This window comes from Pteronotus mesoamericanus, unplaced genomic scaffold (assembly GCF_021234165.1).
Source record: "Pteronotus mesoamericanus isolate MK-2021 breed Mesoamerican mustached bat unplaced genomic scaffold, CSHL_Meso_final contig_20, whole genome shotgun sequence".
Classification (NCBI taxonomy): domain Eukaryota; kingdom Metazoa; phylum Chordata; class Mammalia; order Chiroptera; family Mormoopidae; genus Pteronotus; species Pteronotus mesoamericanus.
Window position 1 is genome coordinate 86,881,230 of NW_026555085.1, and position 72,089 is coordinate 86,953,318.

Sequence of the window (72,089 nt, forward strand, 5' to 3'; positions counted from 1 at the left end):
ATGAAAATAGATTTGGAGAAGAGGAGGGCATTTTGAAGTGTGGAAGCATGAGGAAATCTCAGAGTTTGTAAGCAACTCAAGGAGCCCCTTTGAGGAGAGAAAATAAAGAGAAAGGAGAGGGGAGAGACTTACTAAGAAAAAAGGAGAGAAGGAAAGGAAAAAAGACTGTTCTTTTTGTTAACTTTATCATACATGATCAATATCTCTTAGGTATTTGAGTACTTATTGAAACAACTGATTAACTCATTTATTGCTTTCCAGTTTCCCTGTTTCTCTCTTCCTACCCTTATTTGCTAAAACATTGAGTGTCCTTACATCTGGGAAGGGCATCTGGCAAGAAAATGCTCATGATTCTTTTGCTGCTATTCAAAGCAGAAATTCTCAACTGCTAGTTGGCTGTTTTGGGAGGCGGACCTTCTCATTAAAGGGCCTTGTTGGCATTGTTTGGAACTGACTCCAGCACTATACTCCCCCTGAGGAAACAGCAGTCAGTTTAAGAATTCCCTTGATTATAGTTTACTCGTGAACATTTTTATTATCATTTCAGCCATTTTAGGTGGTCATTAATTACTACAAAATTGAACTCCAGTTCATTTCAGAATTCTGTAGCTATGACTGTCATTGTATCTCTTTGAAATACAAATGTTCCTTGCCCAGCACTGTATTTGCTTTACCAGAGGCTGGGAGTGCTATTCTCAAATTAATGATCTGCTTATTTAAATGATGCCTATGGTCCTCAGAAGCAGAGGATAGACATTTGTTGAATCTGACAGGCTGACACATGATGCGTGTAGCCATTGTTTGGGGGTCTGTGGAGGCTCTGAGCTGTACAGTTGAATATTTGAGGCCTGGTGGGCAGCCCCTCGCTCAGCAAGCACCTTTCCTGCCACATCCAGAGTGCTTGGGAATCCAGTATTTGCATGATGTCATTAAGAGGCAGATTCTCATTATTTTAGGAAGCAGTCAGAGCCGTTATTGGACAGTGACCTAAAATCTGTCTTGCACCATTTGACCTGTCCCTATCCCCTGGAGCAACATAAAACTGAGCTTTTCAGCTTCCCTATAATATTCCTAAGGCTAGAAGGGCCCATTCAAGCTACCTCTCAACCTCTGCTGGGGTAGAAGACACATGAGCATTCCAGTCCCCTCACCAAGGCTATGCCACCTATGATGCAACTTTTGGAGGTTTGTTATGTGCCAGGCACAGTTAGAGTCTTTACTATGTATTTTCTAATCCTCATCAGAACTCTGTACTGTGTGCATTATCTTTGAGATGGAGACACCAAAAGAGAGAAGCAGAAGGCTCAATAACCACCTAAGACAACCACCTAAGATAAGTGGTACACGTGAGAGATGCTAATAAAACCAAAGCATATATTCTTTTCCTCCACATCATGGTTTCTCTCTAATGTCTCGCACTAATTAGTATTTGCTTCTAGAGGAATAATGTTTCTCATGATACAATTTCTAGACTTCTACGTTCCTGGCCATGGTTTCCTCTATCACCCAAATGTATTCCAAGGGCCAATATCTCAATATTGAAAGGCAGAACAAGCATGACCTGTGCATACGTGAGCTCACCAGTAGATTTCCCATGAAACACAACTGTGCCACATATTTCTATAAATGCAACCTACATTTTAAAGTGATATATCTTGGTTTTATTGAAGGTTCCTAACTGTTCCTAACTGTTTTTGTACCACAGATCCCTATGTCAGTGGTTAAAAATGTCCCTTTCTCAAAATGATGGTTTTAAGTACATAAAATTAAATGCACGGGATTATAAACCAACAATTATGTTCAAATGCAGTTATCAAGGTATTGAAAAGAAAGTTATTGTTTAGTATTATATATGTATATTATAGATCTATTTATTATGTATTATTACCCACATTTTATAATCAGCCCAATAATTATCTTAATTTTTAAGTAGTGAAACATAAATACCATTTTGACACATATACAACAATTGTCATGTGACAGGAAGGTAATTCTAATTGCTGTTGTTGACAAAGTTATAGGTACTGCTAATACTACTGTGGTATTTTGTCTACCTTCATAGTGGAAGGAAATGCTAAATTTCAGTCAGAGGTTAGTGAAGATAACAATGTATTTTTTCCATTTTCAGGTTGACAGACTCCACTGAATTCTATCCATAGACCACTTAGACTGCATCCTTCATCTCCAATTAATTAAAATTACCAGTGCTTTTTATAGAAACAATATACCTATGCAATGAGTTAACTCATAAGCAAATCTCAGTGTTTATCTTTTTAAGGTTTGATTTTATCCTTAAGGTTATCATTTTATTCTATTATTTAAATTTTTATCTGTTGCTATTTCCCCTAGCATTGAAGACATGCCTTCTCTCCTTAGCCAACATATCCATTTAATGCACAATAAGACTGGGCTGTGGACTAAGGCCTTCAATGAGATATTAAAAACCACTTTTTTGTTGATAAAATCCTATAATAAACACTTTTCTCTCATGTGTCAAGCATGTGAGTCTATGTAACTGTACAATCAAGGATGTCACGAGGCCACAGCCAGTATCTTTTGATGTTAAGATACGTGTACTGTACATTCAGTATGGGCATCCCTATACAATTATAATCCAGTAACCCAATTTAAAAAAAAATGGCTAATTTATATAGCTGTTTCTTAGTGATTCATACCAACTCCTAGTGTTCACTATGCTATTTTCCAAGAGCCTACCCTAGTCAGTGTCTAACAAATCATTCTAGCAAATGGCTGGGGATCAACTTCAGGCTTACCACTTTATAAACTGGAATGCATCTCATTCTGTTTTATGAGAATTAGGACAACTTTCTTTAAAATTAAATATAATTTGCTTGGTTCTAAGTATTTTAGCTCATTTACAACAATAAAATGAGCTTATTTTGTCTTATAATCTAGTCTCCTTCTTCCTTCCTTGCTTTCTCCCTCCTCTCTTTGTCCCTCTCTCCCTCCTCCCTCCTGTCTGTTTTTGTTACTTTTTCAACATTTTGCAAAAATTTTTGATACTGCAATACCCTTCCCTTCCTTCCTTCCTTCCTTCCTTCCTTACCTCCCTCCCTCTCTCCCTCCTGTCTGTCCTTCCTTCCTTCCTTCCTTCCTTCCTTCCTTCCTTCCTTCCTTCCTTCCTTCCTTCCTTCCTTCTTTCCCTCCTCCCTTCCTCCTTCCCTTCCCCTTTCTCCCTCCCTATTTTGCTTCCTTTTTCACTTTCCTATTTCCTTTCACATTTATTTTATGTAGAATCATGTTAGCTACTGGGGTTATACAGATAAGTATGACACGTCCTTTGAAATCAGAAGACTCACATCCTAGCTTTCATAGAAGAATTGACCTCTTTGGACTTGATTTTAAACAGGAAGTTTATCTTGGAATGATTGAGCCTCTTAATAAGGATGAGTTTGTACTAGGCTACATCTTGATTAGTTTTCATCATACCCCCTATTCCTCCCAACTTGAAACTTCTAGCATACTTGAGAACTGGGTTTGAGTTGTTTTTGATAGTGATCTATGAACATTAAAGCATTTTCTTAGCAATCTGTTCATTATTTTTAGATTATTTTTAGGAAACTTCAGTTAGATTTGGCTTTAGCTATCTAGGACCATACTACGTTTTCCTGATTGTATGAGGTCTGTCTGGAAAAAGTCCAGCCATTGTTAATATAACAAGAATGGTTTGCATGACATTGATGTAACCTGGCAGTCAAGGAGAGTGGACTGGAATGCGTATGTGGTAACAATGGTGAGTTTACTGTACTAGTCAGTGGGGGCAGTAGACACTGCTGAATGAGCATGTGTGCTGTGTGGCCCTCCCAGGTAGAGCAATGAATCTGCATCAAATTTTGCACGAAGTTTGAATATTCCTCCACAGAAACTATTCAGATGATTCAGAAGGCTGCAGCTATAGGCAACTGGTGATTGACAGCTTCATCATGACAACATACCTGCTCATGCATCTTACATAGGGTTTTTGGCCAAATGTCAAACCACCCGGGCGATTCATCCCCTATAGCCTAGATTTGGTGCCTTGAAACTTCTGGCTTTCCCCAAAACTAAAATCACCTTTGAAAGGGAAGAGATTTCAGACCATCAAAGAGATTCAGGAAAATATGATGGGGCAGCTGATAGCGATAAGGAGGACTGTGTGAGATCCCGAGGTGCCTACTTGGAAGGAGACTGAGGTGTCATTGTTCTATGTACAAGGCTTCTTGTCAATATATATCCCTATTTTTTATATTACATGACAGGATACCTTCTGGACAAACTTCATATATCATTTATCTTCTATCTTTGATATACATTTATTTTATACATGAGCTATTTCAAAGTTCCCAATATAGTTATGTTTTTATTAGTCTTCTAATGACTTTATTATTCAAAGCTTTTAAAATAATATGTCTACTGTGCAAAGAATTTCCTAATAAAGAACATATCTGTTAAATAATCAAGTCATGAGAGAAAACAATCAAATTTGTATTATATATAAATTTGCTCATTGTTAATGGAAAATTTAGTTTATAAACAATAAATACATTAGGTTTAGGACAAATATTTAATAAATAAAATTGTTAATTTCTGCTTTTACTCCTCTTTGCGGTGTAAAATATTGATGAATTCAGTCAAATAATAGCAAAATCATTCTTTTTTTTCCCCTCACTTATTTAATTGGAAATGTAGCTTAATAACATGGTAGTAAGAAGAAGATAAAATATGTTAGTAAAACTAATTTAAAGAAATGGATATTTTTGCCATTTTCATTTGGAATAATTTTTGTTCCCCTTGGTACTTAAGATAGCTTCAAAGTTAAAAATAAAACATTGCAGCTCATAAATATATAAAGCAAAGCAGTACTTTTGTCTGTCTATAAGCATCCTTACCCTTTCGGTCCCTGTGTCTGTAAGTTGGCCCTCTCCATGGCCTAAGAACTCTCCTTGATCAAGTGCAGAATTTCTGAAGGACCCGTGCGTTATAGCAAACACCCAGATGGGAGCTCAGCCCCATCAGTTCTGGGTCTCTCAGTGAGCCAACTGATTTCAGATACCGTAACCATGTCACCGTCACATCTGTGCATGTATATGTTATATGCAAATATTTATTCAGACCCACATAAACAGACTCGGTCCCCCACAGCAAATAGCCAACATTTCTCTTTGTCTTTATTTGTCTTCTTGCTCTCTTTTGTTATAAGTGGTCCCCAGGGGATTGCTAGGGCAGAAGAATTAAAACCTAGATACAGTACATTAAATGTTCTCTAAAAGTACTAGCAGTGTTTATATGGCATGACCACCCTGGAGGAAATTTCCAACAACTGTCTCGAATCACAGTCTACTAAGTAGTCCCTTGTTGTGTGCACAAGATGAAGTGAAGTGAAGCGTTAAACATTTATTAGATCAATTAAAAGATACTTGATTTTGACTTTTAAGTACTTCGTCATCTTTTATTCAAACTTTAGGAAACATTGTAGGTATGAGCTGAGTTACCTGAATCATTATGTATTTAGTGTCTAGATGTATTTGAACATTTTGTTAGCCTCTGGGACATTTTTATTTTCCTCCAAAACAATTCCATTGTAACTTATTTTCTCCAGGAGCCAAAAGAGCAGGATGAGGTTTTGTTTTCTTCACAAGGGTAATTTTACGTTGTAGAGCTTCATAGGGAATCGTGAGCTGTCCTTTACCTACATTCCTGGTTAAAGCCTATGAGAGGAAGATGGGGGCCACCTCCAGAGCAGTATTTGAGAGTCTCCAGAAAACTCTTCCAAATCATCAACAGCCTGTGGCAAATGCCTTGATTTCATCATTAATATCATCTTTCTGCATATTCTGTGAAGGAACACCTTAAGGTATAGATTACCTAGTAGGGATTTAGTTTATTACATCAGATGTTTTTTTCTTCGAAGCAGGGGTGTTAGTTCAGAAATACATCTTGGGCCCTTGGGAGGTGAAGGAGCACTGGGAAAGCATACAAAAAAAGGGCAGGGGTGAAGAACAAAACACAATTCTGAGCTACATAGTGATTTGACTGTCTGACAACTTCTTACACAAGTTCCATAAACCAGTGTTCTTGAGTCTTCAAAGAAGGAGAAACTCATGGTGGAAGCATGTTGAGACAGGGCCCCCAGGCACAGCAGAATGGCTGTTTCTGTGAGCTATGTAAGTGCAATGAAAGAAAGTTAGATAAATCTGGACATGTCCATAACTGCATTTTAGAAAAAATCTAAATAGCCCACTTCTGAATTATCATCACCTTCTAGAACATACAGGTGAGGTTTGAGAGGAGAATGCTAGGGCAGGCAGAGTAACACAGACTCATTTCTTTCTACTTCTACATGAGTACTTATTTAGCATCTGCTACACATAAAGTCTAAGTGAAGTTTAATATCTACATCACTACTCTGCCATTAAGTCTCTCCTGTGGGTCAAATCTTTCTCTCAGGTTTATAGCCACTGCTCTCTTAATCTCCGTAAGCAAGAAATATCATGTGCTGCTGACTCTTCAGAATCCTGCTGCCCATAGAAGCCGAATGAGATGATTGTCTCAGCCTTAAGTGTTGGTCTCAGAGAAGGTTAGAGCACACCTTGAACCAGGAAAAGTATCCCAGCCATGTGGGTTGTCAGTTTCTCTTCAGAGAAATACAGGATAGAATTCTGACTTTAAAGTGAGATTTTCTGGCAAAGGTTCCTGCTGCATAATTTTAGGGGACACTGTTTCTTGGACTACTTGGAGTCACATGCAAAGTTTTACACTGTGGCAATTAAGGATGCAAATTAAAATCTCACTAACTTCATTTCCTCTTGTATAAAGCCACTTCAAAATAGCTAATGATTGGTTTGGAGGTATTGTTTAAAAAATAACCTTACAATATTTGCTTAAAATTAGGTTAAAGATGTTTTACAACACCTAGAGGTCCACGTATCCCTGAAAGTTGATTATCTTTTTTTCATTTTTCTTTGTTGTCTTCTGCTGAAAGAGGAACCATACCATTTGGGAATCCTTCTGGGCCTCACATATTATATCTACAAGTTGTAAAGTACAGTGGAGAGTTAGCTATTTGTCTAATTTGTTTGACCAAGCTTAGTGGCTAACTTGGAAAATCGCCCTTCTCAAGTGATCCTGTTTATATGACTTGGGTGGTATGCTCGCCTACACATAACAGGTTCTTGGTTGTTGCTTTAACTATATCAACTAATTAAAAAAAAAACTTGTAGCATCACATCATCTGTGGCATATTTCAGCTAATTCTGTGTTTTCCCAAATGAAACAGGATGGGCGGTTATTCTTTCACAGATTGGGACAGTCAACTTTACGTAATGTTTGAAGATCTACTGAACTGAATTGGAAGACCCCAAGAGCCCTTGAAGAGGTCGGGTAAGTGCGTGGACACAGGAAGTTCATCCATTAGACAAGTTTACAGGATGACTACTTTCTGCTAGTTTTCATTCTGTCCCTTTTCTAGGAAAATGAAAAGAAGTGCTTTTCTCATACCATTGGGCAAATTACCTCAGAATAAATTGAATCCTCTTTACAGTACAGTGGTTTTATGTAATCAGTTTTTTTTAAACTTGAGTTTCAAACTGGAACACTTCAATGATATAAAAAATCTCAGTAGCTCTAGGAGTCCTTCTTCTCTCAACTGATATGGGTAAAAAGCAATGTAACTAAACCTCGAGGTTTTGGTCCAAGCTCAGACCAACAATGTGGCCTAGAACAAGTCACTTCTACACTCAATAACAATGCCTTCATCAGACACGATAATACTATCTTGGTTTGCTTATTTTGGGAATGTCAATGACACAATGTGAATATACTTTGTAAACTCTAAAGTGTTAACAAACATCAAGTTATGACTTTGATGATTCTTGTTTTCTTCTGCGTAAATTGGTCAACATCCTCGCCAATGAGCAATCCTCTTTGTAAGCTTTATTTTATCAACAATAGCTGGATAATGGGAAATGTAGGACAAAGGGGGTCTGTCAAATGAGACAAAGGGAACAGTGATGGCACAGGAGAAAGACTGGCATATGGTGAGGTGGGGGAGGGGCAAGGCACAGAAGACACAGGTCAAAGGAGGAAACAACAACTCTCTTTCTCTCTCAATCATGCGTCTATAGAAGTAGTTCTTCCATGTGAAGGGTAGGCCTGAAATGTCTCTGAATTATTTCTTTTTCTAGATCTTGCCCTGTTAAACCAGTTGTCAACTCTAAATTGGCAGCTACAGCCATAACTATTTAAACAAATTTAATCTGTCTCATTTTGTGGATGAACAGAGGCCTTTAAATGATGTATTCTAGATGTATTCTTAGGCTTTTAAGTGTAATTATCCATTAATGAGGCAAGTCCTCATGTCCATCCAATGCAGGGACCAAGGTGGGTGCTCCAGCTTCTGAAGTGTTTGAGCAGTTCTGGAAACACCTGCCAAGTGGTATTATCGGTAAATTTCTTAGCCTCCAGATGTGGTCCTGGGATTATTTGGGGTTATAGTGTAGGACCTTCAAACTGACCACAGCCAAGTCTTTTGAGGTAGGGCCTGGGAAGCCGCATGCTGAGCAACAATCCTAAGCGATTGCTGCCCACACACTAGGGGGAGAACCCATGAACTGGCCAGTGTGGGCACTGAATACAAGGTCCTGGGAGCGGGTCACCCTCAGGAGCGGTAGCTCCAGGCAGGCTGGGATGCCCAAGGTGTCTTGACAGTTGGCTCAGAGCTTTGTCCCTGGTGAAAGGGAAAGGGTTCTCAGTCCCACGTTCCTCTTCGGTCCCCTCCAAATTAGAAGCTGGGAGACGCTCAATGGGCAGTATCCTCTTGGTTTCTTTGCCTTTAATTTTTAATCTAGAATCTCACTTAACTCTCTGTTTCAGTTTGCTAGGTTAGTTTTGGTCACGGTTGGTAAGCCACAGAAAACACGAAGCATTTTTAGCTGCCACTTTTGGTGCACTCTAGGACTATTATCTGTGTATTTGGGCTAAAGCAATCCCTTTTCATGACTTGGGAGAATTGCAGGAGAGAAAGAAAACTTGATATTGAGCACAGGGGCTCCTGTCATGCATCAATCTACATCAAAAGAACTGGAGGCTTCCGGCCCGCCCCCCTGCTCACTGTCTGAAGCCTTCACAAGCCTCAGACCACTCTCAGCCAAAGGAAATGTGCAGAAGTGTATTTTTTTTTCCACTGGAATTAACTCTTGCAGCCAAGCAGGCACATCAGGTTGCCTTAGGTCCCTTTCATTTCCACGTGGGTGTTCTGTTTTGTTACCACTTTGCAAAATCAACCCATGTTTTGCAGGTGAGGAAAAAAAATGCATTGAATCTTTGTCGCTTTCTTTATTTATTTTTTTATATCCGTGGAGCAAGAAAGATGTGACTGCATTTTTATTTATGGTCAATAAGCCTAGATGAATATGTGGTAAATGTTGCTGAGACCGTCTCCAAGCAAATCACCATGTCACAAGAAATATTATTAAATTCTGTAATTTCTTTTTTCTGAAAGTAGTTTCTCTGTATGGAGTTGGGGAAAGAAAATTACATTCAATATTCACCTTAACTGAAAAGCAGCTGAGTGTGGTGGCTGATAGCCTATAAATAGCAGATCTGTGACCTCATTCTCTCCCTTGCCCTGCTGTTTCCAGGCTCAAGTTGAATAGAAAATTGTCAATCATCTGGGGAATCTGGGCATATAGGCCAGCTGATTTGGATAATTCTGGTCTGGCTGTTGTTTTCCTGTAGCCATGCAGGTACTGTACCTCCATGTAAGAGAAAGCAGTCTATGGTCTGTGTCTGTTGCTCTTTGCCTACATTGCCCAGGTAATTGAAGTTGTGTGGAAAGGGCCTAATGTGACCTTGGAAAACTGCTTAACCTTTCGAAGCCTCAGGTAATCCATCTGTAAAGTGAATATTGTAGCTGCCTCTCCCTTGTTTCAATGGAATGCTTTGAGAATTGATTAGATAGTGTGCATAAAGCAAGTTGACCTCCTGAAGAAGGAATACAATGTATGATTTTATTTCTGGGCTCAAAGCTCTTAGGCCAGGCCTCTGGAGTACAACGTGGTCATTATCTGTGTTTTTGGACTGCCTGGAGAGGAAATTCACACCATTCAGGGAAAAACAATCCACTCCAGTTTCTAAATGGTGGGGATTGTCTATCTATGGAGCACAAATTCAACAGATGGTTGCCAACCTTCCACTTGATTCTGTGGCTCTCTCGACTGTGTTCATTAAAACTTCAACGTGCAGACAGCTTTGCAGAAACTTGGTCGGATGTGTGAATGACAGTTAGTGATAAAATGGATACAGTCTATATGAGACATGAGGGTCTCCTGTCTCTGAGTCTTAGAAGCAGTTGTTAAATTAGCACATAAAATAGTAACAGGATTACTCTATCAGTAATTAGAAGTGCCTAAGTTGTCTCCCACATGTTTGTGAATCTCCAACTGATGCCAACGTTTTAGAAAATGATTAATAGGTACATATTTTGCAGAATTTGAGCACCAGCATGTTTTATGTTTTAGCTGTTAGATTTATGTTCTCTCTTTATTCATGTAATAACAATAATAATAAGCCTAATTACATGCAAAACTTTCAGAAGATGAAATGCAAACTTGAGCCAGTGTTTTGGAGAAACAGAGACCAAATCTGATTTCGTTTTTGCTTTATAATCTTTACAGAGATGTGTTAAATGGCATGCACTTTTATCTTAAGTCTGACATAACATCTATTTCCTTCTCCCTTCTGTGGGCATGCATGCATACATGTATTCACTATTTAGCTTGTGGAGTTTTCATGTATTTAGCAAATGCTTTGCTTTGCTGAACATTTTCACTATTTCCTTGAACTATTTTGTTGCAAGAAATAAATCTGTTCTTTAAATGATTTATTTCTTTTTCTATCAGCTTGGGAAACAAAATAAAATTGACATTCTCAGAAAACAGAGGTGCTGTAGAACTTGAAAACATTTACTATGAAATAAAAAAAATTGTGTTTACTTAGAGCTCAGTTTCTGTTGAAAAACAAACACCACAGACCCTCAGAAAAAGAAAAGAAGCCCCCTGCTGACACATTCTCTCATTGATTGATGATGTTGTCTTGGCAGAGCAGCTTCAGAAATGGCAATCAGGGAACAAACGGATTGGGTTTTATTCAATAAAATACCTTTTAAAAGAGAAAAGCAATCTCAGATTTCAAGGAATTGCATTTGAAACAGGTGAAACATAATTGTGTGAGTTTACTCCTTGAAAACAAAGAAAATGGGGCTATGCCTTGGTCTCATACCGATGACATTATTCTGATTTGAAGGACACCAGGCCACACTGTAATGTGTGACATGTAATGAGAGTTACACAAAAAGGGGAGCATGGCTTCTCTGTTTTCTACTGACTCGTATAAGCCGGGCAGTGGCCTGAGCCAAGAGCTGTATACTACGAGGGGCGCTGAGGTGGAGGTGCGGACTAAGCATCATTCAGGTAAAAGATATATTTACCTTGGGCCAGGCACAGTGCATTGCACGTATCAACCCAATTTACCATCCGGCTGGCCCTAGGATAGCTTCTGTCATGCAGATGATGAGCTGGGACAGAGTGGTTAAGTCTTTAGCCAAAGATTGCGCAGCTCTTAAGAGTGGAGCAGGGGTTTAAACGCAGGTGGTTTGATTCCGGAATTTATCTTTTAACTCTTAGATTTATGTTGACTCTCTTTATTTATTAAAATAACAACAATTGTTCTGGCTGGTGTGGCTCCGTGGGTTGAGCCCGGCCTGGGAACCCAAGGGTTGCTGGTTCAGTTCCCAGTCAGAACCTGTGCCTGGGCTGCAGGCCAGGTCCCCGGTTGGGGGTGTGCGAGAGGCAACTGGTTGATGTTTCTCTCACACATCGATGTTTCTCTCTGTATCTTCCTCCCTTCTTCCCCATTGCTCTAAAAATAAATAAATAAATAAAATCTTTTAAAAAAATAAATAAAATAACAACGTTAATAATATAGAAACCCTTATTACATTGAAACTTAGTATAAAGATAATTACTGAATTGTTACATAGTTTTCATATTTTTATTCTCCACTTTCAGGCACTTTAAGTTTTTTCTGCTTTCCATTTCTCCAGTGGGTCCTTTATTTTATTGTCATACTTTTCAGCCATGTGAGACACAATTTAATTTAGTTCACGAGCACTTTCTTTTTGGTTGCTCTAGGAGTTTATAAAATTACTTCAAACAGGTGTAAATCTCTCTTCCATTTAGTTTTAACTCTTTTTTTTTGTTTTGCCATGAGAAAAAGTATATGTCTTAAATCCTGTTTATAAGTAAACTTTTAACTACTTACACTTGTTTCGCTGTTCTCCTCTCAGGTCTAGTATTTCTCAAGATGTTGGTGGGACACAGTGATGGATATGCCTTTTCAATATGGTGTCCCCTTTTCATCACTCCTCCCTTATTGGGGGGCTTCTGTTTATTTTTTTTACTTTTCCATTCACACATTAGCAGAATTGTTTGTGATAATAAAAGGAAGTCACTTAAAAGCTTCCTAACCATTTATAAAACTCTAGAATTAGAGCTTTGACATATATAAAAGAGCATGTGTTTGGAGATTAAGTTTATGGGGGGACCTTTCCTTTAGGTCTTGGCAGGATTTCACATATGTGTGAGTGGACTCTTGGTCTTATTCTCAAACAAAACAAATTAGGGAACTTGGCTCTCCTCTACTCTTAAAGATTTCTAATTCAATACCAAAACAACCTAAAGACCAGCACATCGATGGCTTTGCCAAGCAGTAATGGCAAAACTATAGGACAGCGCGTCTGAAGCTTTTGTGTCTTTGCAACAGTTTCTTCTGTGACTTCACTTATAGCCTTTCCTGGTGCCACACTGTTGAAGTGGAATCTTCCCTTAAGTTTTTTCTACGAATCTGAACCAAGAACCTGTTCCACCCTTGCAAGACGTCATTGACATTGGCAACCTCAACACTTTCATGATAAAGATCCCTTAAATAAGAATAAAATCTCATTAAATGAGAACATAAGATTGAGTTGCCCTGGGTCCAGTCCTGCGAAACTCAACAAGCCTGCCCATCAGGTAGAGCACCTTCCCAGAGCGCTAGGGTGTGAGTCTGTGTGCCTTCTGTATCTGTGCTCTAGATTACTCCACTTTTTCTGGAGCAAATTCTTTTCATGCAAGTGGTACAAAAGGATTGAATTTAGTTTTGAAGTTCTGATAAAGATTCAGAGGGTGATCACTTTTAAAAATGAAACATACCATGTACCATGATGATTGAAGAGTGAGTCCTCAAAAGCATTTTTTCAGAGTGAGGTACATATTATAAATCATAATGAGGAAGAGATACTCTTACTGAAGTTTGTTAGAAAACCAGAATAAAATTTAAAAATACAATGAATCTCTCAATGAAGATTTCTGGGAACTGGACTCTTCTATAGATAGTTTTTAAGTTCTCTAATTTCACTTATTTCTTTAAATAAAATACTATGACTTTAAGATTAAATTATTATTATTTTTTTAGTTACTCGTTTTCAGTTTCTTAGTTTCTACATTGGAAACATATGAATTGTTAAGACCTCCAGTTGTCTTAGATACTTCTATCTGGAGACAGTAAATGTAGACATTTCTTGAAAGATGTTTGACAGAAAAAGAAGGAAAAAATGTAGTAACTGGACAGAGAATTATGGTCAAAGGAAGGTTTGATTTCAAATGAGGTTTAAATGAGAAGATCTGGTCTTTTTCCTCCTTTTATATTTATTCAGAAGTTAGTCCTTGTAGTCAAAAGAGATGATCGTCTATTCTGCCTATGGCAGGCATTGTACTAGGCTTCTGGGATGCAGGGATAACTTTTATTCATTTATATTCACATACGCTCGTAATGTGCCTCTTTGCACAAATTATTTAAAGTAGGAGACATGAAAACTACATTTAGGCTACCCTTCAATGGATCAAAGTTTAGCAGGAGAGAGATCCAGCTATTGGAAAATTACAATACAATATAAGTAAGTGCTATTCCCAAAGAGATTAGCAAAGCACTGTGGGCACATAGTATGTATAGTAACTATATCTGTTGATTTTCATCTGCTTTTTTTCGTTGATTCCTTAAAATTTATGTGTCTCTATGACATGGTGCTAGGAGAATCCTAGGTTCATGACTGAATACAACATTTAAAGTGACCAAAGCATTATCTTAGATACATAACCTACCTAATAAAGGGGTCCTATTATGTTTACTCAATCCAGGGGCCATAGTCTGTCTGAATCCCCATAAATCAAAAGCATAGGTAATCCAGAATCAATCTCTAAAGACTTTGAGCTTATTTATGAGAAGCAACTATGCCTCCAAGTCTTGGGTGTTTAAACAATGACTTTTCTCATCAGATTCTGCTATTGTTAGCAGGGAAAGCATATTCATCTTTGAAACTTTCCAGCTCCAATGGTGATATTTGTCTGTTTATTTTCTTTACATAAATAAATAAACAGAGGGGAGATAAGGAGGGAATTAGGGTCCAATAAATAGAAATACTCTTTTGTGGTATGTATTCTTTGACAGAGCTTTAGCTTCTCTATTTTTGCTTCATATGTAGTTATATACAGTAGTTGTATATATATATATAACTGGCTATATGTAGTTGGTTATATGTGGTTAAGACCAGAAGATGAGGCAAAGTAGAAACATAGGTAATCATCTGATTTCCTTTCTGACTTTGTCCCTAGAAAATTAACATATTTGCTTGATGTTGAGTGTGAGTAACTTTATATGAACAGGTGAAGTCAAATTTTATAGTCTCAGATAATAATATTTTGTGTGGTGCTAGTAGCTTTTAAAATACAGTTAAGTATATTTTATATTACAGCTTTTCCCACACCGTCTGTTAAAAGTAAATTCATGGTGAGTCTTGGCAAATTTTGTCTTTTATTTTATGCCTGCAGGAGTATAAATGATAAAAAGTTTTAAAATAGGAAATCCAGAGATTTTTCAGTATTCCCTTCTCAGGGATCTATCTCAAAGGGATCCATCGGCAAATTCATATAGTATTACGGTAATAGAGGGGCCAATATCTTCCTGACTGCCTGCTTTCTCTCCTGATACAAAGAGTGAATCACAAGATTTCTGGAGATGAAATGATGACAGATGTTACCAAAATGTCCCTATATTTGTTATAAATTAGTTCTTTTATACACACAGATGTGAAAGATAGCAGAAACACTTCTTTTATTTGGGAGGGAGCTCAAGGTGGCTGAAATTCAGTCATTATCCAAGTCCAAGCTAAGAATTGGGCAGCATTTTTCAAATTCCAGAAGGAATCACTGGGAGGAGGGAGTGGAGAACTGGCCAGGAGGGTGAGAATTGTAACTTGGGGGAGGGGAAGAGAAAGGCCAGCTTTTTGTACCCTCTTCTTCTATAGGAAAAAAGAGCAGCCAGCAGAAACTAGATGAGGATCAACATGGGGTGAGGGTGGAGGGCTAGCAACTGCTGAGACAGTCAATAGGCAGATTGTTCATCACACATTGCCAGAAGATTAGCTGAGCAAATGCACAGACAATGCTGATTAGCGACTTGAAATGCATCAGTTCTTACTGGGGAGAACAAAGACGGTCCAGATCGCTGCCCTACAGCCTAAGTGCAATAATGGAACCCAGCTATGCTCAACATAATGTTTAGAGCTGAGAAATGTGAGCAATGTGTCCCTCTGTTTGTATTCACTAAATTTCTCCCATCTCTGGAATGCCCTCAAGAGATACATATCTTATTTCTACCATGTTCTCAGGGGGCGGGAGTTTTATAATCACACTCCCACATATTTCAGCCCCTTGTGGGTTGTGCATTTCTTTCCACGTAATCTGAGAAGGCAGATATCATTAAATTGCCACAATTTGTCCTCTCTATTTTATACTGACCTTGCAAACACAGGTGATCATGTAGGGAAAACATTTTTAATTACTCTCAAATTTATTATTTACTTACATAAAGAACTGGTACCAGCAGTTACAACAATATTAGCATATTTTAAAGTTATAAAATAAAGTAGAAAACATTTGCCTTTTCTCCATTCTATGAACATGTTTCAGACCAAGCCTATGTATTATTTGTTCTATCTTGATCTCCTTTCTTATTATGAGTCCAGAGACTTCTAGCACTTTTATTTCATCCCCATCCTTGTGAGTTTTGGTTTGGGCATCTAGAAAATACAACATGACCTTGGGCTGGCCCTAATTTTAAGATGCTAGGAATTTGTGTAGAACAGTTTTTACTTCATACACTATTACTGTGCCCATCAAATGCAGCCTTTTCGTATGACTGGTATGATAATTAAACTTAATAATAGCATCTCCCTATACCATTTCTGTACATCTATAAAAATAAACCTTAGTGTTATATATAGATTTGCATTGTTCCTTATTAGAAGCCTTTCTCTCCCCTAGATAACACAGCTTTATTTTAGTCATAATGCTCTTAAGAGGATTCATCTAAGAGAAAAGCCCTGGAAGGCCAATGTATCTTTCATAGGACTCATTGATGTTTTATACCTGATTGGGTTTGCAGTTTCTCTCTCTCTCTTTTGTTCTTTCTTTGTATTTTTAATGCTCAATCCTCTCTTACTTTTCTTATTCACTTAATAACACCTGATTAAGTTCTACAGTCTCTAAATTAGGCAAACAATGAACAAAACTTTAGAATATTTTATAGCAATAATATTTTCTTTCTTATTTCTTGACAGCTAACCATGCCACAGTTAAATATTAAACATATTAGAAGGGATTGTTTGCAACAAAAATAAGAGACAGCAGGTTGTTTACAATAATATAGACAGAACTCTCACAAATAAATATTTTAGAAAAAACATGCTCCCCAAAATTACATTGGCAAAAGCAGGCAATTGCCAGTAATAAACAATTCAGAGATGAAATACAATAGCCAACAAACATATAAAAAGTTCACACTCTTATTGATAACCTTTGTTAAATACAGACTGAAAATCAATCATCAAGTTGACAAAAATGTTAAAAGATGGATAATAACCAGCGTTGGCAAAGATACAGAGAAGAGAGTAGTAATGTAATTTGATAGTGCTTTGATTTTATGTAACGACAATATCTATCAAAATGTAAAATTGTATACTCTTTCATCCATTAATACTATTTTCAGAAAGTCATTCTACTCAAAATTCACGTGTGAGCATCAATAGTTTTTCCCCCCTCTTTAAAGAATGTCTGTAGAGAAGCAGTTAACAGTTGTAACTGATGTTACATTCACAACATGGAATGTTATGTCGGTGTTGACAAGAATGATGTCCTAACAATGATGCAATGTGTTGAATCTCAGAATGAAAAAAAAATGAGTCTCAGCATAAACGTTGAATAATCTCATATATGCAAAAGAAAAGGAAAAATATCTCTCTCTCCATATGTGTGAAACTAAAACAAATATCTGGAATGGTAACATGAAATTATCACCCAATTAACCCTGGGAGAGTAAAAGGATTGTAGCAGAGGAAGATGAGCAAGGAATTACTAAATTGTTCTAGATTTTTACATTTACGTTGTGTTCTGATAACGCTAATCAATAAAATGAACACACTTCAAGTTTATTGATTAGTTCAAAATTAAGCTAATAAATATGTTAATTAATAGAGGTCTGCAGAAAATATGTCCCAATGAATAATTAAGAACAGGTGGTATTTGTGAAAAGATTGTCATATAAAGTTCTGCTATAATTCTTGTTTTGCAAATGCAAAATATTTCCCCATTGATGTAGATATATTAAGGAATAATTTGAGCTAAATACAAACGTTGTATTTCTTTATGTGTGATTTCATTTATGAGAAACAGTAGGTAAATGTAGAGATTGGCACCAGCTCTGTTGACTCACAAGGAAAACACAAAATGCGTGCACCCACACACATGCCGCAAACGTCTACCCCCTATCCAGTTCACCATGTGGATTATGAGTCACACCCATGTACATCTGTTGTTATAATTTTCTATCTCATTTCAGATAACCTTTCTTTTACCACTTCATAGTAACTCAAAACTGAAACTCTCCACACTAACTTCCATAAGCAAACTTTAATTTTTTAAGATAAAGTGTCATTATTTTGGAGTATTTATAGATTAGTAAACTATTCAACATGTGCAAATTTATACTACTGTTTTTATTAGATTCCTATTTGCATTATTTTTAATCTGTCATTGACAAAGTTTTTGAGTGTTGTGCTCCTAACACTATTTTCCCACAACCTCTGTTACTTTTATTGCACAATTTTTCACACAGGGTGGGGCAAAAGTAGTTTTACAGTTGTGAGTACATGAAACACAGAGTTTACTTTTTTATTATTCTTTGTTAATTATTGCATTATTTTCCATATGAACAACTATAAACCTGCTTTTGCCCCACTGTGTAGTGCAGTGCTTTCTGTAAGTGGATATGCCTGCCACGTTATCGTAGAACTGATTGTGTTCTCTACATGATAGACCAGTGAACTTTGGAGGCTGGTACTTTGCTTTGATGTGAGTCAATGAACGGTATTTGTTGGGAGAAAATTATCCATCTTCTGAGCAAAGACAAAAAGTGTCTTTCTTTCAGATGATCTTTTCAAGATGTTTGAGCAGAGAACCTTGGCACTTAGAAAAATGGTCTCCCTCTGGAGCAAGGGCAAGTTTGCTTACACTGTTGGGAGATACAGAAAGCATTCCCCCCCCCGTCCCCTCCCCCAGCCCCCCAGAGCAAGGAAGAGGCATGCTTACTGCCTGGTATAAAAGATTTAGGTCCCTAAACTCAGGATTTTCTTTCTGCAACCAATTGTTTACTGGACCCTCTTTTTATCACCCTGTGGGAATTGAGGCTTGGAGAATTAGTGCAAAAATGATAATTCTCTGGTTGCTGCTGCTGTTTTGAGTAATAAGTTTTCCTTTGTTTTTGACTCATTGGTTTCTGTCTCTTGTCAGCATCCATGAAACTGGCAGGTTAAGAGACTGATTTGCAAATACTAAGTGTCACAGACCCTTCACAGTTCTTGACAACACTCTGTAGGATGTTGGAGTTTGACAGGCGTCTTCATAAAAATATTATTCAGTATAGTTTAGGACCTTTTTGTCAAGATAACAACCATTAAACACTTTATTTTTCCACTTTAAAGGGTGACATATCTGATAACAGGAAATAAAGGGTGTGTTGGAGGCCTTCTGAACTAAGCACTTCTTCAGTGGTCAAAAAGTTGGGTGGGGAATATTTCTTGTTTTCATTTTACTTGACTCAGTGAATAACTCTGTGATCACATTACCTAAAATGAGAATTATTTAGGTTAATATACTTATGCTATATGTAATTGATTATTTTTGAAATTCTTAGAAATAACTTATCATTCATTGAAATGTAAATATTGCTGCTACAGTTCCCCTTATCTGATCAGGCAATGTGTACTGAGTTTCTATCCTATAGAAAGCACTGTGAGGGATACAAAAATAAATAAGTACTTTCTGTGCTTTCAGAAGTTGGCACTCTAGTACAGGAGATAAAACAAAAGGAAACATAAACTTTATGCAAGGCAGACAGTGTTAACTCCAACATGAGGGCAAATAAATAAAGGATTATGGGTATTCTGACTCGAAAGGGATGGGAGAAGACTTCAAGGAGAAGGTGGGATTTAATGAGGAAGGAGAGCACTTAAGAGAGAGAAAGTATGTGTGTGAAGGCTGGAAAGTTAATGGGCCACTGGAAGAAAAACCTGGAAGGAAGAATTCGGACTGAATTTCCAGTCCTAAAAGGTCAGGATGGTTATGGATACTAATTTCATTGATCTTAAGGCAGAAATGTTTAAAATTAGAAAACCTCTCTAACTCATTTAATAATCTATGGTGATTTTACAATTTTTGGAATTTTACCATTGCTCCAAGTGAGGTGGCAACCATTACATAGCTGTATAAAACTTTTTTTTTTTTTAAACTCTGATAAGATCAAGGAAAGTCCGAAAAATCCACTTTAGATCAACATGGGTATATTCATGTGGTTGCAGGAAGGTTAGAGCCTTAAAAATGTAACCTTTAGAATGTGGGGGCCAACCTTCTGGCTAACATGCTATTTAAAACCATACTTGTTGCCAAGTATTAAAGGACTACTTTTTGCTAGTTTAGTGTTTAGCATTAAATCATTATCATATTTAATTCTTGCAAAATTTCTGGGATAGGGGTCAGCTCCATTTTTTTGAAAAAGGAAAGGAGGGTTAAGAGAAGTTTTGTAAATAGTGTAAGGTCACAGAGGTAGCAACTAAAATTTGAAACTAGGTAGTTTGGGGATTTAAATCCATTAGTTACTCTCAGAAGTATCCTACTAATAACGCAAGCCCCGCGATAGCACATCTTTGCTTTCTCTCACACAGGAACGGTGAGCTTTCCCAGGCTCTAGGGCCCCGCGCTCTCCTGACACAGACAGGAGGCGATGGGGCTGTCAGAGAAAGCTTCTTTGAAAAAAATAAGTCTTGGACGTAAAGATTGATCATCTATTTTGATGTTCATTAAGATAAAAATATTTACTATTGTAGCTGTTTATGTTTATTAATATTTTTACATGTTAAGTAAAAATTTAACAGAGTTGATGTGGAGAGGTGCATAGCGAAGCTCCCAGGCCATTTGCCTGCTGAAAACTTACCCATCACATGACATTTCAGTGGCTTCTCTTTCTTTAATGATTATTGGTAAAGCAATTTCAAAGTTAGAACAAGTAGCTTTACAACTACTTTATTTTTTACATTATCTTTAATTAATGTATAAGAGAGTTGAGGCCCAGAGAGGTTGAACAATTGGCACAGTCACACAGCAAAGAGATGCAGAATACATGTTTCCTAAATATGCTTAAATATCCAATGCTAAGGGAGACACACATCATCACTCCTGTTACAGAACAAGTTTCGTCATGCACTGACACTTAATTCTTAAATTTTAACTGGAGTTCTAAGAAAGATCTGCTTTAATTGTACAAACCAACAACAGTCCATCTTTCAAATTCCTTTTTCCATTCCCTCTAGTGCTTAAAATATATTGTGCATTTGTTTTTCCATCATCACTTTTTGTTTTATATCAAAATCAACTGTGGAATTAGATTGTCTCAGACTGACCTTACAGGAAATCTTAGATTTCCAACTAGAACCTTTTTAACTTGAATGTAAGCTTTGCTAAAAAAAAAAAAAAAAAAAAAAAAAAAAAAAAAAGGTTTGAGTGTGATGTGAGATGACTTATTTTAGGTGTATCTAAAAGGAAAGAAGTTATCAAGAGGCAATGGAGTAAGAGCCCAGAGTGAAATGTGAGTTAAGATGTTGGATTAGAATGTTTCCAAGTGAGTGAAATGGCAAAAATAGGACAATGTGCTGTTAAGCACTTCAAATTTTATTTGTTAAAATATTCTTTTGAGATTAGGACTCTTTCAACTTTACCTCATAAATTTTATTCTCCTAGCTAGGTAATTTTGTTTTATGTTATACTCAACAGTAAAACCTTGAAATTTTCAACTTTACATGAAAAAAAATCAGACCATTAGAGCTACTTCTCGGTCTTTTCTCTGAATCTGACTTAATTTACTATGTTGGTTTGTCAGTTGGATAAAAAGGATTGGTTTGAGTGGTTATGGGCATTTAACAGTTTGTTCTGAGCTTGAACCATGTGTTATTTTCCTAACCTGCAAATTATGTGCCAGGTTAGCATATTCATTTGGGACATATTTGACATGAATAAATTAGGCCAATTTTAATTTTAGAGGAATCAAAATTTAGATGGCTTGACTAATAATCATCATAATTAGAACTAGTCATGATAGAGCCCATGATATGTGAGGGAAAATAGTATGACAGCATATGCATGGTGTGTTAGGCTGATTCATAATAGACCCAAAAATTCTGTCATAATTGATAAAACATTAAGCCTCTTTGATAGTACCGTTCCACTAAAAAATGTTCTAATATCATAATTAGATAAGCATTTTTTATGGGAACTAAAATATTGACAAGTATTTTAGTAAAATAACATCTCCTTGAGATGAATTGATCTGTATGAATTTGTTATATATATTTAATGGGGGAAAATGGGGATAGCTGTAACTGAACAACAGCAAAAAATTTTAAAAAATTAAAAATAAATAAAAATAAAATAGGGCCTAGAAATACTAACTAATAAATCATATATATACATATATATGTATATATGTACTTACTAAGGTACATATATACATATATATGTGTATGTATTTACTAAGGTAAAATATTTGCCCTAGTCAGTATCACTTTTTCAGTGTTGGCACAGGGCAAAATTAAGAAATTAAAATTTAAAATGTTATATAGACACTTAAATATAAATAAATATTATGTAATATTATATGATATATATGACATGATATGATCTGGCAATATTATTTCACACTTAAACTCCCTCTCATTTCATTTTTCCCATTTGGGAACCTAAATTTTAGAGCCTTTTTGGAACACAGACATGTCAAGAATGACTGACAGTGGTATGATTTGCATGAGGATTCAACGGGCACAGACTTTATGGCTGAACTGATGAGGAGGTTTTCAAAAGTAAATAACAATGATGGTTGTTCCTTCAACCCCTGCCATTTCTTCCCAGGGGCAGGGAAGTGACCATGAGCTGTTTGTTTTCTGACTTGGCCCCTGAGAACTTCCAGTTCCCCAAATGACCTAGAAAAACCTATTGTGTATCAAACTTACCTTTATTAGACTTATTATAGCAGCAAAGGGAAAATACCACCTTGACAGAATCTTAGGAATGCCTTAGAAGATGAAGGTCAGGAGAGAATACTTCTACTCTTTGGAGCATGGGCTGACTGATTTTTTTGGTATTTCAAGGTAGTGAACTATTTGGGAGAAGGCAGTATTTATAATAGTGTAATAGCCCTGGTTGGGTGGGTTCAGAGAGAGAAGGATTTTGAAGAGCACTGTTTTAGGTACTAAGTAAATATTCAACAATGAAATAAAACATCAAATAACCACTAAAACATGTTCATGAATATAATCAAAGTAATACACATTGGAGTATATAGTGAAGAACTGCTTGATGAATGAAGTGTTAGCTCTAATAAGTACTTGATTGTTAGGGATTTACAGTCTATCTTCCAGGAGCGGTTGTTTTCTGAAGCAAGCAGCTTAGCTATCTTTGCTTGTTCTCAGTGACATGTAACACAGTTAACGTGATACGGAGAGAAATTTCTGCCCAATGATCCAAGGAGTGTTTTAGTTCTATCTCTTTATTGGTCATTCTTCGATCTAAGCTGGAAGATAGGTGACTATCATCTGGGAACAGGATAGATCCAGATCTGAACCATTGCTTAATGTATAGAATTTCTGATGGTATTTGATCCAAATTCTGTAGTTGTCGAATTTTCTGGTTCTTTAGTGGGGATATTATTTATTGGATCATATGTTAGGACAGGGCCTGCGAAGCAGCATTGAAGGCCTTGTTGGCCATCACATGTTTGAGAACTGCTACAAAAAATACTAAGAGGGGAATTATGATCATCATTTGAAGCTCATTTCTAAGCCAGGAGCTCCCAAATTAAAACAAAGAACAGATCCCATTTCTAATCCAAACACTATGTATATTCCGATAAGGAATATGAGCAAGATAACCTTATTTCATGATTCTGCTGTTACCAACATTATTGGTAGTGTATCTGTGAGCTAGGGAGGGATGGAAATGCAGCAGTCTTTCCTTAAGACAGGACATATTCCATGGGGAGACCCCAGTCTTTAAAGTGGCTAGATTTTGAACTGCCACTGTGAAGCTTTCATGAACCTCTTGACATTTATGGTGGGCAGAATAAAGGCCCATCTCTTAATTCCTGGCACCGGTGAATACACTGTGTTATGCGGCAAAGGAGAACTAAGGCTGCAGATAGAATATAGGTTACTAATCAGCTGACTTTAAGATGAGGGATTTTTTTTTTTGATTACCCAGAAGGGCAGAATATAAGCATTAGGCTCATTTTAAGTCAAAGAGTGAAGCAGAAGAGTCCAAGGAGTGGTGACGGTGGATGCAGAGGTCAGAGTGATGGTATCGCTCGTTTTGAAAGTCAGAGGAGACCATGAGCCAATGACAGGCAGTATCTGGAGCTGGAAAAGGCCAGGAGATGCACCTTCCATTAGAGACATCAGCAGAATTGCATCCCCTCCGACATCTGGGATTTAGTCTAGTGTAGTGCATTTTGGACTTGTGAACTCAAGAGCTGTCAGATCATATATTTGTGTTGTTTCAAGCCACTAAGTTTGTGGTAATTTGTTACAGAAAAAATAGGAAAGTCTTAGTGACACTTCACTTCACCTGCTATTTTCTGAAGAATAGCATGCATAACTTTTCCCACTTTTTGGGCCCCTTGAAAAAAGACAAAATAAAGACAATTTAAGAAAGAAGAAAACAGTCCAAATTTCTCTTCAATGGCTACAGTTTTAACTTAATCCGAGGCCCAATTTTTGTCTTTGAATTATATTTTGTCCAGAGCTTTTTTCTAGAATTGGGAAAATGATAGGCTAAAGGGACCCTTGGTGACATCAGAGGCTATATTGAAAGGAGGTGTCAGCTTACCAAGATAATAATGCTCGTCCAATTTGTAGCTAACAGGCAAGAAACTTTGTGCAACCAATCTAATGCCGAAGACCACACAATGGTATGTTTTATGTGGCTTTCAAAGAGCATTATAATATTTTGGTGCTACTCACCCAGCACAGTCCTATGCCCAATGACAAACTTATAATATAGATATTATCAGCTAACAATGTAGAGTATAGCCTAAGTAGTATGCCTTTTTCATAAGGCCTACAAAAATGAGAGAGCTTCCAAATATACACTACCTGTACACTAGCTCTGTACAGAATCTAGCTTCTGTGCAAGTTATGCAAGGGTTGTTTCTGTGGAACTTCTTTTTTTTAGGTTTGACATGATAAAGGCTTTTAGATTTCTATCTTTCAGGACTACTGTATATGTCGTTTTTAATTTAAAATTTGCTTAGTGCCGTAGTCCAATCACTAAGGAAACATTCATTTATTAGGGACTCTTATTAAAGGAACCTGGTTGACACCTAAGAAAATGACCACAAACTCAACAGTCATTTTAATTGTTTTATGCCAAATCATAAGCAAATTGTAGTCAGGCATTGAATTTGTACTAATGAGTGACTAAGAATGCCAAAAGCAATATCAAACATAGGAATCTTATACATTTCAAAGTTAAGAGATAGCAAGTGTCTGCTAAAAATCCACAACCTTAAAACAGCTAAGAGGAAAGGAAATAAAAAATAAGCATTCTGATTGAGGTGTGACAATCTGTGGCTCTTGTTTTTGAGTCTCGTATAGAAGCTATTTATAGCCATCTTTATATAAAAGTTTTGAGTGAAGCTTTCTCTTCCCAAATGGCATCTGCTTTGGAGGATTCCTAAGAATGTTTCCGGTTGGAACGTGATTCAAAGAAGATGTTTGTGTTTTCAATTGAGAAATGTGAATGTAAGAACTGACACCCTAGAATTTTACTATTCCTTAGTTGTTAACAGTGCTTGATGGGACCTTTATCAGATAAATAAAATGTTCTTATTATGAAAATTTTACTTTTACAGTATACTGTTAAATTTGTCTTCTTTTATTATTTATAAATCTTTGAATTAATCTATCTTTTTATGTATGTTTAGATGTTATATAACTATGCAGACATTGAAGCTTCTAATCTTATCTTTTAAATATAATAAATCATCTTTATATAATCAGTATGTGTACATCATTTTAACATTATCATTTCAATAAACTAGAACAATTTCCTTAAAAACACCAAAATATATTTATTATCTTGTATGCATATTATTGTTTCTCTGTAATAATTTCTACTAATTACAACCTTTAACTAAGGAAGTCAATATTTGTTTTATCAATAATAGAAAAATCTGGAAGGTAGTACATCAAAAATTTTCTAGCTCTTTTCTATGAGCAGATATTTTCTACAGCTTTACATATTTTAAGATGACAAAATAAAGATATGCATAATATCATTTAAAGGCATTTGAACATCTTTATTAATATATACCCATTCCATATCAAAAAATAAGTAAAAGGGTTTATTTAAAGCAATATTTAGTGACCAATGTCTGTGGTATTTTTCCTTATTTAGAACATGCCTATCATAATATTTTATTAATTAAAATTTAATATTGGTCCAAGGTTTTAAAATTATCTACAAATCTGGACATTGTGAGTTAACACATTCAATACTTGTGATCGATTGCATTATCAGAATACATAGTATTAAAACAATATCCATTATTCAATTTCATTTAGTTAAACATGTTTTAGTATCTACTTGTATCTATTCTCTATTTGTATTTAGTATCTGTAATCCAAACTTTTATAAAAATAATGATAATTTAATGGGCTCATAGAACCCTTGTAGGTACTTTTAAAAGATTAAAACATGAGAAGTTAAACCCAAACCATGTATTTATTAAAATATTGTGCTTACATTAATTTTTGGGGGTAATGATATTACAGTAAAAACAAAAATTATTTTTAAGTTAAATTAATCACTCACTCATCTAAGTTGTCATTTATAGTGCATGTACTTAAGTATATATGAATTAACTTCTGTATTTATATATCACAAAAATCAATTAAGACTGTGAGTTCATGTCAAAAGCTCTAAATGCCTAGCTTTTCTTTTTTACCTAATAAGACCTTTATCCAGACTCACAGGCAGACTTTTTCTTCTGATTTATAGTTTTGGAAAGGGAAAAACACAACATAAGAGCAATTTGTTTTTGTTTTTGGAAATTCCTGAATGTTTCTTTGGGCTAGATATTCCTTGAGTGTGTACAAAATAACAAAACATTTGTTTTTGATCAATTTACCTCTAAAGTTACCCAAGAAACCGAAAAACGAGTCAGAGAGGAAAGGAGAAAGGAGTGAGAAGTTGCAGGTTTCAAACAGACATTAAGTTATCACTGCAGAAGTCATATGATCTTGCCCTCTGCAGGGAGGAGAGAAACTGTAGCTTCAAGAAAACCCACTGTAAACATACACGCATACACACACACACACTCTACAGAAAAGGAAGGACAATTATTATAGCTGATTTACGCAGTACTACAGAGTTTTTGCAACTCCATCAAGCTGTCTGCTTTTTTAACTGTACATCAAACTGTGAAGTATAGTCATGACAGAAGGAGAATTTCCTATGTTAAACAAAGATATCTCTTTTTGAGACAGACAAGGCAGTCAGAGAATCTTTTGATAATCTCTCTATTTGTTTTAGTGCCTCTTTCAAATAAACATTCTGTTCATGCCAAAAGCTTCCCAGTGGCCCCTGAAATTTCAGATTGTCCTCGGTGGAATTACATTAGAGAGATTTGCACATGAATTAGCACCTGTAAGGAGACCCTTAAAACTGGTGAAAGTCAGAAAGACTTGGTAGTTGCTATTTTGTGGCTCGACCTGGCCAGACATGAGTAGTCAACAGCTGGGAGCTCAAGGCAGACAAAACTCAATAAAGCATTTCTAAGAACACAAAGACAAGTTTCAGGAAAGCCCATAAATGTTTATTTTAAATCAATTTTATTTATGTATAATTTATGACAATGAACTGTATTCACTAGCAGCATACTGCAAAATTTGTCCAAAGAATGCCAGTCTTACATGGTCTCCTGAGTGCTTCAGTTCTGGGGTACACTTACCAGGTCTAGGTACCTCTTCTCCCTACAAGCTTTCTCTTATGGATTCATAACAGGGCAGACAGGTATAAACCAAACTGCTCAAAAAAAAAAAAAAAAAAGGGAGAGAGAGAAGCTGTTTTCTTCTTAATAATCAAAGCATTCCTAAAATGCTTAAACTCTCACTGAAAAGATAAATTTAATCTTTATGTGTTGCTAAAAGGAAACTGGAGCTTCAACCCAATTTAGGTCATACCTTGCTCTTGGGGTCAAAGAGACCCCCCCAATCCAATTTTAGAGGATCAGGAGCTCCCTGTGTTTCTTTTGAATGTAAACAAGTAATTTTGTAGTTTCCGTGGGAATCGAACCCAGGATTTTCTGCATGTCAGGCAGATGTGATGATCAATATATCCTGGAACTGGAAGATTCAGCTTAGAGAGTCAAGGTGCCTTGGGAGAATGTGCTTTCCCAGGTGCTGCACAGAGCAATGAGGAAACCTTGATTCGATCCTGGGGGCACCTTGAGGTTTATTAACTACTGAGTCCTTAAAAGTCCACTGGAAATATCTGTTGACCAAAGAGAGCAAAATTTATTAGATGAGAACACTGCTGTGACAAAATCTAGGCAATGTTTCAGAACGGGGAGGTCAGGGTAGAGGATTAAACAGGGCTTTAGTGCCTGGACTGAGGAAGTTTATAATTAGGTTTTGCAAGATAGAATACTAATTTGGGCTGGAAAGAGGTTATTGCATAACTTTGGATGGGTAGGCTCCCAGAAGCCAGAGTCTAGAAGCTACTCTTGATGATCAAGGTGTTGGTCTTGATAAGTTATTCATTTAGGTGATTCACATTTTATTTTCAAGGAACAAGTTCTTCTGGAGCAAGTAGCTAAGTTAAATTTTGCTTTGTTTTCAGTTATTGTTTCTATTACTACCAAGTACACAGGCTGGGATTTATTCCTGGAGGAGAAGTCAGAGGGGAAATGAAGTGATGGTGAGGAAGGGATGAGTTTGGTAAATATTAAAGTCATACACTGTGTCATGAACCCACACCATGAGAAGCAGTAGTGAGCAGAAAGATAAACATAGAAAGTAGACAAACCCCTCACAGTATCTGGCTAAACCCCTAAGTTGTAGTATCTAGAAACACATTATGGTTAAGGCCTCAAATACATAAAATGAGTTATGACAGTGGTTTTAGGGAGAAAAATAATTAATGACCCCCAATGGAAATCTGAGCCATACTGGGGCCATATGAAAAGAGAAACATGGAGCATGCTAATAAAGCAGGGAGTTCCAGCGATTATACTTGTGTTGTCTCAGAAGCGGAGACAACAGTAATTGCTACTATATTTTCTCGATTGAGAAAATATATTTTTCTCTAGTGCCAGGTAGGTGGAAGCTGAAGAGACAAAGGTTTCATTCACAGAAACAAACAAACAAACACACAAACAAACTGTGCAACTTTAAGGGCAAACCGAATGCATGAAAAATAGACTAACCTGACTCATCAAAACAAGCACTATGACAAAATCAAGAGCTGATGGAAGCAAAAAAAAAAAAAAAAATTCATAAAGGAAATACTATTTCCATAGACTGTTGTGAAAAAAAAAGACATTTACATTTTAATTTGGTCATTGGAACCCTTAAAAAGAATTGTCTCAATTTATGAAACCGCAAAGATGATAGCACCATAAACTTCTAATGATTTTTCACCTGCGTCAGTACTTTCTGCACAGACTCACCAGCTCAAGAAATGGCAGGACTGGTGAGTAGGTGCTAGGATGCAGGTGACTTTATCGGTTCAGTAGGGTTGTACGTGTGCAAACGTTAACAGCTAGTTAGGCTTGGCCTGGTGTACTTGGATGAGAGAAACAATCTAGTCCACTATGTGATTCCTTTCTCTGGACTGGGGCAGCATCTGCTAATGGCACCAAGTCCTGAATATCTGTGTTCCAGGGCACAGGACCGTTAATGATCCCTTATTGGAAGCTTTTTGAATTTTATTTCTTATAAGGAAACTTAGTGGCAGTTCTTCACAGCTTTCTGGGGGAAAATAACCTTTTAGTATCATTCTTGAACCTGTTAGTTTATTCCCTGGGGCTTCAGTGAATTCAAGGAAAAACACTAGCCTGTAGTCATACAGCCTGGAGCTGTAAAGTTGTCAGATCTCATAAGCTAGGCATAGTGTTTGGTCCTGGCCAGGACTTGGATAGAAGAACTCAAAAGAAAAAAAATGTTCATGGAACACACATCTGTTATGCACCAGATGGCAGCTGTTATTTCATCTCCTGTGGAACTTTTTCCTATAATTCTTGCTACATTTCTTCTACTGCAGTACTTAAGGGTTTTAAGGAAAAAAGCAAAATATTTTGGGAAAAAAATGAGGTGAATGTAACATTAAAACCAAGGCTTTAATTGTTCCAAAACTCAGGATTTGCAGAGTTAAGGTTCCCACAGCACTCCTCCAACTGCGCAGCGTGTATTATAATAGGAGCCCTCATTACATAATCACCAAACCCCGGGTAATGTTACAGAGTGTTCAGCAGATAAAGGGCACAAAATAATGGAAAGGAACTGCACTTTTTCTCTAATCTTAGATGTACAGAGCATATTATGTTACTGCATAAATATTACATGATCATGTAACAAAATATACTAATGAAATACACAGATGCAAAGCAAGAGTGCAAGGGTTGAGATTGCACTGGGAACACTTAAACTGATTTTCTTATTCTTTGCTAATTCAAATTCAAACTTAATTTAACATTTGTGTCATTTTATGAGAATATGATATGTCATGGGAGACCTGGCAGTTTTTAATGGTCTATAAAATGATGCTTAGAGCTGTATAGACATACAACAATATCGTTGTCTTTCAAGTCTCAAATTTCTGCTTGTGACTATGTCTTAAGCATTTCATTATTGACCTAGAGGTTAAATTCTGCACAATGATTCTTCCATCTTAATATTTATTTGTATGCAAATTTGTCAGCCTGTTCTGATAGGCACCCTCTGCCAATTGATTAAAAACACATTTACACAGCACCCACTTGTATAAAGAGCTCTGTTTCAGATTCTGATGTGACAGAAAGAAATAGTCATGGTCTTGCTTTTTAAGAAATTAAGACCTTCAGTTACTGATGACAGTGCTAATTATATTCACTTTGAGTCAAATTGCGTTGTGCACCCTAAACACAGCTTTGACAGTGCTGGCGTATTACATCTCATTACATTTTTTAATTTCATTTTACACAAGCTCTATTTTATGCAAATATCTTTTAATATTCCCACTACTACTATATGCTTTTTCTGTTGTCCTTTGGGGTTTTTAAATTTAAAATTTTTTGTTAACACTTTATTTTCTTAAAGCATTTTTAGGTTCAAAGCAAAATTGAGGGGGAAGATACAGAGTTTTCCCAAGTACCTCTTGCTCCTACACACTTACAGCTTACCTAATTATCAACATTCCCCACCAGAGGGGTACATTTTTTATAACCATTGAATCTACTTTGGCCTGACATAACCACCCATAGTTGAGAGTTTACATTATAATTCACTTTTGGTGAAGTATGGTCTATGAGCTTGAACAAATGTATAATGACATGTATCCATAGTTACACTTTTTACAGATTTTTTTCAGTGCCCTAAAAATCTTCTGTGCTCTACCTATTCATCCCTTGCCACCCACCCTCCTCTACTCACCTCCAGAGCAACCACTGATCTTTTCACCAACTCCATAGCTTTGTCTTTTTCAGATTGTCAAATAGTTGCTCATACTATAGTATGGAGTCATACTATATGAAGCCATTTCATGTTGGCCATTTTCACTTAGAAATATGCATTTAAGATTCCTCTATATCTTTTAATGGCTCAAAAACCATTTTTTTGTGCTAAATAATATTCGATTGTTGGGATGTACTGCAGTTTATTTATCCATTATCCTACTAAAAGATGTTTTGGTTGCTTTTATGTCTTGGCAATTATAAATAAAGCTGCTGTAAACATCTGTGGGCAGATTTTTGTGGACATATGTTTTCAACTCCTTTGAGTAGATACCGGTAGGAATGTGATTGGTGGATCATATTGGAAGAGTATCTTAATTTTGTAGAAAACTGACAAACTGGTCATACCATTTTGCACTCCCCTTAGCAATGAATGAGAGTAACTATTGCTCCACAGACTCACTGGCACTGGGTGTTTTCAGTGCTCCAGATTTTGGACATTCTAATAGGTGTGTAGTGAAATCTTGTTGTTCTAATTTGCATTTGCTTGGTGACATATGGTGTGAGCATCTTTTTATATGTCTAATTCCAATCTGCGTATCTTCTTTAAAGAGACATCTGTTAAAGTGGTTGGGCCATTTTTAAATGGTTTATTTCCTTATTGTTGACTTTGAAGAATTTATGTATATTTTAGATGACAGTCTTTTATTAAAGGTGTCTTTTGAAAATATTTTCTCTGTCTCTGGCTTTTCTTTCTGCTATTGTCTTTCATAGAGCAGAAGTTTTTAATTTTAATGAAGTTCATTTTATCACTTATTGTTTTTTACATGTATAGCACCTTCAGTGTTATATCTAAAAGTTATCGCCATATCCAAAATCATTTAGGTTTTCTCCTTTGTTGTCTTCTATGTATTTTATTGTTTTGTATTTTAAATTTATGTCTACAATTCATTTTGAATTATTGTTTGTGAAGTATGTTCCTAGATTCACATTTTTCTCATGGATGCCCAGTTTTTTCAAGACCATTTGTTGAAAAAACTATCTTTTTTCCATTGTATTGCCTTTGACTGTTCGTCAGAGGTAAGTTGCCTGTATTTATGTGGGTCTATTTCTGGGCTCTTTATTCTGTTCCATTGATCTATTTATATATTTTTTCACCAGTGCTATACTGTCTTGATTTCTGTAGTGTCATTATAAGTCTTGAAGTCAGAGAGTACCAGACCTCCACCTTGTTCTTCTCCTTAAATATTGTGTTGGCTATTCTGGGTGTTTCACCTCTTGGTGCAAACTTAAGAACTGGGTTGTCAATATCCAAAAAATAATTTGTTGAAATCTTAATAGTGTTGCATTGAATCTATAGATCAAGGTAAGAGGAACTGACAACTTAACAATATTGAGTTTACCTGTCCACAAACATGAACTATTTCTTCATTTATTTAGTTCTTAGATCTCATCCATCAGTCTTATAGTTTTCTTTATATGAATTTTGTACATATTTTGTTATATTTACACTTAATTATCTTATTTTTGTTGGATGTTAATGTAAGCAGTACTGTGTTTTTAACTTTGAATTCCATGTGTTCATTGCTAATATATAAGAAAATCATTGATTTTTGTATATTGACCTCTGTCTGATGACCTTGCTGTAAATGCTTATTAGTTGCAGGAGTTAGGAGGTTTTTTTGTTTTTTTTTGTTTTTTGTGTGTGTGTGTGTGTGTGTGTCATTTCTTCCAGATTTTGATAACATAGGTGATTATGTCACCTGCAAACAGAGATAGTTTTTTTCTAATTTCCCAATATGTATACATTTTATTTCCTTTTCATGTCTTATTGCAGTAGCTAGCACTTTCAGCATAATGTTAAAAATAAGTGGTGAGAGGTGAGATCTTTGCCTTGTACCTTATCTTAATGGGAGGATTTGAGTTTCATAGCATTAAGAGTGATGTTAGATATAGGTTTTTTTTTTTTTTACATTCTTTATCAAATTGAGGGAGCTCTCCTGTATTCCTAGTTGATCCAGAGTTTATATTATGAATTGGTGTTTTTTTTTTTTTTTCTGCTTATATTGATATGATTGTGGTTTTTGTTTCTTCTTATCTTATTGATGTGAGGGATTATATTAACTGTTTTTCAAATGTTGGATCACCCTTGCATACCTAGGCTAAACCCCACTGGCTCATGGAATATAATCCTTTTCACATTTTGGGGGGATTTGATTTGCTAATATTTTGATTAGTATTTCTGCATCTGTGTTCATGAGAGGTGAACATTTTGAGTAAGAAATAAAACAAAAGACCTAAGTAGACATTGATATATGAAAATATAGAAAACATTTTAGTAGAAGGAATAAAAAGATAGAGAAATATTTCTGAATAAACACTTTTATTACTGCATCAAGGGGTAAAATCAATTTTATTTATTATTTAAAAATCTGACATTTAATCTTTTATGTTTTAAAAATATTCCATTGATTTATTTTTATTATGTTTTAATATCATCAAGGTCCATGATGGAATTCCAGCTTGTTACAGGTAATTGCTATTTCTTTATTCTATATCTCATGAGCTTAATTTCATAATTCAATTAGCAAATAACATACACTTAGTGATAGCTATTTTTTATAATTACTCCAGTTCCATAGGAATATGTGCTTTATTATGAATGATCTAAATATACAAATTTGAAATACCCAAATAATTTTTTAAAAATTATTTTTAATTGATAAATTTTTCCTAAATATTATAAGGGAAAATTTTGTTTAAGCATCTTAGGTTGTTGATAATACAGAGAATGGTCATTACCTACTGTGGGCTTTTGATCAAATATTTTTAAATCATTTTTTTATTTGGTGTGAAAATCTACTATGTTTCCAAGAAGGAAACAGTGAAAAAGAGGGAATAACTGATGGTAATAAATATACCAGTTGAACTAAAATTTACTGCATTAGTTCTCAGTGGAATCAATTCCTAGATATCTGACAAAAACTACTAATATTTATAGCATGAAATGATTTAGATAATAGGAAGGTAGTATTATATTTAAGACTATATGTGCAAAGATCTGAGTTATATATTATTGTAGAGAATTGGAAGACTGTGGACCAAATAGTGAAAATAATTATATGGTTTTTGAATACTGTCATATTAATTTCCTGCTCACGATTAAATAGTTCTGTTTTTAATACTCTATTTATACTCTGTCATTTAAAACAAACATGTCTCCAAACCTGCTGAGTAAGTTTTGTTGAGCAGTCTGCTTTAACAAAAAGGAAAAAAAAAGACTTTTGAATTTGTCCAGTAAACAGGATTTTTTAAATAAGAGAAATCTTCATTTCTATCAGTTTACTTTCTGTTACATGAGTTCTAATGGAACATATAATAAATGTTGACTTTTTTTGTACTTTTTACCTGTTAACACATTTACACTAATTTTTTGAAGTGAGCCTCATCATAGTTCATTTTTTTATAGCCATAAGCACTAAGTCTTCAAAATTGGGTTAACACTTTTACCAAATTTGATTGGTTTTTGCCTTACGTTAAAACCCACCTTTACTTAACTTTCATCAAGTTCAATGTACATTGTCATGGACTTCTTTGAAATGACCATATACACATAGGCTTTCCAAATGATTTAGTCAGTGGGGATCTGTTAGATTTTGCATATTTCCTAGAAAAATTCATAAGACAAGCATAGGCTTTTTTACTAAACTCATTTAGATTTTAATTTAAAAGACTATAGGTAACACTTTCTACAAAAGGTCCACAATTTTTCAAATGTTTGCACAAAATATTTCTAGAGTAATGTTCCTACCATAGGTGCATTAGTAACTAAATAAACTTTCACTTTGGTCTCATATTTCCATTTAAATATTGTTCTATTGTCTAAAATAATATGTTTAAGTTTTACTTTAATTCTTTGAAGGATTTTCTTTATATTTATTTTTTCATATTGGTGCCATTTACATACTTGCTCAGACTCAAGCATTTGTAAACTCTACTGTACCATTTCAGTCTAAACAAGCCTGCACTTCCTGTTTGCTTATAGGGAAAGATCAAGATAGGTTGAAATGTCATTACAGGAGGCATGGTCCATTAACTGCCAATCAGAATAAAGTCTTTGGCAGAAAGAAAGACAGAAATATTTGGAACACATCATGATTTTAGAGAAATGTTCTACAGAGTGGCAATGTCTCTGATCTGTAAACTGATGAACTCCTTTACCCAAAATCTAGTCTTTTTATCTAGCTACATTCACCTTATTTTTCTTATCTAGTGGATTAATCAACTCAACTCTACTTTTGTGTGATCATTTGTCTTTGGTATACCTGTAAATTGGAAAAACTTGCACAAACATCCCTACACTTTCACTGTTTCAGCTTTGATTACAGTCAACATTAATTTCAAAAACATTTGCCAAATGTCTATTATGTGCTTGGTAGATTAATAGGAATGACCATTTCCATGAACACCAAAAATCTTTGATATGATCTTTAATATACCAAATTGTCTCAAAACTCCGCATTCACTATGGCTTTTTTCTAATCACTGAATTGATTCAGAAGTGAACAAAATCTTTTCTCTGTAGATTAACAATATAGAGTTGATAGAAAAAAAATGTTAAACACTTATCAGAAAAACATAAATGCTATTATTTACCAAAATGTAGTGTTTTCTTTCTAATATTTAATTTTGAATACTTTTTCTTCCTTAATTGGTAAATAGCCACAATCTTGATTAGTAACTTTACTGTAGTACAATTACCAATGATTCTTCTATATTTTACTGCTTACTTTTCACTTGTTAGGTTGAATTCTGTCACTTTGTCTTTGATATTCATTCTTCTGCCAGGATCCAGAGCAAGGGCCACAGATTTCAGCACAACTCTAAAAAGAGAACAAACAAGTAACAGAAAAGAGAGAGAGAGAGAAAGAGGAGGAGGAGAAGAAGGAGGGGAAAGAAGAGAAACAAGAGGGGGAGGAGTGAGAGGAGGAGGGGGATGGGAGGAAGGGAAAGGAAGGGACGGAAGAAGAAGCAAAAAGAAAAAGAAAACAACAACAAAAAACAACCAGTACTGGCATTAGTGACCTTTTGGAAATGCAGCAAACTAAGTATCTATTTTTCTGAATAGAAAATATTTGTCATGTGGAATAGGGTGCCTCAAACTTACCTGCAAATGACGTTCATTAGATGAGAGTAGACATCATTGGTCTTGGGTGGTTTGTATCAGTGAATTTTTAATATTCCCTTTTTGGGTTTTTTTTTTTTAAACTTTCAAAGGAAAAACAAAATGTAAATGATAGTTAAGGGAGATAAAAATAGAAAGAAAATGATTGAAAATAATTCTATCTAATGAACTTGACCCCTCTTTTGAGCACTTGGATCAACAACTCCCCCTGTCACATTTATACAGATTTCACTTGACCAACTAAGCCTTTCTGTTTCTTTCAGCTACACCCCCAGGGAACCCAATGGCTCCTGGGAGCATCCACCTGACCTGTTAGAAGACAAAATGAGGATAAAGAACTGATGCATTTCTCCTTTAAGATTCTAGGCACTTTTAAACCTCCACTCTCTTTAAATGCTTAGCAAAAGGAATCTTGTATCTCCGTTTTTCAGTGCCTAGTAGATTGTACATACTTAAAAGACTCCCCCAATACATATAGAAGAAAGTTTTCATATCTTGAAAGGAAACACTAATAATTTTTCTCTTAAACTTCGAATATAAACTTTTCAATGTGAAGAATTAGACAGTAATTTTCATTTATCAGTTTTATTTCCCCAAAAGAACTGACTGTTGTGTGAGGAAACAATGAAACAGAGGGAGTAACCAGAGGTAAGAAAGATACTAATTGAACTAAAATTTCCTGCTTTAGTTCTCAATGGAATAAATTAATTATTAGGTATCTGAGAAAAATACCAATATTTACAACAAAACAAGTGTGCAGTAATTTGATAGTAATGAAGTAGTACTATAATTGAGAATATTTGCAAAGATATGAGTTAATACATTACTGAGAAGAATTTGAATACTGTGGACCAAATAGCATAAAGTAGTGAAAATCTCCATTATATGGAGATATACACTGTGAAGCACTAAATGAAACAATGAAAAAAATGCTTTATAGTAGTTATTACTCTATTCTAAACCACTGTGTCTCAATCTGTATCAAAATATCTTTATTTTAGGCTTGCCACAGAGCCAAGCTTTCCTCTCTTGACATTAGATCCCCTCCCAAATATTACATAATCTTTTTACAACAACATTTAAACATTGCCTTGATATAGCCAGGGTTAAAGTAGCCAAGATAGCTGTTCATAGACTCTCCCATTTTATGCTTTTTAATTTTACCTGAAATGTTCATTTTGTGGTGTGAAAGCAGAGTCCCAGAGACTTTAAAGGCTTGGCGATGGAATGATCTGGAATAGGAGTCAGCAAGCTATGGCCTGTAGACCGGCTGCTTGTTCCTGTAAATAGTTTCATCAGAACCCAGTCATGCTCACTTGTTTACTTAATGTCTATGGCTGTATTCCAGCTACAAGGCAGAGTTGAGTAGTTATGACTGGAAGCCTCAATTGTTTACTATTTACTATTAAGAGAATTTTAAGAAAAGTTTTCCCAACTCATGATCTGGAGAAGCACTTTTCAATAAACTGAACAAATAGTTCTAAACAAATAGAACTATTTGTAATGATAGAAATATTCTGTACCTGTGCTATCTAATATGATAGCCACTAGTCACATGTAGCTAATAGGCACTTGAAATGTGACTAGTACGACTGAGGAATTAAATTTTAAATTTTACTTCATTGTAATTAATTAGAATTTAAATTTGGACAGCTGCATGTGGCCAGTGACTGTGTATCAGCACAGATATAGAATATTTCATGATCACTTAGGTGCATTAGGTAAACAGGGCTTCCCTACCAGTCAGGAAATGGTTTCTTAAAGAGCCATGTGGTAAAGAATGTGACTCTGGAGCAACTGAAATGTGGCTAGTGTAAATGAGAAGCTAACATTTTAATATTTATGTCTTTTTACTTGATTAAAATTTAAATAGCCACATGCGGCTAATGGCTACTGTAATAGATAGAGTGGACTAGCACCCTGGTGTCCAAAGGTTGGTACCCAGGCCAGAACTATCAGCATCAACTGGGAACTTACTGAAATTAAAATTATTGGCCCCCACACAAGATCTGCTAAATCAAAAACTCTGGGATGGGGTCAGGGAAACTGTATGTTAATGCTCTAGGTAGTATTTCTCACAATTTTGGCCTGCATCATCAGTACCAGGTAGCAAGCCTGTTAAAGCCTAGATTGTTGGAATTTATACTCAGAGTTCTAGTAAGTTTCCAGGGGCTGCAAAATGCTGCTAATCCAGCAATTTTCAACCTTTTTCAACTCATGGTGTGCATAAACTAGTTACCAAAATTCTGTGTCACACCAAAAAATATGTTTTTTGTCTATCTGACACAAAAAATAGGTATAATTTTGATTCATTCACACCAGATGGCTATTGTTGTGTTGGCTGTTGTTATTTCTTTTTTATTTGGCATTCTTAGGGAACAGAGGTCTGTGCCCCTGACTAAGTAGGCAGGTATTGCATGTTTTGACAATTCTAGCAGATACCAGGTTGCCTCTTGGGGCAAACGAGTTGAAAATCACTGTGCTAATCCATAGACCATACTTAGAGCCACAGGGATTTAAGACAGCATGTCTGCAAAGTCAGGTGTGTGCTTGAACCACCCATTGAGTTGCAGAAAAACATATTAAAGTTTCTATCTGTATTTACTTTTCACCTAAAATAAATCAATTGAGCTTACTAACAAGTATTATGCTCTCAGTTAGTGTCTATGTCGTCTTGTCATGATGTTGATGGGTTAACTGTGACCTCATTTGTTTTTACTTTTAATTCTACTTTTTAAAAATTATTATACAGTAAAGTTGACTTTTTCTTTTAGTTTGTAGTTCTATAAATTATAACATGTATGTACCTTCGTACAACTGCCACCATAATTGGGATACAAAATAGTTCTACCGCTATAAATAAAACAACCTCCCTTGGGCTATATATTTATAGTCATTCCTTTCTCCACCCATAAGCCCTAGCAGCTACTGATCCATTCTCCATCTCTACAGATTTGTCTTTTCAAAAATATCATAAAATTGGAATCATTCACTCTGTGACTTTTGGAGACTGGTTTCTTTTACCCGGCATAATTCCATTGAAATTTGTTTATGGTGTTATATCAATAGTTTGTTCTTGCATTTATGACTGAGGAGTATTTCATTGTGTGACTGTACCACAGTTCATATGTATAAATACTCAAGTGCCTTTGAGTTGTTTCCAGTTTGGGCAGATATGAAAAGAGCTGTTTCAACATTTGTGTATGGTTTTCATTTTATTTTTAAAAATTATGCAGTAAATTTGACCATTTTCTTTTAATTTGTAGTTCTATAAATTACAGTACATGTATAGATTTTTAAGTGAACATGATTTTTGCTTATCTAGGGTAGATCTATTCAAGTGTGGGATTGCTGAGTCATATGGTAAGTGTATGTTTACTTTGTAAGAAACTAGCAAACTGTTTTCCAGAATGACTGTACCATTTTGCATTCTTATCAGCAGTACTTGAGAATCTTAGTTTCTGCCAGCATTTGGTATTGTGAGTATTTTTATTTTAGTCATTGTAATAGGTGTAGAGTGGTATCTTATTATTGTGGTTTTAATTTGTATTTTCCTATGGCTAATGACATAAATATCTTTTCATGGGCTTATTTTCCATTTATATACATATTTTTGTAAGTATGCTATTCTTTTGCCTTTTCATTAATTGAGTCATTTATTTCTTATTGTGGGTTTTGAAAATTCTTTGTCTATTCTGGATGCAAGCCCTTTGTTGGATATATGATTTGTAAAAATTTCCTGTATCTTTCTTAACCTCCTTTGCTTTTAATAATGTGATATACTCAATTTTATTAATGTGTAACTACATTAGTTTGATTAATTTATTACATTATCCAGTGTAGATAATGAAAAAAATAGACAAGTGCCTTATCAAGATTCCTGGAAAGAAAACTCTAGCTAAGAAACTACTAATAAGGCAGCCACAAAGAAACAAGAAAATGGCCCAATTGATTCTATGCCTCTCATAGATCTCTTTTTTCATAAAAATGATGAGAATGCCACCAGTGGTAAGTGATCTGGTATATATATTTGTAAGCCTGCCTTTCTTACAAGGAGTCAGGAAACGATGGCTTTTGAAAAACATTCTTGCTATGGAGGAACCTTTTTAAAAATGTACTCTAGGAAAATTTGGAGTGATCCCGTGGCTAAAAACAATGCAAATATGTCCTATGGTTAAAGTCGCACATCTGAACACTTCAAAACTTTGGGAAAAGAATTCTCAAACCTGTTTTGATATATTATAGCCAAAAAACTTCAACTGTACCTATTTGTTATAAGTATAAAATAATAACACCTTTATCTCTTAGGAGAAATTAATGACATTAGGGAAAGGGCAAATTTATAGCCACCTTTCAACAAAATTCTCTTCAAAATTATTTGGTGGGGTTGAAAAATTAATATTGTGATTTTATAAGTGTAGCAATAATGGACTTCTTCCCATGGATGCCTTTGAGAGGACATGTCTTTCTCAGTTATGACAGACATGAAAATCAAGAATCAAAATAAATGTATTACCATACCTTTGATGTTAATGTTAAACCAAAGTTTTTAAAAAGAAGGAAGAATTTTCAACATTGCTTTTCCTGAAAAAGCATCTTTACTGATAATATATTTTCTGAAAGCAAAGCTTTTTGCACATTAATAAGGAAAATAAAAAAGTATGTCAAGAATATTTCTTTCTTTCTGATTTCATTCTGTTAAAATATCTATTTGTGTGTGTGTTGATATATGTACACACATTCACACGCACATATCAGTGTTGTGATATTGTGATTTATAGTAAGAAATACATATTTGATCTTCCTTCAATTCCTGCCAGAGCTCCTAAAACCCTTGGAATTTCCTAAATGAGCAGAAGATAAAAGTGTATTTTTATGTTAATAATGTAATTTTTGGAATGCTCCTATCTTACCTAAGGATGGAGGGTTATCACCAGAGGAAACAACCATGTGATTAGAGGGTTGGAAATTTCAGTCCCACCTTCTGACATCAGGAAAACAGGGCTAGTGATTGAATTCAAACACCAATGGCCAATGACCTGATCAATCATACCTACATAATAGAGCCTCCACAGAAATGAAAATGTCAGGGTTTGGTGAACTTCCAGGTTAGTGAATTCCTGGAGTATGGGGAGAGTGCTATCTTCGGAGAGGGCATGGAAACTCCATTCACCTTCCCCATACCTTGCCCTATGTGTCTCCTCCATATGGTTATCTGAGTTATAGCCTTTTAAATAACCCAGGTATCCAGTAAGTAAATGTTTCCTTGAGCTCTGTGAGTCATTCTAGCAATTAATCCAACCTGAGGAAGTTTGGGAACCTCCCGGAGATTTTACATCTGTATTTGGTTGGTCAGAAGTGCAGGTGACAACCTGGACTTTCCATTAGCATCTGAATTGGGTAGTTTTGTGAGGCTGAATGTTTACCTGTGGATTCTGAAGCTATCTCTAGATATAGAGTGTTAGAATTTAGTTAATTGTTTAGTGTTGGACAACCCCCCCCCGCCGCCCCACATATCAAAATGGAAATTGGGGGTAGAATTGTTAAGTGTATGGAATCTCTTAGTTTAGAAGATTTTATTAATTATTGATGGGGTAAATAATCACTTAGTAAATTTTGACACCACCTCTAGGCAAACACATGCCAAAACTCTTAAGATATTCTAACACAATCTTGAATATCCTAGAAAGATAAAGACAAAAGACAGAGAGGTAAGACATTTTGTGTAGGCAAATGTCTTAGAAACTTCCTGGGTATCTCACTGTTACTAGATGAGAAGAACTGAGGCTGAAGGTGAGGAGGAAAGGGAAAAATTGCAAAGTTACACAAAACATTGATTCTTCCTTCACAGATATTGAATTCAAGTGAGAAGGTCAGAGATATAACCTTAAAAAAATAGCATCACTCACTCTGTAATTTTGCCAAGAACTTGCTCTTCGGCTGGGCTTTCAGTGTTCTCTGGAAGACTGTGTCTTGGCAAGAGTGACCTGTGTAATTTTGAATATAGACAGCAGGGTTATGATACCTATTGAGTCAGTTTGTCCATAAATGCTGTGGCCGCCAGACCAGATGGGCCCCAATGTTAGATCCAGGACATTCTTTTTTTTTTCTTTTTCTGTGAGGAATGGCAAAATGGTTTAAATCTTAATTTAATCAAGGCAAAAGAAACATTTGCATGATCCTAGTTATAATTAAATATACAAAAACTTCAAAAGTTTTAAAGCCATATGCAAAATCATAGATGAATTATGTAAGTTAAGAAGAGGATATCCTTGAACTTGAAAAGCAATAATTTTCCTGATTTAAAGAATTTTAATTCTGAAATATAGGAAGCAAACATACCTTGTCCCAAATGGTTTGGGTTAGGCTTCAATACTATTTATGTATACATTTTTTTGTAAAAGAAACAATCAAAACAGCAGACCAAAAGAAGAGATAATTAAACATCAACAAGAAAAAGTAAAATTGATAAATATTTAATGTGGAGAAAAAGAAAAGAATGGAAGACTTCAAGTCTGTCTAAAAATATAAAAAAAATATTGGTAACCGGACATGGATTAATTGCTCTCATTAAAAAAATAAGAAGTAGTTTAATCGCAAAGTAAAATATCTTTATAAGTTATTATATAAAGCAAAATAAGTGTTAATTAGAAAAAAAATAAGGCATCTAGTAAGCTGTTAGGAAAAATGGTAGGACAGCTTTTCAAGGACATATTCAGAAGACCAGAACCTGTTTTCAAACCCTGCTATTACATACATGGTTGGAATAGCTACAAGTGTGCACTATTTAGTTCACAATATTTTCTTATCTTATATGTTAGCCAACCTGTTTCATAAAACTTTAATTCTCTGGGAAAGATAAAGGAGTCCATTGGAAATAGAGATAGCATATTTCCAAAAGTTCTTAAAATCTATTTTATATATCCATTCGAGAGGTGTTTTTCAATACCTCATAGTTTAAAATTTAATTGATAATGTCATTTTATGGATGGAAAAAGAGACAAAACATCATGTTCAAGATTGAAGTAAAAGAGGGAAAGACAAACGGAGGAGCCATGAGAAAAGCAAAATGAAACATAAAACTTGTTGGTTCTTATCTCTTTCCACAGGTCTTTGACTTATTAGAATTGTACCCTATAAAATTATTCTGACTCAGGAAAGCATTACATTCCCACACGTATTAAAACATCAAACCCCTGCCTCCATCTTCTTTCCTATTGTCTTTCCAGTCCCATTCATTCGTCCCATCATCTATGAACGTGCCACTGCTCACGTGATGGAGAGTGAGGTCTTCTCAGGGTGTTTGTCACTGTCGTGTTTTGATTGTTTGTCTACAGCACCCAGACTTTGTTCCATCTTTGGCACACAGGCAGTGAAATGAAATGGTGTGTTGGAAAATCCAGGTTTCCTTTATAACAAAGAGCATGTTGCCTCTTTGGGGAACAATGAAACACAATGAATAGCTATTCAAGTTTTTGTAGTACTTCCAGCACTGGATAAAGCAAAAGTCTGGCCCAACGTTGAGAATGGCCATCTCTTTTGTAGCCAGTACTGGAATGGTTAATTACTTTGTGGTTCTCGAAGAAACAACAATGAGCCACTGCATCCCAACCAAAAACAAAACTGACAGATCGCACTCAGCAGCTGAAACAGATGGTTGCTTACTGGGCTGACAAAGCAAATGTAAACTGTAGAGGCTTTCTTCTCTGTTGCAGCCTCGAAGAGATGAAAAGAACACCTTCCTTTTGGAAGGGGAAGGACACACACACGCACACACACCTCACCCCACAAAAGCTAAACTCTAGCATGTTGTCACCTCTATAAACTATTGTGCATCTTTAGCCATGCATGATTGTGTTCAGGGCAAATGGAAATGTGGCTCTGTGATTTTCCACAAACATGAAGACTAATGGACTTTTAAAATATAAAAGTGGATGGGGATAGGGGAAAATGCTTCCACCCAAGACTGCCTCTGACTTATGGATGCCAGTTTTTCAAGACACTCATTTTTAGAACCAACGAAAGCAAAAAAGTTTTATTGGGATGTTGAAAAGTCGCAAAGCCAGAGGAAAGGTATTTTATAATTTGGAAAAGCAGTTCTCGGAATGAAGATTACAAACCCAGATATATGTGTCTTTTGGCTCTTCAGGGGTTAAACTCGCTGTGGCAGCTGGCCATGTGTCTTTTCAAGATGCTCATAAGGTAGAAGGCAGGGACATGTGTGGGGACACTCCACTAGCTATCCAGATGAGAGCAGGGACGAAATGCGGAAAGGGGGAGTGGGAAATGAAAGTCAAGGAAATCAACATCGACTGCTCTTCTACTTTGGAGCATTCTTTCACAGTAGCTCTAGCATCCCCATGGCTTCAGACAGTTAAACACTCCATTGTATTGGGTTTTGCAGGAACTTGCTAATGATCACAGAGTGCTGACCCTTGGAGAACAGAGCCACGTGTGACTGGCTTTGAGACCCACGTAAAACTCTGATTGTGTTCCTGCTCCTCTGTGTCTAAGAAGAGCATGACCTGTCAGCTCAGGGGTAGAAATACTCTGCGAATGGGAATTGTTTGCTTTGTGAAAACGTCGGAGGCCTGGGGACGCAGATAACCTTCAAACTTGGTCTTGTTAACATTTGCGCTACTTGACTGACCAGGATAATTGAAATGTCTCCAGTTTGTATAATTTTTGTGAAATGAGTTAAGTATTATATTTTGCACTTGGGTCCCTTTTCCTCATCAATTTTCTGTTTTATAGGTTTTCTCTTTTCCTTTCTACTAAATTTAATACTTCCTCTCTCTAACCCTCTGTATAATACAATTCTTCATTTTATTACTTTGCCATTTATTTCAGTGCCTGCCCCTACTTTCCCATTTGGTCTTCTTCATCTGCTCTTTTACCTGGGGGATCCTATTAACTCACCTAGGCTCAGCTGCCACCTGCCGTGCATGTTAATGTCCCCTCCAGCTTCCCCCTGGCTAACTTCTGCCTGTTGCATTTTTCTCTCTCTCTCTCACCTCTCAGAAGTAGCCCCTTGCTCACCAAATGAGGTCAGTGTGCCCCAGATGCACAGGGGTGCTTCATTAAACACTTTATTGGAGATATTTATTTCCAAGCCACCTCTTTCTTACCAGTTTTCTGTTCAGATGGACAGTGGCTCTTTGTATTCTAACATCTCACTTAGAATTTGGGAGCGCATTTCACTTCTGTTTCTCCTTATTTATACAGTTCCTTGACAAATAGTCTTTGCTTTTTGTTTTTTTTTTTAACTTTGCACTGACCAGCCTCAAAAGTCACCACTTCCTCTCTAATGTTCTCTCATGAGCAAATATATTTATCACATCCTTTTGATAATATCCTCTCTAAGCTTATCTGCATGAGCTCCATAGAATTTCCTTATCGTGGCATTGTATTGGGGGGACCCAGAAAAGCATAAGTCTTCTTAGTTTTAGGAGCTGGAGGGACCAGGCAAGAGGCAGATTATGAAATGTGATTTTTTTTTAAAGGACCTGGCTCTACTCGCTTTAACTTCCTATCTCTGCGCAAGTCCCCATCATGTTCACTCAAGTCTCTTGTCCTCTGTGTTTTTCCATAGGCTCTTTTTGTCATGTCTAATGAAATGCTTGTAGCTAAAACACATTTCCTCCTGTGTGGCTGCATATATCCTTTTTGTCTTTTTCATGTCCATGCCAGGAAAAATCAAGCTCTCTGTGTCTGGACTATCAGCATTGCTTCTTGGTGTTCCAAATGATCAATTATCATGCCTCTAGTTATACATAAAATTTTGATTCCTCAATTTGGGCTTTTTAACTTGAGTGTTTTAGATAAATGATGTCTATTTCTGGTGAATGATATAGCTATCATTCCATTTATATGCACTGCCCCGAAGGAATTGACCTGCAGTGTTATTTTTCTAGAATCTGCTGATTCATAACTTCTAGTATGGTTTTTACCAAAAAGTGCGTATATCAGGGGGTGGAGTAGAATGCTATTCACTGCCAGGCTTCAGAGTCTCTGTTTTAATAATGGATAAAAGTTCTTAAGAAACAGTTTCTGTTATTCTCAGCTTTTCGAAATATATACATATCCATACAAATACCCCCCCCCCAGTAATTTCTACATATACGTACTCCATTTCTCTAGTGGGCATCTCTTGTAACGCTGGGCTCTAATGAAAAAGCTGTTCTCTGAGATGTGTGCTTCTGAAATTGCTTCTCTCAATATTCTATAATGTGTCAATATGCATAATTGGAAATTCTATCCCCACTTTATGGATGTGAAAAGTAAAGCAGGATGGATCTGTGCTCCATTATGACAGGACTTGGCTCTCTGCTATGGTGGCTTATAAATAATCAACTATATTTTGCTTGTGTGAGCATATGTTCATGACCTAATATATAAACCACAGGGTGACACATTTTTATTGAACCCAGATGTTCTGGAGGCAGTACCTTGCTCCAACGAATGAACATGAACTTGTACTATTAGACTTGAAGAGAGGTTTCTGGGGACGCTGTGGTGGGGAGCTCATGGGCATCCTGCATGTTGCTGGTTGGCTCTGCTGACCACTTTCCAACTCATGGCAGCAACACAGCTGGAAATCTTGGATTGTCACTTCTGTTCACTGTTCCGTTTTGAAAACATAACTGTTACTATAGTTATTCTGCTGTCTTGGAATACTGTGGTACAAGAATTGCTTTGACGTGCTGAGCTCTTTTCTTGCCATTTAAAGTTCCCTTGAAAATTGATAATAAACAATGTTATTCTTACATTGTAAGTCTTACAGTTTATATTTTTCTGTTTTGATATATAACAGATATTTCAATAACATGAGAAGATGTTTTCACCTGTGGAAATTACTGAAGCAAAAAAACACCTGTTGTATTTGTAAAATAAAATGTACTTTATACTTTATTCGGGCCCAGAGACACACATACATCTATACTTTTTTACCCCCTGTTATAAGTGTAGCGAATGTACCTTAAGGGTATCCTTATAGTTTAAATGCCTGGGTAGTAAATGCCTGTGTTCACTAAGAATTTAAACATTGGGGGTAGACTGAATTTGTATTCTGGCTTTGTGATGGATAAGTTATGTATTAACTTGGCTAGGCCATGGTACACAGTTTTGATTAACTGAGGTCTGGATGTTGATGTGAAGGCTTTTTTAGTAGTAAACACTTAAATCAGTGGGCTCTGAGTAAAGCTACTTTTCACAAGGTGAGTGGGCCTGATCTAATCAGTTGAAGGCCTCAAGAAAAAAGACTGACATTTCCTGAGGAAGGAATTCTGCCAGCAGAATGACTTCATGAAGGACAACATCAGCTCCACCTGGCTTCTCCATCCTGCCTTGCAGATTTCAGACTCGCCTGTCTCCACAAAAACATAAGCCAATTTCTTAAAATAAATCTCTCTCTCTTGATATACACATCCTATTGGTTCTGTTGCTCTGAAAGGGAACACTTTCTAACAGAGGTTCCATCATTTAATAGTGAATTTGAGTTATTTAATGTTCGGTGCCTTAGTACTTCATTTCAGAAATGGATATTACAATACTTCAAAGGGATGTCATGAGGATTAAGTGAATTAATGTAAAAAAGATTCTTTGAACAATGCCTGATGCATGGGTCATTGTGCTATAAGTTCTAGATATAATTGTTGTTTTATCATACATAATAATAAAATGATAATAATGTCCACTGTTAGCCACAGATAGAAAAATACTGCTTTACCTGCTTCTTTAAATTTGCATATTTTATTTGTAAGTATCTGTCTTTGGTTTGGTTTTATTGTTCCTGATCATTTGCTAACTCACCAAGGCCTATGAAAGGTTTTGGGGGTGATGTCTGTTAATTCAGCATGTATTCTGTGTCAGGCTTTCTGCTGGAGACGAGATATCACCATGGTGAACAAAACAGACAAGACCCTCCCCACAGGGAGCTTACAGTGTAGTGCGGAAGATAAAAACCCACAGCAGTAAGTATATAACTGCAAATTACATTATGTAATGTGCAAGAAAACCTGTGAGTTTGGTGAGATAATCATCTAGATGCAGGGGTGTCCAACCTTTTGGTGTCTCTGAGCCACACTGGGAGAAAAAGAGTTGTTGTGGGCCGCACATTAAATACACCACAACATGTAATCACACACGAAAAACCTCATAATGTTTTACGTAAATTTATGATTTTGTGTTGAGCCACATTCATAGCCATCCTGGGATGCATGTGGCCCATGGGCTGCAGGGTGGACACCTCTGCTAGAGGGTCTATATTCAGGGTGAAGAGGGCAGTCAAAGTTGGCATCTCCGAGACTTTGAGGCTGAGGATGGGAGGGTGAGTGCGATTGGGCTGGGTGGAGGGGCTGAGCAGAACCGGAGCAGCAGAAGAACTCTGGGGGCTGGACTAAAGCAGGAAGATCTGACACTTGATGGAAGAAGGGAAGAGGGAGTGGGGGCAGAGAAGTGACTGCAGTTGAATGCATTTCAACTTGAATTTGTAACTACCCCTAAACCAATCAAGCATGGTAAAAGTTCATACCTCATCTTATCCTAAAATGTACTGTTCTGAAATCTATTAGTGCCCTTTCTTGTTTTCTTTAATAGCTGTACTATCTTTTTCTTGTTTATCAACTTATGACTCTTACCTTTTATGAGGTCTTATTTTTCTTTCCTTCTTTCTTTTCTTTATAATTTTCTACCTCTTAAAACCTCCTCTCATCACTGTGAAGCCCTGTATCTGGTTTCATGTTCCTGGGGGCAGCTACCTGGGGGCTGCACTTCCCTTTGACTCTGTCATTCTTTGGGAGGAAATGTCCTTGAAGGGTGTTATCTTAAGGCTTTTAAGGGTGTTTTCTTGTCACTTTTGAATATCTATATAGGATATCTATATAGGTACATATAGAGATATGTAGACATAGACAGAGAGGCATGGATGGATAATAGATAGATAGATAGATATAGATAGATAGTGTGAGCCCTAGGCAAAAACTGAAGAAAATCTTTTGAGTACTTATTTATTTATTTACTTACTTATAAACAGTACAGTGTCAAACAGCTTTTAAATTAGTCCTGCTGAGTAAGTTTGCTGCTAATGGATTTTGCTTTAGGGGGAAGTTGTAAGGCTCAGATTCCCACCCCGATTACTAATTATTATTGCCTTTGTCTTTAAAATTTGGTTTTGAGATCACAGAGCTTTATTCAGCCACAACCCAATGACACTGATAATTTTGAGGATGATTTTACAAGATTGCGTTCTCTCGTGATTTATATTTGTAGTGAGTTTATGTTTATGAATGGAAATGTTCGGTTCAATCTGATCTATGGCTCATTACAAATGTGGAATGTGTGTATGTGTTGATCTTCCTGTCTCCTTCACTGGGCATCTCCTCCATGATTTATGTGTGAACAGGAGGCTGTTTCTCCTCTGTCTTTCCCTTAAATTTTGTCTCACGTGCCTCACAATTAGAGGCAGTTGAGGAGGTGAGCGAGATTGAGACCGTGGAGTGATTTTACATGCTGTGGGGCTGCCAGCACATTGTGAATCCCTCAGGGTCTCCAGAGCCCATTACCAACCCAGTGAATCACTGTTTGCTTTTCCACAGAAAAAGAAATGTGCAGCTGCTTACTTCTGCCACGGACTTTGGATTTTTTTCCCCCTTTTTCCATCTGCCTTTTGTGTAAAGAAATTCTGCCTGAATAATTACTTGTCTGTCCCCTTTGCTCATTTCCAGCATCATCATTCTTCAACCTTCTGTTTCCAATTAGTTCTTATCTCAAATGGCTTATTGGTATCAATCTGTTCTCAGCATCACCAAAGTGCACAAAACTACCCTGAAATGTGGGGGAATGTAGATAAGGCTGAAACTTACCAAACAGTCCAGGGGAGTCTCCGCCTCTTACCCCAGCCCCTTCCTTTTCTCAGGAAACCTGAGATAGGAGATGGTGTCCAGACATGTTATTGATATAGCACATTTTGGAGCAAAATGACATGCATGAGCATTGCAGGGACTGTGTAAGGCCTGTGAAAATAGCCATTGTTGGACATCTGGTGTCAAAGAGAGCTGTTTCAAAACAAGTTCACAGTGTTAAATCATGGTGTAGACAGCTTCTGAGCAGCTGTCCACTACTGGAGAGGGTGTCCTGAGACCTGTTTGTCAATGGCTGCACTTTAAGCCTTGCAAGTCACTTTGATCTGCAAACTGCTGTGCTACAGGAACATGGCTAAAATTGGGCCTAAAGAACCCTGCTGCCATTATTAGCAAGCTAGGCATAAAGAGAGTGTCATAACAAGATCAGGCAAGAAAAATAGCACCCTTGGGAGAGCTAGTGAGCTTGGTCGGTTGAAGTTGGGCACGTACAAGTCCAAGGACATATGTTTGATAACTATGTAGTTTCCTATGCTACACAGGAAAAAAGGGACTTGAGAGCTTATCTGTCCAGAGTTCTTTTTCTTTTCTCCCTATATACAGAAACTGATATCCAGGAACGTTACATGGCTTTTCCAAATTCATAGTTAATGATAGAACTAGAACCTTCTTTTTTTGCTTTTTATTCCTAGTAAAGTGCTCATTTTTATAAACCACACTGCCAAGACCATGTCTGGAAGAAATAGTTTAAGGATAATGCAAAGCCAGACTTTACATTCTATGAGGGTTTGGATTTGCTTTTCTTGGTCACTGCTTAGTTCCAGAATTAAGTCCAATGCTTGGCACCTGGAAGTCATTCGATGAGTGCATATAACGAATGGAGAAATGAATCTAACTACAGTAAGGAATTGGCATGTGGGCCAGACAGTCTTCATATGGAATTTCATTTGTTCCTCATCTTGATCAAGGGACTTTGGGACAGCTCCCTTTTTCTGGGGTCTAGACTCTTCCATGGAGAAGCCACCTAGAGATGAGATTTTATCTGGTCACACAACCAGCCCTCAAGGAATTTAAAAACTATACTCTTTAATTTTTTTAATACCTACCCATGGATATGTTTATTGATTTTAGAGAGAGAGGAAAAGAGAGAGGGAGAGAAAGAGAGAGAGAGGCATTGATGTGAAAGAGAAACATCCATCAGTTTGCCTTCCATGAGCTCCCCATCTGCGGATTGAACCCACAACTAGGTATGCCCTGAGTGGGAATCACATCCACACTTTGGTGCACAGGATGACCTAACCAATTAAACCACCCAGCCAGGGCTAAAAGCTATAGACTTTAAATAGAAAAATGTCTGAGGCATTTGATACCAGAATTTGATTTGGGAATCACTGAAAATTTGGAATTGGGTTTTAACTATCATTTAAAAAGATTTGTTTGACTGGCGTTACCTGGAAAATCATAGGCCCTGTCTTTCTGTCCACCCTAAACAAACTCCATTCTTTAACCTTTCCTTACTCTAGATACAGTTAGACTGCCTCCCATTTCCCCTATCTTTCCTTGCCTCTACCTGCAAATGAACCTGACTCTATCTGGTCCCATTAGGCCTGTAAGACTGAGTGTTACTTATGACCTTTCTCTGTGACAGTCTGTGGCCATGGACAAGAATTTGGCCTGGTATTCTGCTCATGTCCTTCCTGGGATCTCCTGAGAGAAGTTCTGTTATTCTTCAGCATTGTGAGAAAAGAATAAGGCTTCTAAGGGTAAGTGGCTGTTAAGATAACACTCCAGTGTTTCTTTGCTGTTGCTATGTCCCATGCCTGCTTGGAATAGTAAAGATGTGTCACCCTTAATATCCCTAGCTGACTGGAATTCCTTCTCTCTCCTTATCTACTCAGTGTTGGAGGGTAAACATGGCATTATAGCTTGCTTGAGCTTTCATTTATACTCTGTGAATATCAGCCTCTATATAGTGATACATTCATGTAAAGAAATTTTTCTACTTCCCCTAGAATAGGAAAGTTGGCTTTAAAGAATGAGATAGTTGTTATCAGCCTTATTTGCACATGAAGAAACCAAGGTTTAAATAGGTTTATGTGTTTTCAAGGTTCCTCAACCAGTAGGTGAGAGAAACTAGAAGGAAAGTACAGGTTGGTGTAACTCCGAAACCCGCATTCTTTCTGCTATACCACTTTGCAGGAGAGAAGATAAACAGATATGAGAGTCAACACCATCTTCCTCTTTAGATAATAAAAAACATAAAAGAAAAGTAATAGCTGATTTGCAGAATTACAGTCCTTTTCATTTATAAAATTGCCAGAGAGAGAGAGAGGAGGGAGAGAAACAGAGAGGTGAGAGAGAAGGGTGAGAGGGAGAGAGAGAGGGAGAAGGGGAGAGAGCAGGAGGCGGGGGTTGGGGGGAGAGGTAAAGTCACTTTTCATTCATATTTATATATAGGTATATATATACACCCTCAAAGTCAGCAAAATGTTATGATAAGCTCATTCAAAATGCTATTCTTCTAGGATCCTCTCCATGCTTTGAGATGCTTTTTCACATTTTACATTTTGAGATTCTGCTCCCCAATGATAGAGAATGAGTTGTGTCAAGTGGCGGTCTATTAAGAAGTTATTTATTTATTTATTTATTTACTTTATTTTTTTTTCTTTCTTTCTTTCTTTTTAAAATACATTTGTCTCTGCCTCCCCCCCACCACTTTCCCTTGCCCCCTCCCTCATTCCCTCCCTCAGCTCTTCCCCTTTGGTTTTGTCCATGAGTCCTTGCTATATGTTCCTTGACTGTCCCCTTCCCTTCCCTTTCCCTGCCCCACCTCCCTCCTTCCCTCTTGTCTCTGTTGATTTCTTTTCCTTTCAGTGTTGCTGGTCATATTTTCCTTGCATCTTTGTATTGTTGGTTAGGTTCCGCTTATAGGTGAGATCATATGGTATTTGTCTTTCGCCCCCTGGCTTATTTCGCTTAGCATAATGCTCTTATTAAAAAGTTATTGGTAGCAAAGCATGACATAGAGAAATCAGTGGATTTCATCTCTTGCATGAGCTCCTGGGTAAATTGGCTCAGCAGATTTTAGTTTAAATAAAAAATTAACTACACAAAATAATTAGGAAAATATTAGCAGTGTTTTTCTTCAGGAAATTGCTATGGATAGTCTTTGTGAAATCTTTTTTAAATCCATCTGACTTTTTAAAAATGTAGATCTGATAAGATTTTGGAAAGAATAAAACACATGATTTTTATGTTCACATATCTAGCCAGAGAGAGATAAGTTTGCTACCTAAGTTACTTATGTCCCTCTTTTATTTTGGTATGAATTTATTTTTATATAGTTTTTGGCATGTAGAGACCATGAATCCTTTAGCAAACAGTTTGTCAAATAAGCTGAAGTCTCTGCATCTCTGAAAAGGAAGGAGGACTCAGTTGTGAAGCTGAGATTTTATTATTCAAAATGCTTACTGGCTATGGCTGACTGATTGGTTGATTGGGTTCCTACTGTAGACATTATGTTTTAGGCGTGGTGCTTTCACCAATGACCTCTCATCCTCCAGACAACCTCCGAGAGAGGTATTATCATCAACATTCTATAGATGAAGAGACTGAAGCCAATAAAGCTTAAGCTACTTGCCTGTGCTCACTTACCCAATATTCATTAAAATTAAAATCCAGGTCTTACCAGAAAGCTCTTACAACATCCAGTTACATTTATTATGACAAAGGACAGCTTGAAATTTTAAACTAATAACTTCTTTTATAAGTGATAAGGAAAAATTATTTTTATGGGTTGCATAGCTAACATTTGTCTTTCTTCGAGGCAAATTATAGAGCTTGAAATACAATTTTGATGTTCTAAAATCTCCATGAAGACAGTAAAGCAAGAGTTTAAGTGTCTACATAAGCTACATGCCTATCAGTGCACATTACTCCATGGAGCACTTATTCAAAATACAGAGCTATTTTCTGGAGAAACATAAGGCAAAACAAAACAAACAAACAAAAAGGTCATATGTACAGACCTCTTTATGTGCATGTGATTGGGCTATTTGATATGGCAAACACATAATAATTTATTCAATTGTCATAATAGTATACCATTTTTGTTATCATTGCATCTGGTGGCATGAGTGACAGCTTAGTATGTATGTCTAAATGATCTGCCATATAATTTTCACCAGAAGCTCAGGGAGATACTGATAGTCAAGGAAGATATTCTAAGAAAGCATTAGCTATTCCATTTTCTCTATTGTTTAAGCATAAATTTGCATTAAGCCAGGTTGCAGAAACATGTATCTCTGTGCCTTTTCTTTCTGTTGGCTTCTCCTTTTTCTTTCCATTCTCCAATTTCACCTCCCACAACGCCTTTATAAACCTACAACTTTTAACATGCACTTGGCTTCTGTGTCAGAGCAATATAAGGAATAGCCATGTGGAACGTCTCTATATTGCTTGTAAAATTGCTATGGGGGACATTATGGAGCTCACTGTCCCTTACATAAAGATCGTTTTGACAAATTCATCTTCAAACTCAGGGATAGGAAAGTTTACCTCTGTTGATGAACTGGTGTGCTTTCTTTTCGTGGAAAATGATAGCCCTGTAATCCATCATGCTGTCTCTTAGCTTAGGCTGTTAGGAAACGGTGCACTAAGACCTGGCCCAAGAATAGCAGTGTTCCTCAGGTAGGATTTCCTGCCTGCATTCTTTCTCTGGTTTTCCCCTTCGGCATTTATTTTTGGCCATTATTTTTATTGCAGCACTTTTTGATCTCACTATAACTATGCCTTTTTAAAATAGAACATCATTATTTCTTTCTGGGATTAGGTTAGGGTGTGAATGAGTTAACGGAATTACACTTGTTTGCAAGGTTTGTGTAACTATGTGTGTATGTGTGTGTGGTGAGACAGAGAGAAACAGATACATTTCCCCAAGATTTATAAACTGTATTTTATTGCTTATCCCACATAATTATCATAAAATTATTCAGACTCCATGGTGAACATCACATTGTGCTAGATATACACACACAGAAGAAAATATAATTAAAATCTAAATTTCTGAGATGGGAGTCCATGAGAATACATTTACACTTAAAATTATACAAATTCACTTAAAAATTTTCAAGGCCTTTCATAGGTTATAGGAGAAAGTGATTGCAGAGGCCAACCAGTCTGTTACGCTAACACACAGATCATTATTTTTTTCTGTTTGTTCCTTCAATTAAATTTTGTAAAGCAAAATTTTATTTACTTTTATTCTTCTTGGTTTCAAAAAGGACTTGAGGTAGTTACATTATTATAAACTAAGTACCTAATTGACATGTAATTAAATTATAATAAAGTTCATGTTAACATGGAAGGAGCTAAGAGATTAATGGAGCCTTAATCTATTAGTGTTACTACATCTGGGAACCACCTCCACTAATTTAATACTAACATGTTTATAGATGTTTAGTACTGCTTTAGTTATAAATAATTTTTTGAAATATGTTATATGGTTTTTGGTGTCTCCACAATATAATCTCTTGAATCTAAACTAATTTTTAAAATGGAGAAAATAAAAGAATATTTATAGGATCAGGCTGAGCAATCCTGGAATTAACAAGCATGTTTGAGGGATCTAGGCTCCTGGTTTATGCCATGTTATGATTAACTGAGGGTCAACTTTGTTTGCTGTAAAACCAGGTACTGCAAGAAGGGAAGAGGAGCTGGTGTTTCAGGAATGTACTTTCGTGTGTGTGTGTGTGTGTGTGTGTGTGTAAGGTCATTAAACACAGTGAAGTTGGTCTGTCTCTGTCCCACCCTCTTCACGGCATGCCTCTACTTACCTTTTGTGTAATTTTAGCTGAGGCACCAACATATCCTCTGCCTTTAACTTTGCAGCAGGCTTTAAATGAATGGGCACTAAAATATCCCAGCTGAGATGGATCTAAAGGACTACATTTGGAAGAATATTTGCATTTGAATAGGGAAACCCAGTGAATGGAAATCCTTCAAGGTCCAGTGGAATGATCTCTCGTGGTCGATATTTAGTCTCCATGATAGATCAAAGGCTCATGTTGAAGTGAGAGAGATTGCTATGATGGATTCATTAAAATCACACCACAAAAGTGTCTACACTGGCTCTTAGGTCTGTCTTTCTGGAAATATGAATTTTTACTAATCTTTAGTAAAAGAAAACCATTAATATTCAAAACAATATATTTTGAAGAATAAGTCATAAAATATATATCAACTTTAATGATTATTATATTCTTACAAAACACCATGTACTTCTATTAAAAAATATTTTATAACCAGAGTCACCAATGGAAATTTTACACAACTGCGTACTTTGTCTCTCCTGAGATTTGGAAATACTTTTACCCTTTTTATTTTCACCAAAATGGCAAATATATTTTCTCTTCCTAGAGTTGGAATAACGTGTTAGAGGATTTTAAAATCTTACCCATCAATTATCCCTTTCTTTCTTTAGAAAACTATTAACCTCTTTTTCATTGATTTTACTGCCTCACAGTCAAATCAACGTAACTGTATTTGTTTATCATGGTTCAGTGTGCAGAAATGAGCAATGATTTCTTTCATCAGCCATCCACCTAAAACTGTTTTGTTTATTAGTCTGTATAAATTGGTTTCCTCCCAAAACATAACATATCAGAGTGGAAGGATTTATTGCCCAATTTCATTCTGCTGGGTTTCCCCCGTCTCATACAGAAGCATAAAAAATACTGGTGTCTGATTTCCTATGGAATGAGAGCAGACTGCGTTAATACAGAGCTCCTAGCTCTCTTCAATTTAGCAGCATTCACCTTTTGTAGCCTTATCTCCGGCTTGTCCCCAACATGAATTATTTCCTGCAGCTCATCTGGACTTCTTCCTTAGTGTGTTTGTAAAGCCTGGATTCCCTTGATAAACGTATTTCTCCAGCTACTGTCTTCTAATAGTCGCTGCGATCTATATATGTAGAAGTAAAACTTTTTCCGATTGCTTTCCTATAATCTTTAGTCCAAACCACTCATATGACTTCTATCACTTAAAGCTTGATTTTTGTACACTTTTATAATGTGTTATATTTGTAAGTAGTTATAAATTCACTCTGTTCCACCACTAATATTGAGCATCTACCATATGCCATATGCTCTGTTATCAACAGGGAATACTAATAAGAGAAAGACATAATCCTCGCCCTTGAAAGCTTACAGTGAAGAGGTAGTGACAAACATTTAAGTAAATAGTTAAAGTATGATGTCATTATAATGATAAGAGAATGATTCATAAAATGCTAATGAGACCAAGAGACTTACAGATATCATAGATTATCTTCATCAAGATTATGCTGAGTTGGGCCTTGAAGGATAAATTATTTGGAAGGCAGAGGTACATCAGTTAAAGATTTTGCCGTGGAAGAAAAGAGCATGACATATTTGAACAACAGACATCAACAATTCCTTATTCATGATTCCAAGGTCCAAAATGTTCCGTAAACAAAAAGCTTTTCTTCACTCTTTTGTCTTCGATCCTGATCTGATCTGATCTGATCTCAGTTGTTAGGGGAACCTCACCTGAACTGTCCTGAGATGAATAATTTTGTTTTGTTGCAGATATATTGATGTGTCTGATTATGTGGTGTCACCCCAGATACCTGATAATTTAAAATGGGTTTTGAATTTTTTTTCCAAAACCTGAAAAATTCTGAATTCTATGATATCTCTGTCCCTACCATGGTGGGATAAGAGATTATGGAGACAGAGGATGAAATTCTAATGATTGTTAAGATGGAATGAGAAAGATGAAACTGGGAAGATAATTTGGACCCAACTTTGTAGGATATTTTATTTTAAGTCTGATTCAGTTTGCACTTAAACCTATAAACATGAGAAAAAGTATGCATGAAAAAGCCTGGTTTAGCATGATTTTCAAGGTCTGTGTCTTATATTCTTATTTTAGACTTTAGAAAGAATGTCATATGCTTTCTGAAACTTTCTGTGCCTTCAGAGATAAAAGTGATCTCTTACTACTATTTCCACATGGCTTAATTCACACAGTCATTGTAAGGCGGCCTGTTGTACCACACAACTTGCTTCGTTTGTTTCTCTATTTAATTAGAACACAAACTATATCAAGAGATTATTTATTACAGTTCATTCAGTTGTTCTTGCTTAGTTATTTATTTGTTGGTTTAGTTGTAATATTTATTTGTTTATTGGCTTGCTGTCTTAGTCTCTTTGGGCTGCTGTAACAGAATACTGTAGACTGGGTGGCTTATGAACAACATATATTTATTCCTCACAGTTCTGGAGGCTGAGAAGTCTGAGATAATGGCATCAGCAGATCTGTGTTTGGTGAGGGCCTGCACCTTATTTCTAGACAGCTGTCTTCTCTCTGTGTTTTCACATGAGGGAAGGTGTGAGATAGCTCTCTGGGGTCTTTTCTAAGGCCACCAATCCCATTCAAGGGGAGTTCACCTTTATGACCTAGGTACTTCCCACAGGCCCCAGCTTGAAATGCTGGGAATTAGGTTATAGCACATGAATTTGGGGAGGACACAAATATTTAGTCTACTGCACTTGCTTACAATTCTCCTTGTTCCAAAAGGGTTTGTGATAGCTGGGTCCCTCTCTCAATAACTTTGTACTCAATTTGTTAATTAAAGTAAGTACTACATTTATAATGTTCTTAGTGTCAGGTTCTCTTCTAAGGGTTTTACAAATGTTACCCCATTTAATCCTCACAACAGTCCTATAAAATAGATGCTATTATGCTGCTCATCTGTAAGCTGAAGAAACTGACACTCAGAGGTGTCAAATAATTTGCTTAAGGCCACATAGCTGGTAAGTGTTAAAGCTCTTGCTTTTTATCCTAACCACTAAGCCACACTGTCTCATGGTGAATGAATTCTGCATTTTATGTACTGCCTAGAAAAATGGCTCACAAGTAATATGTTCTCAAAATAGGTTTGTTAGTACAACTGTGTGAACAAAATTTGATGTTTTAAAATGATAATTTGCTTGAACCTGCAAAAGCGACCTTCTTTCAGTGACTTGATGTTACATGATTCTAAGTACCACACTTGGGATGGTGAGGGCAGATCATGTAGGTGTGTTCTAGAAAGTACAAAAATAGATTTAATTTTTAAATAAACAAGTTGTGATCACTATAAAATTTTTTAAAAAATACCAAAAAAGCGGATGTACTCTTTGATTTCTCTCTCTAGATTGCGTTCCTCATAGTCCATTCCCCTGAGCAGTTGAGTATCTACATTGCCATATCGCATTGGCATATACATTTATTCATATATATTCATACAGAATAGTTTTAAACATGTATATGTATATAAAATTGTTGGTTTAAGTGTTTTTAGTAAGTTCAGTGCAGTTGATTTGATAGGTCAAGATTACAGCTGCCATAATTGTTATAAAATTTAGTAGTCTCCAAACAAAAATGCTGAGTTCTTTCCACTGGCAAAAATGAAATACCTGCATGACTTCTGTGTTTTTTAGCACAGTGTAGGTAATTTTGGTGCTTTCTGAGGTAAAGTGTTTTGCATGACAAGACAATGTGGGGTCTAGTAGGAGTTTGTTATGGTTTAATTTAGCATACTTTTTGGTGATCTACAAGAAGGAATGAAAAAAGCACTTAATTAAATTTACAGATGACACTAAACTGGATGTTAAGAACATCTATGAGGACAGATATTTAAAGAAGTTAAAAATATGTGAAAGAAACAGCAAAATAGTATTTAGATTGCAAAAAAATTAATTGAATGTGTTAAAGTCTTATTAATCAGCCTACCAATTACTCAAGACATATGACTTCTGCTTTTATAATGTTCCTTGGCTGCAAAACTAAGATCATTCCAAAAACAAGTAACCTTGTTCATGTACATGCTAATGTATCTTGTGAGTCTCAAAATAACCAATCTCACCAGATATCTACCATTTTTTTAGGTCATTCTGTTTCATTCTGGAGCAAAAAATAGAAGAAAATTAATGCTTACTATAAGCCTGTAGATGCTCATTTTTTATTGTTCAGTTACATTTGTGCCACGTTTCCCCTCATTGCTCTCTCCTGCTCCATCCCCCTGCTCCCACAGTCAGTCCCCCCCATGGTTCATGCCCGTGAGTCCTCTATGCGTGTTCCTTGATTTCCCCCTTCCCTTTCTTTCCCCTGTTATTCCCCTCCCCACCTCCTTTCTGGTCATTGTCAGTTCGTTCTTTATTTCTATGTCTTTGGTTCTATTTTGCTAATTTGTTTGTTTTGTTGATTCAATTCCACTTATAGGTGAGATCATATCGTATTTGTCTTTGACCACCTGGCTTATTTCATTTAGCGTGATGCTCTCCAGTTCCATCCATGCTGTCTCGAAGGGTAGGAGCTCCTTTTTTCTTTCTGTTGCATAGTATTTCATTGTGTAAATGTACCACAGTTTTTTGATCCACTCATTTACTGATGGGCACTTAGGCTGTTTCCAGCACTTGGCTTTTATTTAAATCCATCTCAATTCCCATTGTAACTGTGTGAAGAAGCTACATGGTTAATATTTTTGTTTTTCATTTTTATTTTAATTTATATCTGAATTTGATAATTTGTTTTCTGATGTAATATTTTCTCCTAAAATCAGACTTGTATGTCAGCTCACATTAAAATATCTATACATATTAAAATATCTTAAAAATGAACAAATTTTTATTTTAATTAAACTATTAAAATTAAAATGCAATGCTGTACTAGTTAACCACTCATAAGCAAATGAATGATTCCTAAATGAGGCCAATTATGCAGAGAGAACCACGGAGAGTTGAGCTGATGAACTACAGTAATAATGACATGTGTCCATAGTTTGTTGTTGTGTCTATGCCAGGCATTTGTAAAATATCTATTCATCAGGCAATACTTAGTGAGAATGTGTTTAGCCATTATAACAAGGTATATGCAAATGAGCTTCCCAGGAGACTTTGCAACAAACATTTAATTAGCTGTACAAAGAAACAGTTAAATATACAAACACACGTTACAGAAAATTAGCTGGTGTGTATTGTTAATTTTGTGCACATAATTCCTTAATAGCACCATTTAATAACGTATGTCTTTATTATATGCTTATTAGTGGAAATGTGTAATTTTACTTAAAAATCAATTTGTTGTACTTCTCATATCCTTTTTTTACTATAAAAATAATAACTATGTTGAGTAACATAATTGGGATTTTTTGTATTTCTTTTGTAAATAAGGATAGTAAAATGTCAAAACTGAAACAAGTTGATGCAGAAGGGTAGTTTGTCATCTTCCTCCCTATACATTAGGGACATAATGTATATAATGTACATAATGACACACATTAGCTCTCATTTGTCATTGTACACAAATAATCCTAATCCATATTTTAAAAATTATTGTATTTATCCAAAAATTCTTCTGTTAAACTTTTAAGTTTTTTTAAAAATTTATTCACTGAAATAGCACACATTTATTTTCTTAAAATCATAACTCATTAATTACATTTGAATTTGGGTGTTTAAATGTCAAGACAGTTCTCTTTTATGAATTTGGGTCTTTTAGAAATTCTTTTGTATTTTCTTGCTTTAACTTAAAAAGGCATTCTTTAGAAATATATTTAGAAAAATATTAAATTTTACTTTTCTGTAATCATCACATGTTTTCATATCTTTTAAAGAACCTATATTAATTTTTATTATTGCAGTCTATTATTCACATGATTGACAAAGGATTAACAAATATTATTGTATATATCATAATCTTGTAATAAGATACTTTGGAAAATACATTCAGAATAGTCATTTTGAGGGATTTAAAGAGCAATCACAAGTTATATCAAGCATAGTAGTTCACAATGTTGAACAAGTCTTTCAATTTTGAATATTAACTCCTATTCATTGTGATTGAGGTACACCTATTTTTAAAATTTTTAAACGAGTCATTTTATTTGTGGATAATCAGGAAGAGTTACTAGGTGTAGCAGCTGACCAGCCAGATTTCCCAATACCATGTGCATCTCTGAAATCCACCAGGACAGAAAGGAGTCTCAACTGGTGATTCAACTTCAGTGGAAACTTGCATTTAGGAAATGAGGCCTATACTGTTGTCTTCACACCAGGCAAACCAGCTCCTGTTGTCATGGTGATCTTCTATAGCATGCCAGAGCCAGTGATGTGGAAAACAAGATGGCTTCCTCACTTATTTAGCCTTAAAGAAAGTTGCAGATATTAGCAAATGGTTATTGATTTAAATGAAATCTATATATTTTTTAAGATATGTGAAAACTAACATACATGGAGATTTTTCCTTTGGTTAAAATTTAAGTGTCTCCAAAACTTTGAAAATTATCTATGCTTTTAAAGGTAAAGGACTTATTTTCTTTATTTTAAATGTAAATATCTTAGAACATTGCTTTTCCATGGCGCTATGGAAACAGGTCAGATTTCAGTTCATGTATGATTTCTATTTATTTTGGATTAGCAGGAGGGTGATAGGATGACACATGTCCTACGTAGACTTTATTGTGTAAGGACAAGCTGCTTCAGCAATTTTAGTGCTTGTGGAGGAGCTCTACATCTGAAAGAGACCCTGAGTTTTCAGAGCTGATGCCAGTAAAGTGAGGAAACATGTAAAACAGAGTCATCTCAGTCATCAAAAATAAGGGAAGCTCCTTGTTACTCAGGGGTGACTTCTCAATCTCCAGTTTAAAAATGGTATAGACAATAATCTGAGTGGCTTCTTAAGAAATATTTGGACACAAAACTCTTTTTCCATTTCAGGCCACTCTACCCATTCACTGAACTGGGAAAAACTTCTAAAATATTTTGTAAACATTAGGTCAGATGGAAAGATCAGATGCAAATGATTTATAATTAATAAATTGTTCACACTACATTTTGTTATGTCAAAAGTACATGGGAAGATATAAAGGAAAATTTTACCCCTAAAGTACAATATAACTTTTAAAAATTGGTATGAACTTTAAGTGATCATATTGTATCATAAAATGCATGTACACAATAACAGATTTGTTGTTTGCTTACTTGATTACACTTTTGAGAAAGTGATGGTTCAATTATGTTTTATATATGTAGCCACTCCTTATATTAATTCATCATTTTGATGAATAGCCATAGTGTTCAATTAAGACCTTGATTTCAAGAGCTTTTAAACTTCGAATACAACATTTTCCAAATTGTTATTTGGTGAGAAAGGTGAAATGATTAAGGAGTATAAATTGGTTGTCACAGAATAGTCATAGGAATGTAAAGTACAGCATAGGGAATATAGTAGAAAATATTCTAATAATTATGTATGGTGTCAGATGGCCGGGAGATTTATCAGGATGATTACTTAATAAGTTATATAATGTCTAATTAGTTGGGTATACACACCTGAAACTAATATGATAATCTATGTGAACTCTGATGGAAAATAAAAACAAATTAAAATTTAAAAAAATAATTAGAAAAAAATTAAAGTACAAAAAAAGCTTTTAGGCGTGGTTTATTTATTTTTTTATAATGCTTGGCACCATTAAGAACAGAAGTGTCACTGGTGAAAGTGAGGCTCTTTCACAGGACGGGGAAAAACTGAGATGTGGTAAGCTTTATTTGGGTGGAAGGCTGCCCCTGTGTCCCATCTCTGTACATCCCACCATGGAAAAAGTCCAACTGTGCCTTCAGCAAGGCCAAAACAAAGGCCAGTGTCCAGAGTTTCTGTCACACTAAGGCTGAGTCCTTTGGAGCCTGCAGGTGGTTGCTAAGCAGTCTCAGTCCTCATCCAGGTAGCTCAGCACCGTTCCCAGCTGTGCTGCTGTATCCAAGGCCACATGATTATGGAGAAAGAATGTGCAAGCACATAGGGTGAGCATGGGAGGGAGGGGGGAGAGAGAGAGTGAGAGAGAAAGAGAGAGAGAGGACGCGCACGTTAGCTTCTTTGTTCCTCTGGGACAAATATAATTTTTAATAATTATATTATCTCTGGTTTGGGACAGACCAGGAGATTTTTCAAAATAACCAATCCACTACCCAAGGTTTCACAGGATCCTGATATGTCCACCCCCCTAGTTAGACTGAGGGGCCTCTACAGTCTACTCCCCACCCCCATGCCATTTTGCCTTCTATTGTGCATGTGCTTACTCCCACTGCTCCCCACAACAAACCAGTACTGGGAGGGGGGAAGGGAGGAGTGTTCATCCTTGGCTGGGCAGTGCTGTGGTCCCCTGGAGTGTGTGAAGCTGTAGCTTCCTGGTGAAGCAAACAGTCTTATGTTCCCTGGTTGATTATGCTCAAAAACATCCAATTCCCTTTGCATCCTTCCTTATTAATAATTAGCTAACTATCTACAGTAACAGAAGTGTCATTTCAAAAATTTTTATCTATTTTTAATTTTTCAATTACAAGTGCAGAAGTGCCCTCTATTAGAACATGTGACCATCACTGTAGGTTGCTTCCTCCTATTCTTATACCTGATCCCCTTCTCTCTTGTCTGTCTACCACAGAGGCTGCTAAAGTTAAAATAAAATAGTCTTTGGGGCATTGTTTTGAGCAATGTTGTTTTCTGTGATCAAAGAGTTTTACAGTCCAATTAGCTTGGGAAAATTTGTAGTTTTACCACCTTTTGGTGATTCAAAATGGGTTTACAATCAAGGGTACAAAGAAGTTCTACAGCAGAGATCTGTTTAACCCAGTGTTTCCAAACCCCTTTTGACCATCAATAGTCTTTTTCCCCACAGTATATTTAATTACATCTTATGACACACTATTGATTTGGAAACACAATTGGGAACCATAATTTTAATAGAAGGAATTTTGATGTTGTCAGAACTGATTTCCTTCTCCTCAGGACTCTGGTAATCTTCTTGTTGTTTACATTTTGTATGTAACCTTAACATGCTTAATCCTGACCACTGAGGTTCCTAGACAATGTTTATACTGCAAACGTGAATATAGGTTCTCTCCTCTGAGGCTGTGCCCTGGTCTGAAGTCCCACACATCTATTTTCCACCCCCTCTCACCATCTTTTCTTCCAAATTCTTGGCAGAAGTGGTGACAATGTTTTGTTAAGGAAAAACAAAAAGAGGCTTGGGAATATTTTAGCCCAACACAACTTTTATTTTAGCCTCTCTAGTTAAAATTACTGTGTTGCTTATTGCCAAAGTAAACTACATAGAGGTAGAAAGTTCTATTAGGATACAAAGCTATGGAAAACCATCTTAAACAGGAGTTGAGCACTAATTAACAATAATTATATATGGATTTGACAATGTTGCAATAAGCTAATATGAAAGTCCACAGTATGAGACTTGTACATTTTGTCTGAAGTTTATTAGCATATATTATCCTAAACCAAAACTGAACATTTGTAACTGGAGAACAAAAACAGCAATTCTTCCATAACATAAGATTTCACTGTACTATTATTTTTGAGTTGTAATTGATTATTGGATTTAGTTGAGAAGTAATTAAATAACTTCAATGGATAAGCAGTAATAACTTCAAATACGAGGGAAGACCCCAAACGACCCAGAATTTATTTTTTAAAAATTATGTATTTATTCTTACATATTTAAACTTCAGTCACCTTCAAGTACTCTCCATTTGATGACATATACCTATAGATACATTTTTCCCACTGCTCAAAACAGTTTTTGAACTCATCAATTTTGATGCCTTTTAGTGCTTCTGCTATTTTTTCTTTCACTTCTTCCACATCAGCAAAATATTTCTGTTTGAGGAATTTTTTTTTATCTGCCGAAACAAAACAAAGTCACTCAGGGTGAGATAGGGTGGCTAGGGAGGGTGCGGCATGAGGGTCATGTGTGGTCAAAAACTGCTGAACATGCAGCGTGAGGAGTGGGCAAGTGCACTTGGAAATCATCCAACATGAAATGCACAAACGTGTTGAAAGAACCTTCAGAAAAAAAAATCACTGAAGCTGAACACAGCCTCTCACAACAACACCAGATGCTACATTGATACAGATGGGTTCCTAGAACACTCACCTGGTGGAGGAAGACTGTACTGCAGGGGACCCCATGCTCCAGAAGATAATTGCAGGCTTTTTTGGGTTCCCACTCATATATACATATGTGTGTATAACACACACACACACACACACATATGTATATATGTTGTATATACAAGGTATACTGGAAAAAGACCAGCTCTTGTTAATATAACGATAATGGTTTGTGTGACATCAATGAAACCTGGAAGCCAAGGAGAGTGGACTGGAATTCACATGCATAAATAATGACTTCACTGTCCTAGTCAGTGGAAATAATAGATGCCATTGAGTGAGCATGTGTACTGTGTGGCCTTCGCATTCAAAATAACTGATTAAGTAGAGCAGCGAATCTGCATCAAATTATGAATTAAGCTTAAACGTTCCTCCAGGGAGACTATTCAGATGATTCAGGAGGCTGCAGCTTTGGGCAACTGGTGATTGGCAGCTTCATCATGATAGTGCTCCCGTTGATGCATCCACACCTTAGTGCAGGTTTTTTTTGGCGAAACATCAAGTCACCCAGCCCATATTTGATGCGCTGTGACTTCTGGCTTTTCTCAAAACTAAAATCATCTTTGAAAGTGAAGGGATTTCAGACTGTCAATGAGATTCAGGAAAATAACAACAGGGCAGCTGATGGCAATTGGGAGAACTGTGTGAGGTCGCAAGGTGCCTACTTGGAAGGTAAATGAGGCGTCACTGTCTTATGTACAATGTGTCTTGTATCTTGTTTCTTCTTTAATAAATGTCTCTAGTTTTCATATTACATGGCTGGGTATCTTCTGGACAGACCTCATTATATACATATACATGTGTATATATACACACACACATATGCACACACATGCATATGTGCACCACATATACATATAATATATGCATATATGTGTACACACAGGTGTAACACACACATGTATACATATAATATACATAAAATATACATATAATACACATATACACAATCAGTTTATTTTCTATTTTCTTTAGGCCTTTTCTGATAAATACATTCTAAAAATCTTTTTCTACTTTTTTAAAAAGAATTTATGAAAATGTAGAGTCTTTACACGCAGTTGCCTGGACTGATTTGGGAGGCGTGTATCTCCACCAAAGTTGGAGGGGGCTGAACATGTCATTTAGTTCAAGGGAGCTGAGAGACACCAAATTAAATTACTTGCTAGGGCCAAGGACTCTCCTTGTCCTCCTATTAATTGTAAGCACTGAAACATATATAGTGCAAAAAGTAAACAGGCAAGATGGAAAACCTGAGATGATGAGATACATAAAAGGAGTAGAAGACTAGTCAGTGAAGTGGAGAAAAAGGCAAAAGTAAAATAAGCAAGCAGGTGGGTGACAGGAGAGAAGTGTGAAGTAAGAGGGGTAGAGTATAATGGTTCACAGACAGAAAGATAAGTGTTTGCAGAAACAAACATGGACTTTCATGTGTAAAACACTTTCCTGGGTTCTCAGTGATTTTTCCCTCAATGAGATCAGCAGAGGCCTGGCACAAAGGTGTCAATTTATTCTGCACCAGCCCATGTAACTTTCTGGCTTTTGCTCTGCCATTTGCCACCTTCCCAGTGGGAGTTGTCAGCTCAGGTAATTCCTATTGAATATTCTAATTACTGTCATTTTTTTTTTCTATAGCTTGATTCATTTTTAGATCCAGGAAAAGACACAATATGGAAACCAGGAGAGGTTATTTTCAATGTGTTAGCAGAACCTGCCTGTCTATATGTAGAAGTCACCCAAGCGATAAACTGTATTCTTTAGATTTTCTCACACAAGTTGCTATTTCTTTGATTTCAGCTTCAAGTTCTTTATCTCCTACAGCCCTACTAATTTCCTGCAGCCTTTGTGATTTTCTTAATATTTATAGTCTCTCCAATATTTCTTCTCTCAAATTCCTGTATGAATATAGTAGTCTTTTGAAGTAATTTCACTGTAGTAATTAGCAAATTTCCTCCTTTTCTGTGAAATGAAGGTGAAGGAAGGGGGCAAGGAAATTTTAATTTTGTTTCATCTTCCTTTAACATATGAACTTGCAGCGGACTGAGGGTTGGGTTTTTTAAATAAGCATTTCCCTCCTCCCCCCAAGCAACTCATGTTTTCCCAGCAGTGAAGAAAATGAGTTATGCACACAACTGTTCAAAGTTACCTCATCACATCAGAATCAGATGGGGGTGGGGAAAGGACTCATTTTGCTATGAATAACCAGGAAGTGAGTTTTTGCAGGCAACAGTTCAGAATGAAACTGTAACTGCAAATTAGTTGATTTTAGAAAAAAAATAGAAAAGAAATATTGAATTGCTTGTGGATGGAGATAAGGTTGTAACTATGCCAGGTCTATTTAAAATAAATTGAATACATTGCTTCTTAAATTTGGTTTCTCCCAGATTATCTATAAACTCTTTCTTGAATCAAGTACATAGAAAACAACTGACCACTGATTTCTGTGAAGCATACCAAATAAAATATTTAATTACCTTGTCTTTTTTCTCCTCTTGATTTCTGAACAAAAATAACATTTATTTTGCCTTTTAAACTCGCTTCTAATTTAACTGCTTGCTTCCTATGCCCTAACAGACTTGAAGTGTGATTGTTGACTCAGCTTCACCTTAACTGAACATCCAACTATAGGTCTAATTAAAAAGGCTGAATGGCATCAAGTTGAATTGGGAAAAATTACTCAGTTTATGGCAGAGGAAAGGCAAAGTCCTTTAGGAAAGTAGGTAAACTTCAAAACCAGTCCCTTAGACTTTAATTCAGAGAAGGGTATTTTTCAAACCTTTTAATTTAACTCAAATGCCTTGTATGTCAATGAAATGTGATATTCTCTTTAAGAGCATTAGGTTGAATATAAAGAAACTTTTAAAATCTCCTGGGAGTCCTTTCATTAGTGGTTCTTTTTACATCTGGCTTGTGACTTCTAACAGGCTGAAATTAGTGTCTTTTTCTTTTCAATTTTCTATGCTAAAACTATTAGGAAGATTACCTGTGGTCTAGAAAACTAAATGAAACCCACTCTACACATACTTCTTAATATGTCCTTTGTATCATATGTAGAATATAAAAGCAACTTTTATGGTCTGAAGAAATTTTAATTTGAATTCAGTCTGTAAGTAGCCTTCTCTGGTTGGCTAGGATACTGGGGTACAAACTAATCTGATGACTTTGCCTACTTGGAGCACTCTGAACTGTAAAGTGTGGTAATTATATCAAACTATCAAAATCCATTTTCTTAGAGAGTCCTACTCTAAGGCACCTAAGGAGAGGTATTATGGCAAGAGCAACACAGAGAGCTACCGAGAGAAAAGGTGGAAAATAAAACCATGGGGCAATAGATACCAGTGGTATTCAGCAGCCATGGTAGACAAGGGAGTTAGTCAGGTTAGTCAGCTGTGGTAGAAATAGTGGAAAAGGCAGTAGGAGGAAAAGGAGAATAGATGTAGCCTAACAGTGAGTCATTGGAGTCAAGGGCGATCATTTCCATTTGGGAAGTAGTCCAAAAATAAATGCTTACTCTATCTCCCGAGCTCCTTTGCAGTTGGATATGGCCAGGGGAGTAAGTTTTGGCTGGTGAGATCTAAGCAAAAATGTCATGTGGCAGCCTCTGGTGGGAAATTTCCTTGAGACAACATGCATGAAATCTTTGCTTTTCTTCCACCTAAATACTTTGGTTATAGGTGCTGCCATTTGGACCATTGGGGTTATGCTTTCTAGAGTGATGAGAAATAAAGAAATTGAGTTTCTCATACTGCGGACCACCTACCCAGATATTTATTTAAGGGAGAACCTTAAATTCCATTCTGTTTATCCCGCCGCCTCCTTCCATATCCCCCACCCTGATTCTTTCACTCAGCCGAACCTAATTGCAAGTAATACATGTGGTTGAAGGAGAGCCTAGGAAAAACTACATATTTGAATATGAAAGGACACATGCAGAGTTTTGAATTATTTAATGAATATTTTTTCTGACGAAAAATGGTCCAAAAATAAAATGTAACTTCTTACCCTTGGAAGTGCTCAAGTGAAGCTTTCATGTTGACTTATGAGACATATCGGATAAGAAAAGTTAGCATCTTATAAAGATGTTGGATTAGATGATTACTCTGTGAATTTCCTATTATAACACAGGTATTTGTAATTGATGGATAAATTGAGTATCTGTATTGCCCATGGTCTATTACAAGAAAATTATTTCTTGTTGTTGTTGTTATTTTTTTATATATAAGGAAAGATATTCTTGGTTATTTCTTGCAAATTGTTGGCTATGTCTTACCATACGCCCTGGCCTCATTGTCTCTCATGGAGTATGGAAGCAGTTTATTTTTCTTAAAGATTTTACTTATTTATTTTTAGAGAGAGGAAGGGAGGGAGAAAGAGAGGGAGAGAGACATCAGTATGTGGTTGTCTCTTGCATGCCCCCCACTGGGGACCTGACCCACAACCCAGACATGTGCCCTGACTGGGAATTGAACTAGTGACCGTTTGGTTTGCAGACTGGCACTCAATCCACTGAGTCACACAAGCGAGGGCTGAAAGCAGTTTCTATGGTTTGAAGAAGTTAATCATTAGAACATAAAAAGGCAAAGCACAGAGAAGGAGACTCTATTTCTAATACATATATTCAAGAACATACTAGTATGCTGAATGCATTAAGAAATCCAAAAAAGAAAAAAAAATAAGGTATATAATCCAATTAAAATCAGCAAACTATTCAGGAAGTACTTTACATAAAAGGACACACAATTGACTAATAAGCATATAAGAAGCTCTTCAACATCATTAGTGCAAATAAGCATTTTGAGACTCTACTACCTACCCACTAAAATGGGTGAAATTGAAACAAGCAAACAAAAGTCCTAAAATACTAAAATGTACAAAAATATAAGCAAAGGTGTAGAGAAATTAAAACTCTAATAGATAATGTTAGTTTGAATTGGTATAACTATCTCAGAGAAGTCCTTGATATTATCTGGTAAACCTGACCTAACATTTTCACCTCTCAGTATATTTCCAAGAAAGGTGTTCATGGCTATATTATTGCGAATAGCTGAAAACTGGAGTCAGTGTCAATATACATTTATCAGTTAAATGGATGAATAGTTTTGGTATAATCTTATAATAGGAAATGCTCCTTAGATTTATCTCACGTACATAATATCATACAAAAGAAGTCAGACACACAGGAATGCACACTCTATGATTCCATTCAGAGAAAGATCAAAAGCAAACCTAAAATCCTGTGATAGATATTATAATAGTAGTTTCTTCTTTAAGAGGCATGAGCAAGGTTTCTTTGGTTCTTGTAATACTCTGTTTGATTTTGGTGATGTTACTGTGGTATGTTAATTAATAAAAATATTTCTGGCCATACATTTAAGATTTATACACTTATACTGCTATAAAAATGTTTACAAAAATATAGTTCACATGACAGACATATATGCAAAAAGTTGAAGAGAGTTAAAAATTTGGGGTGGAAGAAGAGAGAGGGACCTGAAAATAAGATTATGAATGTGGACTGAAATCTGAAGAAATCCTCCTAAAGATTTCAATTAATGTTGACTTCTGGTGTGGAGGAGTCATTTAAAACTCCTCACACTCAATAATAAATGGTCAATGTTGGAAAC

At 36.0% G+C, this 72,089-nt stretch overlaps 1 long non-coding RNA gene across 2 annotated transcripts; it reads right to left on the reverse strand.

Annotated features, from left to right (window-relative positions):
- Positions 1–11,881: 11,881 nt before the first annotated feature.
- On the reverse strand, positions 11,882–36,666 carry LOC129067235 (uncharacterized). Of its 2 annotated transcripts, none has more exons than XR_008528752.1 (3): positions 36,566–36,666; positions 36,189–36,281; positions 11,882–11,916 (listed from the first exon to the last, which is right to left on the reverse strand). It is a non-coding gene; the product is annotated as an uncharacterized LOC129067235 (long non-coding RNA). The 2 variants fall into 2 exon arrangements; XR_008528753.1 differs by lacking the exon at positions 11,882–11,916 and adding an exon at positions 19,199–19,273.
- Positions 36,667–72,089: the final 35,423 nt, after the last annotated feature.